Source organism: Pangasianodon hypophthalmus, chromosome 9 (genome assembly GCF_027358585.1).
Source record: "Pangasianodon hypophthalmus isolate fPanHyp1 chromosome 9, fPanHyp1.pri, whole genome shotgun sequence".
Taxonomy (NCBI): Eukaryota; Metazoa; Chordata; class Actinopteri; order Siluriformes; family Pangasiidae; genus Pangasianodon; species Pangasianodon hypophthalmus.
The window spans coordinates 17,018,060-17,079,479 of record NC_069718.1 but is presented as its reverse complement, the minus strand read 5'-3'; the positions used below and the strand labels follow the sequence as shown (position 1 = coordinate 17,079,479).

The 61,420-nt window shown below is 37.6% G+C and overlaps 6 protein-coding genes across 9 annotated transcripts; 3 read left to right on the top strand and 3 right to left on the bottom strand.

Moving 5' to 3' along the window:
* The first annotated feature begins 1,767 nt into the window (after positions 1–1,767).
* Positions 1,768–3,759, top strand: rps27l (ribosomal protein S27 like). The gene is made up of 4 exons (XM_026918917.3): positions 1,768–1,907; positions 2,673–2,781; positions 3,305–3,415; positions 3,578–3,759. Exons 1-4 carry the CDS (start codon positions 1,902–1,904, stop codon positions 3,601–3,603), a joined length of 252 nt encoding a protein of 83 aa, XP_026774718.1. The 5' UTR covers positions 1,768–1,901; the 3' UTR covers positions 3,604–3,759.
* Positions 3,760–4,679: 920 nt separating this feature from the next.
* Positions 4,680–8,770, bottom strand: dnaja (DnaJ heat shock protein family (Hsp40) member A). 2 transcript variants are annotated; one of them, XM_026918914.3, is made up of 8 exons: positions 8,582–8,722; positions 8,132–8,273; positions 7,344–7,524; positions 6,961–7,065; positions 6,396–6,623; positions 6,000–6,230; positions 5,801–5,901; positions 4,680–5,506 (listed from the first exon to the last, which is right to left on the bottom strand). In XM_026918914.3, the coding sequence occupies exons 2-8, from the start codon at positions 8,261–8,263 to the stop codon at positions 5,291–5,293; spliced, it is 1,194 nt and encodes a 397-aa protein (XP_026774715.1). In that variant the 5' UTR covers positions 8,264–8,273; positions 8,582–8,722; the 3' UTR covers positions 4,680–5,290. The 2 variants fall into 2 exon arrangements, with proteins under 2 accessions (XP_026774715.1, XP_053092664.1); XM_053236689.1 differs by lacking the exon at positions 8,132–8,273 and having other exon boundaries at positions 8,582–8,770.
* A 2,929-nt stretch (positions 8,771–11,699) lies between these two features.
* acsbg1 (acyl-CoA synthetase bubblegum family member 1) lies at positions 11,700–20,607 on the top strand. Of its 2 annotated transcripts, none has more exons than XM_034307238.2 (14): positions 11,700–11,863; positions 14,959–15,023; positions 15,202–15,473; positions 15,612–15,700; positions 15,781–15,901; positions 15,979–16,059; positions 16,138–16,287; positions 17,798–17,974; positions 18,154–18,323; positions 18,425–18,658; positions 18,805–18,971; positions 19,106–19,245; positions 19,370–19,616; positions 19,696–20,607. In XM_034307238.2, the coding sequence occupies exons 1-14, from the start codon at positions 11,790–11,792 to the stop codon at positions 19,770–19,772; spliced, it is 2,064 nt and encodes a 687-aa protein (XP_034163129.2). In that variant the 5' UTR covers positions 11,700–11,789; the 3' UTR covers positions 19,773–20,607. The 2 variants fall into 2 exon arrangements, with proteins under 2 accessions (XP_034163129.2, XP_026774714.3); XM_026918913.3 differs by having other exon boundaries at positions 11,701–11,863; positions 18,754–18,971.
* On the bottom strand, positions 20,398–30,245 carry idh3a (isocitrate dehydrogenase (NAD(+)) 3 catalytic subunit alpha). 2 transcript variants are annotated; one of them, XM_026918915.3, is made up of 12 exons: positions 30,115–30,189; positions 29,504–29,563; positions 26,801–26,860; positions 25,549–25,632; positions 24,924–25,038; positions 24,649–24,836; positions 23,201–23,334; positions 22,894–22,996; positions 21,598–21,662; positions 21,350–21,434; positions 21,062–21,214; positions 20,398–20,918 (listed from the first exon to the last, which is right to left on the bottom strand). In XM_026918915.3, the coding sequence occupies exons 1-12, from the start codon at positions 30,139–30,141 to the stop codon at positions 20,835–20,837; spliced, it is 1,158 nt and encodes a 385-aa protein (XP_026774716.1). In that variant the 5' UTR covers positions 30,142–30,189; the 3' UTR covers positions 20,398–20,834. The 2 variants fall into 2 exon arrangements, with proteins under 2 accessions (XP_026774716.1, XP_026774717.1); XM_026918916.3 differs by lacking the exon at positions 29,504–29,563 and having other exon boundaries at positions 30,115–30,245.
* Positions 30,246–33,552: 3,307 nt separating this feature from the next.
* Positions 33,553–37,228, bottom strand: lrrc61 (leucine rich repeat containing 61). Its single transcript, XM_026919649.3, has 9 exons — positions 36,872–37,228; positions 35,758–35,853; positions 35,514–35,660; positions 35,347–35,407; positions 35,171–35,256; positions 35,009–35,074; positions 34,835–34,903; positions 34,378–34,503; positions 33,553–34,191 (listed from the first exon to the last, which is right to left on the bottom strand). The coding sequence occupies exons 1-9, from the start codon at positions 36,897–36,899 to the stop codon at positions 34,085–34,087; spliced, it is 786 nt and encodes a 261-aa protein (XP_026775450.1). The 5' UTR covers positions 36,900–37,228; the 3' UTR covers positions 33,553–34,084.
* Positions 37,229–40,915: 3,687 nt separating this feature from the next.
* On the top strand, positions 40,916–59,146 carry cib2 (calcium and integrin binding family member 2). Its single transcript, XM_026919721.3, has 6 exons — positions 40,916–41,295; positions 44,221–44,255; positions 52,552–52,663; positions 56,088–56,235; positions 56,436–56,631; positions 58,135–59,146. Exons 1-6 carry the CDS (start codon positions 41,245–41,247, stop codon positions 58,154–58,156), a joined length of 564 nt encoding a protein of 187 aa, XP_026775522.1. The 5' UTR covers positions 40,916–41,244; the 3' UTR covers positions 58,157–59,146.
* Positions 59,147–61,420: the final 2,274 nt, after the last annotated feature.

Here is a 61,420-nt window from a genome sequence, read left to right as displayed (position 1 = left end):
GGATGGATGGATGGGTGGAAATATGCAGATATTTACGTTGGAATATTAGACGTGTATAGCCTGCACTCTTGGCCAGTCTACGTCTTTCATGAAGTAGGAGGGAATATGGGGACGAGTGTATCTAATTATCAAAAAGCAACTTTTTCACCTTCATCTTCGAAGCGTCAGAAATATTTGTAAAGCTTTTTTTTTATAGTTATGTTCAGTTTTATGGTTTTATCTTTGCTATGATGGCGCATTATTTTTGTTTGTTTTGTTTTTTTTTCACGTGGAACTGTGTGCATGAGGAAGTGATTGTCTCCGAGGTTGCCAGTTATAATAATATCACTACTGCACTGGAATTGTACTGCACTCATTACCAGACGTATTTGCTTGCATTTTTAAACAGTATATATATATAAAAACACAAATCAAGGCAGTTGAAACATTTACACAAGACATATTTAGCTTCTATATTCAAACAATTCTGTAAAACATTATCATTCATGTAGAAACTAAAGAAGTGAACTACAAATGAAGTACCATGCCAATCTTCCAGCTCCCGGATTGCATGGTTGTTTCATGCATCTTGAGGATAACATATATGGACAGGGATAATCCGCATAGCATTACAGGTCTAAAGACACATTTAAAGCAGATTTAAATATGACCAAATGACACAAACCACTTCAAGAGGCCAGATAAGTATATGTAAATGCACATAGAAATGTAAATGCATGTAGTTCAAATGGTATCAGGATGTAATCCATATACAAGGCAGGAAACACGAACTTAGATTTGTGAAATGTCACTGGAAATGGAATTGTTAATCCTTTCCTAAGTATTTCAGAAGTGTTTTACATTATGGTTAGATATAAATGCATACTCCCTATTTGGGAATGTTTAGATCTTTAGGTGACACTAATGAATGTTAACTTTAAATGTTTTTAATTGTATGTTGAATACATTTTACTGTTTTTATATACCTCTCTATGCTAAAATATATGTTTTTGAAGTCTCGATCATGATTAGTCAGGTGTTGATTAATTTTCTGTAACAGCAGCTCTGTCAGTAGTGCCAGCTGTAATTCAATCACAGCTTTACATAACTGTGCTTATTGGGTGTCCCAAAAGTCTCCATATATTGGGGAAATTATCATGTTTTAGCAAAATTTACAATTTAAATTTATTTACAACAAATCCTCTACATGATTGCTATTGTGTTGTAAACACACACAGAGTTGTCTCTCCCACTCATGATGAACCCGTGTTAACACTTCTTGTGTTATGTTCGTAACTGCATGTCCATTGCAGGTTTGCGGCAACTTCTTGATCCAGCCATGACAATGATTAAAGGCTATCTGAAAAAAAAAAAGTATAATATAAACTAAGTATGAAAAATTTTAGAAGACATTTTGCTAAAAAGTGTTCATTTCCCCTGTGTTTGGAAACTTCTGGGACACGCTGTAGTATGTACTCATTCGCAAGTACATCTACATAATCTAAAGCTAATAATAAACAGATTCAAATGTGTTATATTGTAAACAAAAGCATATAATTATTAATAGGGTGAATCTGTTTGTTAGATGTTTATTAAACTTTCATGGAAGGAGTCTCCAGTGTCAGACCAGAAAGTTTTCCACTATGCGAGAGTCTTCAGGATAAAATCCCCACTTTGGATTAATTTTCCTATAATACAACATCCTGTCATGTATAACATGAAATCTCAGATTGTATGGTAATTGTGCATTACGTAGATGTGGTTAGTCATTGTGGCATGCCTAGACATGCCCGCTCATTGAGTACAATAGAAAGTCTGGCTCGCGGGGATTTATTAAAAGCGCATGGCAACCGCAGGACTGCTTCACTTCAGGAATCAGACACTGAGCTGTGTACGTCGGAGAAAAGCGACTGCTAGAGAAAATGCCTGTAAGTATCCACGTTTTTTTGTTACACGTAAATCTATGGTACTGACAGCAGCACCACTCAAAACGTACTGGTGTGTTTCATTCTATGAGACTAGGACCAGTGGAATGACTTGGTGTTTGGGAAACTTTAGCTGAGGCTTCACATGGCGTCTTTAAGAAGAGCTTTGAGGGCCTGCTGCTCTTCTGTCCACATGTCCCATGCTGTTATGTGCGCATTTTCATAGACCTTTTAATATCAAACCTTTTAATATCAAACCTTTACTCGAACTTTATAGGGTTATTTTGTTAAAATGTGAAACAGTTAACTACTTCCTGCCAGTCCTACCAGTACTTCAGGTAACGTGTGTAAAATGTAAACCTGGGTAAAGTAAATGATATTTGTGCTAAATAAATAAACAAATAAAAATAAATAAAAAATTTAAAAATCTGATTTAATTTTAGTAGTTTATCGAGATCGTTGTCGCCTTAATACTAATTGAAAGTATATTTCTAATATATTTCTGTCATTTTGTTTTGGTTATACTTTCATTAAACTCTTCCAATGCCATCCGTTTTTCAGATGTGACGTAATAAGCAGGTGAACAGCTTTATAACGCTTGACTTATGACGTTTCATATTAGCTTACTTTTTTTTTTCTTAACTAACTATTATTTTACCTTAAAATTATTTATTTAAACCTGTGTTGTTGAATATTTGTGGCTAATTTAGATTGATTTTGTGTGTGTGTGTGTGTGTGTGTGTGTGTGTGTGTGTGTGTAAAAAACAGTTGGCTAAAGACTTACTAAACCCGACTCTCGACTTTGAGAGGAGGCAACATAAGAAGAAGAGACTGGTCCAGAGTCCAAACTCTTACTTCATGGATGTGAAATGCCCAGGTATACCACACCTTAGAAACACCCCTACTTGGCATGGCATGATATATGGCATGTCTGAAATGACTTTTTTTATTCATTAAACATACTGGCTACACAAGAAGTTGATTTGGCAACCCAGTGAAGGAACATTTAACAGGCATAACAAAACATCTGTCAGATGAATAAATGTAAAAATGTAAATGTACATTGTGTAGTGACTATGCAAAACGAAGCAGCTGAACAAACACCAAAGTCAAAGTAGGACTGGATGAGTGATAACACTACAGATCATAAATGCTGTCATACTGAGCAGTAAATGTAGAGTTTGGTAGTTGGCAATAAAGATCTTAATCCTCACATTTTGTTGAGATTTCCTCTACTCACAGCTTCTGAAACATTTCATCAAGTCAAGATTGAGTTTATAAACACTCAGAAATCAGAAAGTACTAAACTGACCAAACAGTGTTAGGTTTTCTTAGGTTTGGCATCTCCATTAAGAATATAAGGGTTAAGTATGTGTGCTAAATTTATCATTTGTCTACAGGTTGCTATAAAATCACAACAGTGTTCAGCCATGCCCAGACAGTGGTGTTGTGTGTTGGGTGCTCCACAGTGCTCTGCCAGCCCACAGGAGGAAAGGCCAGGCTAACTGAGGGTGAGTATTTCAGATACACACTGAAGCCAAAGTCATTAAAACTATCTTTTTAAATAAACGAAGCATTTTTAGACTACTTAGATAAATTTGATGCCGTATTGCCATGCATGATACCAAAACCCACTAATTGTGCTTAAACATAAAATTTTTGTATTTCGACAGGTTGTTCGTTCCGAAGAAAGCACTGAAGAGAATAATTAAATTGGATCTTTTGAATAAAAAGAATATGTTCCAATTTCCTTATTTTTTCATTGATTGCAATGAGTGAAATGCCCCTACAGTGATTATTATGTGGAAGATTATATCTACTGTATCGCTTTTCTGAATAAAGCCTGAGCAGAGCATCTCTTTTAGAGTCGATTCTTTATTTAATCCCAACTGGCTGTTAAAGCTCAATTAAAGCAGGTTGCAGCCATTACTTTCTTCTGTTGTAACCTTTGCTTCTAAGATGTTTAAACATGTCTTGAGCTAAGCACAACTGGCCTCATTTTGTACATTTAAAATAGGACATAGGATTTATATATATATATATATATACACATACACACACACACACACACACACACACACACCACAGAGCTGTTTAATTCTTTATGATAATTAGTCAGAAGGTGCTGGCTGCAAGAAGAATCACAGGTCTATGTTACTGCACTCATTCTAATACAATATAATTTTTATAGTAAAAGCTAATTTACATATTTTCCATGGTAGACGCTACACATAATTTGAGGCTAATAAACATAAAATTTACTTGTTTAACAAACATTCACTGATATAAAGTATTTTGTGAGTTTTACTGAAGGAGTCTCCAGTGTCAGCACTTTGTAACAGGTAAAGCTAGTCCTGTGAGTTTTCCGATGTTGTGCTTTAACATGACAAGCTGCATTTTTTGTCTTCTTAACTTCAAGACAGAGAAAAGAGAGAGACTGTTGAGGGAAAGACTGTTATAGCTGCTAGCAAAGTGCTTTAGCTGATTAAGGTCTGCCTGAAATGTCCTGTTTCTTTGTGTACTATGCTTAACTTTTCATCAACAATTCTTACTCTTGAACAGTCCAGTTGGAGAAAGAATCCATGTCACCAATCTAATTAGAACATGGTCAGAGAGGTTATATGCATGACAAACCAAACCAGAAACAATCTGCATAAATACAAAGTGGTGTACATACAATATACAAGCACTTGCATATATGATGCAACATATGTGTTTGGGGTTTTGTGCCATTTGTTTCACCCTTGTAGGAAAGACAAAATAAAGCACAGAGAATTACATGACATGTTTTATTTGAGAAAACACATTTTTCATTGATGCACAGGTGAATTGTGAGGGGTGTTACCTTCATAGAAAGCATACAGATACCCTTCTTCGGTATTGAGCTTTTTCATGTGGGTGAGACAAAAGAAAAGCAAATTACAGTTAGAAATAAATAAGAGGGCTCATATAAAAGTGAACAGAATGCACACACCCACAAACACATTCAAAAGGTACATGCTACTGTAAGTAGTACAATTAAACAAACAAGCAAACAAAAAAAAGACTTCTTGGGCAAATCAAGCAACATACTGATTATACAGTAATTTTCCACCATGTCGGATTGCATGAATACACATCAATAGTGATCCTCGGAGGTGTTTTACCATTAAAGTCAGCACCTGTCCTTTCCACTTAAACAGGTTTCAACAGAAGGGAAATCTCTAGGTGAATAAAGCACTTTGAGAGCACTTTTGTTTTTTAGTTTTGATCCAATTAAATTACATCTTGATCACAAACTACCCAATGAAAGGTCAAATTGGGAGTGCACTCACAAATTTGACAATTCTGATATCAGATTTACACAGAAAAAGGTGCTGCATTAATAGATGCACTGAATAGGAGTTTCACTGAGTCTGACACTGTACTCCATGGCTTCTGGGACCCTCATCTTCTTCATATGCTTCTCCACTGTACCTCCTCCGCTGGAAATCATGGTCCACCTCACAGAGGTCAACCTCTTCCATATCATCAGTCAGCATGACCTCATCTCGCTTGGGAAGCAGTCTCTCTAGCTGGGAAAACATGTTCTCTGGAAGCCAGTGTTTCTCTGGGAACTCAACCTGGAGTGGAATACACAGTGTTTTCAGGTTTAAAAAAAAAATAAAATCCTGGTCTAAGCAATTTCAAGATAGAGAAAAGAGAGAGACTGGTTACGGAATGACTGCTATAGCTGCTAGCAAAGTGCTTTAGCTGATTAAGGCCTGCCTGAAATGTCCTGTTCTTTGTGTACTACGCCTAACTTTTCATCAACAATTCTTGCTTATTATTCTTGAAAAGTCCAGTTGGAGAAGCAAACGATAATGTAGAGTGACCCCCATGAGAAAACCTGTACTTACACACTGTTACAAACTCACCTCAAACTGAATGAGGAGCTGTCCTTTCTCATATGGATCTCTGTACACAGGCATGCCCTCATTCTGAATACACTTTAAGTCATTGTGTTTTATTACTTGACCTTGAAATAAGAGAAATTACTATTATTATTATTATTATTATTATTATTATAATACCATGTGTAAGTGATCTGATTTGGCAAACCAAAGTGGTACGCACCTGGAGGTGAGTTGATGATGAGCGTTCTGTTGTCTAGTGTGCATATTGTCTTCTTGAACCCGCAGAGGGCCTCAACTAGTTTAATCTGCATCTTCATAATCAGGTTGTCGTCGTGCCTCTGATATACAGGGTGGTCCTTTTGGTCCAGGACAATGATGACATCACCAGGTTCCAGGCCTGGTTCCTGATCACCCTCTCCATGGAATGTGATCTTTTGGCCATCTTTCATACCTGAGGTTTAAAAAAAAAAAAAGAAAGTTTAGTGTTTAGTTTAGTTTTACTGTCTTGGCATGTAACCAAGGGAAACAGAAGTGTAAAACAATGTAGAATTTTAGGAATCCTAAGTCTGTCTCTATAAAGTAGAGAGTCTCTATCATTAATCACTGGCACATATACCTTTGTCAATGTGGACCTCAAGAATCTTCTTTTTGCGCTCCACTTTGTGCCCATTGCAGTTCTTGCATCGGTCCTTGGCACTGAACCTCTCGCCTTGCCCCTGGCATTCTGAGCACATGCTCTGAATCTGCTGAATCATTCCTGGTCCAATCTGTTGTACCTGGATTTGAACTCCTCTACCTTTGCAATTAGAGCATTTCTCAAGGGCCCCTTTCTTTCCTCCATAACCTAGGGAACACATTGTCATAAACTTAACACCACATTCACTCATCATGTTTTAGCAAAAATGCCCAAGACATTTTGTTCTGCCTTTAGTCACCTAAAAACCTGTAACACACCAACTAGCTCCAAAAGCACATACTACTGTACTAAATAGCAATTCAAAAATAGTTCACCACCAGAGACACACTACATGTGGAGTAGTGTTTTTATGCATTACTTAATGCATCAGTTTTTGATGTAACTACTGTGTTTGGCTGTAGCTGCTCACTACCACTTGCTGAATAACAAAATCGGTTTGAGCTTCAAAGCAACATCATCTAATGCAGAGTTTGTCAGGACTTACCATCACATTTCTCACAGATCACATTCTTCTGGAGACCAAGTTTCCTGGTTGAACCACTGTACATTTCTTCAAGTGTGACACTAAGTTGGTGGACCACGTTTTTCCCTAATGTAAATAAGAGAGGGGACATTAGCTATGGAACACTGAAACAGTTTAAACACTGCCATTAATGAAGTTATTTTGCAAACATTTGTGTTATGCTGATTAGTGACTACATAAGGATGTGATGTTGGCAGATAGTAATTGTAATGCCATAACTGTATAATAATTACCGTATATTTTGAAACATACTCAACAATAGATGGACTCATTCATTTACATTTAGCACAAATCTTTCTTAACCCTTAACTTTGTGAGCATGAGGCATTATGGGAATAATTTACCTCTCCTTTCTCTCTGTGTTCTTCCTCCACCACCAAAGAACATGTTGAAGATGTCCATAGGAGATGAGAAATCTCCTCCACCCATGCCTCCTTCTTTGATGGCCTGTTCACCTCCTTGGTCATACAAGTCTCGCTTTTTAGGATCTGACAGGACTTCATAGGCTTGTGAAATGAGTTTGAACTGTAAGGCAAAATCAATACAGGTATCTCAATTAGAAAAATTAGGACAGAAGTCCTCTGCATTCAGACTGCATTCACAGCTAAGAAATCCAGTTTAGGCTGACCGGGTACCAAAACACAACCCGTGCTGGTAAACCAGGTAAGTGCTGGTAGAAGGGAAACAGTTTCTTAATTACTGCTCTGAATGCTACATTTTGGAAACTTATTTGTTTCCAAGTAAAGGAAGCTGGAAAATAACTTGACAGCTGGCTAATAATGTCTACCAGTTTGGCCTGAGCTTTGTCAGCTGGTAGCTTGTCACACTACTATTATTGCCAGACCAATAATCTCAGCAACACGACCTGCATTTTAAACATACAAGTTGAACACAAAGTGTTTAATAAAAACCACTTCATTACTTGAGTAATTACGGTAAGTGTTGCATTACATAAGCACGACAGGTTGTATTAATGCTCTACTGGCGCTGTATGTTATGTTAGCTTAGCTTAGCTTAGCTTAAATAGCGGTAGAGCTCGCGACAGTTCCAGAAACTTCCACACGTCTGTCAGCTGTCCCCGTGTGCAGCACGCTGATGAAAATAGACACAGACATCTGACACAGCAACTTACTTTTTCGCCTTCATTTGGATTTTTGTCCGGGTGGTATTTCAGGGCCAGTTTTCGATATGCTTTCTTGATTTCATCCGCAGAGGATTTCGGATTTACTCCGAGAATATCGTAGTAGCCGGTCTCTCGCACCATTTTTGGCCAGCTACAGAACAGGACCAGAGATTAGCCGGTGTCTGCTATAGACACTGAGCTAGATTATCAGCAAAATAGCGCTCTTAAAGCTAGGTACATGCCACTATTCTGATTAGCAAACACACAGCCATAGGAAGGCAAGAGAAAAAATATATGTACTTAAATAATTTGTTTATGGTTGAGCTAACTATCAGTATTCAAGCTCAAAATGTTTTCGACACAGTCTTCCCTGTACCAGTGATAATGCTGGATAAGAAGTATGAACGTCCTCCAACATGTTGTCATAATGTTATAAGAATAAACCGGCAAACTACTTACACTATTTGTTTCCTTGAGAAATTGCCTTGCTCCCTGTGTTCTTACAGCGTGCCGGGTAGATGGTGCTGCTGTGACTGAATGAAGATGGCCGCTGCGCCCTATATATAAGCGCAGGAGCTGCAGAACTTTCTGGAGCTTTGAAGAACAAGAAAATTCTACAGCCCTCCTCTCCATCGCGAGACCACGAGCTGCTGTTAGAGGGAGCTGGCGAGCCTGTAGAGCAACACTGCTCCTGTGTGGTTGCTCTACAGTAACCTTACCAGTTGTGAAATAATGTTACAGGCATATGTTTAGAAAGAAAAACCTAAATACCCAAGTAAGAATAAAACATGAGTAGTACATTGATATCTAGGGCTAACCTCACAAATGCACACTTATTCATGTTTAAATCAGTTCCTGATTTTGATTGGTCAGGTGTTGATTCATTTTCTAGAACAGCACATCTCAGACAGTTCAGGCTGCAAGGCAAATCACAGGTTTATCCTAATGCACTGGTTTAATACCTTATCATTTCTCTAGTAACAGTTAATTCACAGGCACTTCTGAAGCAGATGCACCACATAAATCTAAATGATTTAAAAAAAAAATATTTAACAAATAAATGCTTATAATTGCTGATATGGTGACACTTTCTGTAAGGAGAACATGCCATGGGAGAGTCTTCAGGACAGCAGACTGTGCTTTCTGGATTCTCATTAACATCATGAGAGAAAAAAAGAGAGACTGGTGAGGGAAGAATGTGACACCAGGAACTAACTTGTTTCACCTGTTCCACAACAGTAAGTGTAACTATAGACAGATTAAAAATATGATGTCATTCTTTAATAAATAAGAAATTGTTAGCATTTGCGGCTTGCTGTAGTATAACTGGAATAAAACACTTCGGGGCATACTGTTATAGGAGAATAATCAACTTTGTTGTGGTAACAGTAACTCCTCTTTGTGTTGCAGCCCAACTTTGTGTTGCAGCCTAGCTGAAACTATTCATTTAATTCATTTGAAAAGAGTATTACTTCAACTTCAAAAAGGTGAAATGTGTGAAATGTGAGAGAGAAAATGTGAGTGTGGTGAGGAGATGACTCTTTATAGCTGCTATAACGTAAATGATAACAGGCATTGTTTTGCAAACATTTCACATTAAATATATTTATTTACGGGTAAAAGGTATAATTCGGTAATTAATAAAAAATGTAATCATTGGCAAATTACTGTGGTATAAGAGTTATAAAGCCCTTGGGTTGGTGTTGGGCCACATCACACCACCCTGTTATTGATTATTTTCCTTTAACAACAAGCTCTGTCATATTTCATAACTAATATATTGCAGTAACACTTTTAACATTTCGTAGGCTTTATTAATCCTTTTAAAAATGGGCTGATATTTTTAATAAATGGCACAATTTGGTTGTAGTTTCACTAGATTTAGGGCCAAAACAAATGTGTTGAAATATATCTAGCCTAGCTTAACAATAGCTGGAACAATAGTGATGGGTAAGGTTGGCTACATAAAAAAAAAATATATATTGCATAATATAATCTCAAGGTATTACCAGCTATAATGGACCTCACAGTGATGTTCAGACTTCAGTATGGTAACACAACTGCTTTGCTCTTTCAGTTACACAGTTACACAGTTCAGTTTGGTAGCTTATGGCATCACTTTGTATAATTACTATAGCATATCTGTTGCCATGCACAATTTGTCAGCCCACGTGCCTGCCCTATCCAAGTTATACATGAGTGAGTATATCAGGTGCAGCACAAAGAAACCCCCACCCCAAAAGTCCACCCCAAAAAATAAATCTCCAAAGCAGTCCTGTGGTCATAAAATGAAACATACAAAGGCTAGAGGACAATTAACACAAATTGTGCAGTATCACGGCTGTGCTGAGAATATTGCTTATCCCTTTCTATTGATGGATGGGGTAATGGAAGTTGACAAATTGTTCATAGCAACAAATAAGCTGGAAACACTGGGTGTGAAGCAGGAATACACCCTGGGTGGGATGCCAGTCCATTGCTAGGCATTATGCACACACATGTTCATACTGATTCACACATAGTGGCAATTTAGAGGAGCTAATCCACCTACATGCATGTCTTTGGGAGAATTTGGAGGAAACTCACATGGACATAGAGAGAAACTGCAAAAATCCACAGGATTGAACCTGGCAGCTTGCGAGATGCTCCCTGCTGTGCCACCCGACCACCCTGGCCCAAGAAGAGAACATGGGGTTATTTATTTACTAAAGACTAAGGGTATATAATGTACAACAATATATTGTGAAAAGGAAAATCAAACATTACTATACTAAATGTTGTTTTGATAATGTTTCCTTGTAGACCGCCTGACTTGCACGATGATTACGGAGGTGAATATCACAGAAGTGCATTGAATTATCATTATATTTTATCTTACCACAGGTTCACCATCAGAGACGACTAGAAATCTGAAGGGTACTTATTAAACATATCAATCGCCTGTTAAAACATTAGGACTCTTTACATGTTACATCAGCTCATATGGAAAATACAGAATACTATTACTAAACGTTAATATCCATTACAACCCATTAGTAAAACACTAGGAACCAGCCAAAAGCCTACAATTTTTTCCAATTGTTCTTCTTTTTTAAAAAAGTCCTTCACCGAACAAAGAAATAGCAAAACAAACCTGCAACGTTAACTATCTGTGAAACTGAAATACAGGATCATATACAGAAAATATCAACATAATGAATAAAAGTGAATATAGTGGCAATTAAAAAGTGATTTTCAGTTCATTTGACATTTGTATGAAACTGCACATTTCTAGTATATGTTTTTAGAAAATTCTACAGATCAGACTGTAAAAATAGGCCCCTTATTAACATGCACACAGCAACCTCCCACCAAATGAAGCTTTCTTTGTAAACAACCTGCAAAAACAAAGCATCAATTTTACAAGAATATAATAATGAACTATATAGTTATGTAACTGCTGAAATATTGCCTATACACATCATCTGTTGCGTTACATGAGTCAGCATTTGTGTCAGTGAGGTTTTTTTTTCTCCCTGAAAACTGGAGAATTGTGACTCTGTTCACTAGTGCCACTGACACTCTCTCACGAAGGGGGGTTGAGTAGGAGAGGAGGAGGGTCATCGTTTCCTCATTAATACATGAACAGGAAGGCAGCTGAGCAGCACATACCAGAAGGACAGTCAGTATGATAAGCAGTGGAATATCTCAAGAACCATCCTGCAACAAAAATCAACACAGAGTCAAGGAGAAACAACACAGGTATGTATATGTACTCTTGATTATTTCTACACAATGTTATAGTATATAATTTTTTTTTAGTAACACTGACTGATGCACTGCCACACAAACAATTTGAAAAATGACGAGAGTAATTAAAGCAATTAAAAAGTTAAAATTCCATCATTACATTATTACATGATTTATAAACATTTGCCTGACTGCATTAAAGGAAAAGAAAGTTTTTGGCTGCAAAAGTTAAGGCATTTTTGACCTACAATATTAGAAATAAAGCAATGTGCATACAACTTAGTTATACAGAATTGTGAGGAAATCTCTAAATGCTAAAGTATGTCACTTTTTTTTTTACATTTTTGCTAGGGATTGAGAAAATGGAAAAATAAATAGTGCACTTGTTTGGAAAAAGCTTTAACTAGTTGAGTATTTCTGTTTGCTTGTTCTTGGCAAATACTAATTGCAAGTTGTCACCTTGTAACAGGGATCCCACATGGGTAGCCTATAAAAGGCCCCCATTACATCACACGTGTCCTGTAGCCATTCTCTTCGACCCATGTGACCTCGGCTACATACATTCATGGAACACTTTATTAGGAACACCTGTACACCTCCTCATTCATGCAATTATCTAATCAGTCAATTATGTGGCAACAGCGCAGTGCATAAAATCACGCAGATATGGGATGGCAGCTTCGGGTAATATTCACATCAACCATCAGAATGGGGAAAAATGTGATCTCAGTGATTTTGACTGTGGCATGATTGTTGGTGCCAGATGCGCTGTTTCGATTATTTCTATAACTGCTGATCTCCAGGAATTTTCACACACACCAGTCTCTAGAGTTTACTCAGAAAACATCCAGTGAGCGACAGTTCTGCAGACAGAAATGCTTTGTTGATGAGAGAGGTCATGAGAGCTGACAAAAAGGCTACAGTAACTCAAATAACTACTCTATACAATTATGGTGAGCAGAAAAGCATCTCAGAATGCACAATACGTCGAACCTTGAAGTGGATGGGCTACAACAGCAGAAGACCACGCTGTGTTCCATTTCTGTCAGCTAAGAACAGAAAGCTGATGCTGCAGTTGGTACAGCCTTACCAAAATTGGACAGTTGAAGACTGGAAAAATGTAGCCTGGTCTGATGAATCTTGATTTCTGCTGAGGCACAGGCTCAGAATTTGGCACCAACAGCATGAATCCATGGACCAACCTGCCTTGTATCAACAGTCCTGGTGTTTTCTTGGCACACTTAAATACCCATTAATACTAAGCAATCATAGCTTGAATGCTACTACCAATGTCAGTATTGTTGCTGACCGTGTACATCCCTTCATGGCCACAATTTACCCATCTTCTAATGGCTGCTTCCAGCATGATAATGCACCATGTCACAAAGCAAAAGTCATCTCAAACTGGTTTCATGAACATGAAAACATGAAAGCAATGAGTTCAGTGTTCTTCGGTGGCCTTCCCAGTCAACTGATCTGAATCCAATAGAACAGTCTTCTGCTGTTGTTACTCATCCAACTCAAGGTTTGATGTGTTGTGCATTCTGAGATGCTTTTCTGCTCATCACAATTGTAAAGAGTGCTTATTTGAGATAATATAGACTTTCTGTCAACTCAAACCAGTCTGGTTATTCTCCTCTGATCTCTCTCATCAACAAGTTGTTTCAGCCTGCAGACCCTCAGCTGACAGGATGTTTTATGTTTTTCGCCCCATTCTGTGGAAACTCTAGAGACTGCTGTGTGTGAAATTCCCAGATCAGCAGTTTCTGAAGTACACAAACCAGTCCATCTGGTATCAACAACCATGCCATAATCATAGTCACAGAGATCACACTTTTTCTTCATTCCGATATTTGATGTTAACATTAACTGATTGTCCTATATCTATACATATATACATATATATCCTGTGGCTATCACACTCCACCAAATGTGCCAAATTCTTTACCAAATTTTTACCAAGGTAGCCACAACAGTAGTCTGCACTATATTCACTGCTGCTGCTGTGCATTACATTCCATCTTCAGTCTGTTCTGAGGAAGAGCTACCAGCACTCTGCACCAGAGCAAGGTAATGAATAGACAGTAGTATGTCCAGAGCCTTTAGGGTGAAATGTTTATTAAGGACTTTGTAACATCACATAACAGAACTTACAGGAACACTTAAGCAATAAAGGGGAAATATTTAATGACAGCCTTAAGGTTCCTTAAGTAGACCCTTAGGTTTTTTCTTGCAACCAATGTTTCATTAAGGATATCCTTAACCTTATAACTTAGAGTTTTCTTAATTTAAGGGCTTTGTCACAACCGGGCACATGGCCTGGCAGAACAAATAACTCGCCATCCTGGCTTGAAATACAAGAGTTTAGGAAAGTTAACCAAGTTCAACAATTGACAATAATTTATGGCTGAATTACTGTGAAATAAAGTGGGAGTGCACTGCCATCTGATGGTGCAGAATTAACAATAATACTATTAGGCTTATTAGCAAGAAACAAAGGATTAGAGTACTATCATCTTTTAGTCCATTGTCTTGTAGTCCATTTCTTGAACTACCTGACAAGACAGGAATGGGAAAGAAAATGAGCATAATAGGAGCGTTTATTAGGCTACCCATCTGGGGTCCCAGTCATGCAGTGAAACATGCTGTTGGTACTCAGCAAAGAAACAAGCAAGCTCCATTAGTTCCTAAAGGAAACCACCCATGAAGGTCCAGAATGAAAGGAAGTAGAATGCTTTTAATCAAAATGAGTAGTGAAAATGAAAATCAATAAAAAGTGCCAGGCTCAGTGGTCCTCCATGAAAGAGAAAGCAAAATGCCAAACCTTTTCCGGAGGGAGACTGGAAGTAGTTTAATGTTGGCTGGCTGATTTAGAAGCAGTTTAATTTTTCTTTATGTGAAAAAGATGTTTTTTGTGTATTTTACAACAAATTAATGTAAAATATGTTATGTGCACTCTGCATTCTAACAAAGCTGCAGGGACTTTGGCACTCAGTAAATAAAGCCTACATTGTGTGAGTTTACAATGCTGAGTTGATGCCATGTGACGCCCTTGTGCAACAGCACATTATTTCCTCTCACAGGTTAGTGTCCTCTCTGTTTTTCAGCTTAGGGCGTTCACCGTTGGGGCTCATGACAGACTCCAAAAAGAAGGGAGAAGAACAGGCTACAGGTAATGAAGCAAGCCAGTAAGCTACTTTGGGTTGGTGCAGCCATTATGGGTTATGTTACGCAGCATTTGATTATATATTTGTGGTCTGTTTGCAGTCACAAATTTACATCAGTGTCATGACAGTATATTGAAAAAAAAAAAAACTTAATAATTAATAGTTAATTGTGCCCTATTTTAGCACAGAAAATTTGTGTGGAAGAGTTTTTAGCAGGGAAAGCTCTGGCTCCAGCCCAGTGCCTTTGGACCACAGAGGCGAGTGGATCAGTGCAACTGCGAATAGATGACCTCTGTCCACAGGAGCCAATCACAGTCCATCAGATGTTTATGACCTCAGTTCAGAAATATGGCAATTTGTTTGCCCTGGCAACTAAAAGAAAAGGCAAATGGGAAAAGATTACATTCTCTGAATACTACCAGTGCTGTCGGATGGCTGCCAAGAGCTTTCTGAAGGTGATCTGTATGATAAACTTTTAATTATACATTGTTATTTTGTGAACTGTATGCATATTATCAACATCACTGACTGTTCTAGGTGAATTTGAATTCAGCTGATAATACAATTTGATGATTATTTCATGCATTCTTTAGTTGGGGCTGGAACGTTTCCACAGTGTGGCGATCTTGGGATTCAATTCAGCAGAGTGGTTCTTTTCTGCCGTAGGAGCTATCTTCGCAGGGTGAGAAACACACACGCTCCTAAAAAGTGACTTCATAGCCATGTACGTATTTATTTATTGATGGTGTGTAATTCCATCAGGGGTATAATGACAGGGATCTATGCCACAAATTCTCCTGAAGCGTGTCATTATGTGGCCAGTGACTCAAGAGCAAATATTATTGTAGTGGAAAATCAAAAGCAGCTGGATAAAATTTTGCAGGTAGTATGATTATACTATCCTTTTCACGTTGTAAGTTCATGTAAGTCTTTTACACTAATGCCTAATTTTGTTCACAGGTAAAGGATAAACTGCCACATCTGAAAGCCATTGTGCAATATTCTGGACCCTTGCTGGAGAAACTGCCCAATCTGTATTTGGTAAATTAAAGGATAAAACCTTCATATATGTATATGATGATTATACCTGAAAGAAATTATGAGTATGTTTTTGAGCAGTGGGAGGAGTTCATGAGTCTGGGCCTGGATATTCCAGACAAAACCCTTGATGACATCATCAGTAGTCAGAAAGTCAATCAATGCTGTGTTCTTATCTACACATCAGGAACCACAGGCATGCCAAAAGGAGTGATGCTCAGCCATGACAATGTAGGTGTACACAAATTACTAAGGCTTCACTCAATAGAGTAACCATGGATGGCTTGTGCTTCCTCCATATTTGTTTATTAAATATTATTTGATTATGAGTTATCTATTATTTGTCTAGCACAGATGTAAACTATGCATCTGTTTCATATTTACTACAGTGTAGGTATATTTGGTTTCCACATGCATAAATTACTACATAAACTTGCTTTGCTCAAGTTCGAGATTGAACTGCTAATTTATTGAAAAATGTGGAATGAACCGTTCACATCATAGCTAATGAAGCAGATTAACAAAATACATTTTCAGAGCTCATGGCTATGTTATGTTGTGCTTAATAAATGCTGCACGTGCCATTAAGTGAAGGACTAAACGTATGTGCCTACAGAATCTTCCCCCATATTTCAGGAACTAATACAGGCATCTTTTAGATTAACATAAATTTTAAGTCATGATTTTGAGAAACTTTGTGATTATTTTGTGATACTTAGACATAATTTCAAGAATTTAATCATTTTATTTTGTCTTCAAATGGCAGAAATGGGTTTGCGCAGGATAATACCTGCCCTTTGGCGGTATTTATTTGTGCACACAATCATTGTTCCTGAAATCACTTTCAGGCTGTGCTAAATCACACTGCAGGTGCAAATTATTCTATTTACATATACACTCACCACATTAAAAGGAACACCTGTACACCTGCTCATTTATGCAGTTATCCAATCAGCCAATCATGTGGCAGCAGCACAATGCATAAAATCATGCAGATACTGGTCAAGAGCTTCAGTTAATGTTCACATCAAACATCAGAATGGGGAAAAAGTGTGATCTCTGTGACTTTAACCATGGCATAGTTGTTGGTACCAGATGGGCTGGATTGAGTGTTTCAGAAACTGCTGATCTCCTGGGAATTTCACACACAACAGTCTCTAGAGTTTACACAGAATTGTGCGAAAAACAAAAAAAACTGCCTGCGAGGGTCTGTGGGCTGAAACACCTTGTTGATGAAAGAGATCAGAAGAGAATGACTAGACTGGTCTAACTCAAATAAGTACTCTTTACAACCATTGTGAGCTCAAAAGCATCTCAGAATGCACAACACATCCAACTTTGAGGTGTTGTCAAGAACAAGAATCTGAGACTATCATGGGCACAGACTCATCGAAGCTAGACAGTTAAAGACTGGAAAAAGACCGGGTGATTCCCCCCCAATCTTCAACTGTCCAGTTTGGGTGAGCTGGGAGCTGCATAACTGCATAAATGAGCAGGTGTACGGGAGTTCCTATTACATTGGATGGTGAATGTATACCACCCTGTACTTTGCACTTTTGGGTAAAAACTCCCTCAGGGTAAACACACAAAGTTGTCGTATTTTGCTCATTACTAAATTAGTGTGGATGGTTTTTGAGGGTGTTATCAAGTTTGCACTTGATGTTTTTCCTCATGCTATAGTAAATCTTACTTATGTGTATTCTTGTAGATAAACAAGGTTTTGTATTGTGGACTTTGGTAGATCACATGGACGTCTCACCATGCGAGCAGGGCTGGAGGCATGCAGCCTGCGGAGATAAAACAGGAATCCATAGTGAGCTACCTCCCCCTCAGCCATATTGCTGCTCAGATCTATGACCTGTGGACAGGGATTCAGTGGGGCGAGTTAGTCTGTTTCGCACAGCCTGATGCTTTGAAGGTATACAAAGACAGAATGTATTATATACATTTTTAATAATATAATACACTACTAAGCATACCCTGGTTACATGCAATGTGTTTCATACTTTCTTGTATTGTGCAAGGTAACGGGAAAAGTAACATTACCTCAGAAAACAAAAGAGTGGTTTCTGTTTATATGATGTGTTTCTATTCCAGGGCAGCCTGATCGAGACTTTGAAAGAGATCAACCCTTCATCTCATATGGGAGTCCCACGTGTTTGGGAAAAAATAATGGAGAAAATAAAGGAGGAGGTATCACACTGTGCATACATAAAAAAGAAACTGCTGACCTGGGCCATGTCTGTTGGTTTGGAGGCTAATCAAAGGTTCATAGTGACATGATTACTCAAACTTTTTACACATCCAGTTGGTTGTATTGCAGTTACAATAAATAGTTTTTGTTTCTGCAAATGTGCTTTCATAACAGGGATGAGGAGAAATCAATTCTCTTCACCCTAGCAGATGTGCTGGTCCTGGAAAAACTTCGTACTGAGCTGGGCCTCTCTTATTGTGAGAAGTTCTTCTCTGGTGCAGCTCCTCTTGGAAATGACACAGTCCAGTTCTTCCTTGGTCTCAACATTAAGTTATATGAGGCTTATGGCATGAGTGAAAGCAGTGGGCCTCATTTTATGTCTGGTCCAAAAGTTCACAAGCAGTCAAGGTGAGTTGTATTAGGTAAACATGAATTAAGTATATGTAATAGAATTTTACTAGACTTGACATTCAACACTGTTAATTTTCACTTTTAAATTGTAGTTGTGGCAGGGTGGTTCCTGGCTGCAGATATAAACTAGTTAATGTTGATAGTGATGGTATTGGGGAGGTGTGCTTTTGGGGTCGGAATGTCTTTATGGGGTATCTCAACATGGAGGATAAAACCAAGGAAACATTGGATGAAGATGGCTGGCTGCATTCTGGAGACTTGGGCAAAACAGATGAAGAAGATTTCCTTTACATTACTGGAAGGATAAAAGGTAATTGGGTCATGAATTAATAACTATATAAAGGCATATTTTCACTTTTGTACTTTGGATATTCTACTTTCATTTTATGTTTTGGTCATATTGTTCATGTTTAACAACATAAAGGTGCATGCATGTCTGTTTAGAGTTGATAATAACTGCTGGTGGAGAGAATGTTCCTCCAGTTCCTATAGAGGATGCTGTGAAAAAGGAGCTGCCTATAATCAGTAATGCCATGCTAATTGGGGACAAGAGGAAGTTTCTCTCAATGCTGCTCACACTTAAGGTAATGAGGAATTGTACTTTGAAATCTTAAGTACCCATACACCGATGTATCCTACTTCAGAAGAAACTGGAACATCTATTTGAAACTAATAATTGAAGATTTCAATTATTTGCCTCCCAAACAGTGTGTCACCAATGCTGAAACCATGGAGCCCACCGATGACCTTAGCACTGACACTGTGGAATACTTTCAACAACGTGGCATCCAGGCAACAAAGGTTTCCGATGTAATTGGAGGGAAAGATCAAGCAGTGAACCAGGCCATTCAGGAGGGCATTGACCGGGTCAATGCTAAGGCCAACTCCAACGCCCAGCGTATTCAGAAATGGACAATTGTAGGGAAAGACTTCTCAGTCTCTGGAGGAGAGCTAGGTGAGTACTGCCTTCAAGCTGGGATTAACTGGTTTGTTTAATTCAGCAGCACATACAACTAATAATTTGTCATTTTTAGGCCCAACAATGAAACTGCGACGACCGTTTGTCCTGAAGAAGTACCACAATGAAATAGAAAATTTCTACAGAGAATGAAGAAATAACTACAGCTAACCAGGCTAGACCAGTGGTGTCAGTAGCATTCAACCTCACTGATCACACCCAATTCAGTTAGTTCTTCAGCTAATTACCAGTTTGGTCTGTTAGAAAATGGTAAACAAAAATGTCTGCATATATCTACATCATGCCTGTGACCGGAGTCTGACACCCAGAATCTAGAAACATCAAATTCTTGAAACTGTATTTAAAATCATGCTAGTCAGACCATCTTCCTCTTAGTGAAACCTCATCTTTATGGAGTCAGAAGATATTTGTTAGATATACTTAAATTACAGGGAGGAATAATGCTCTAATCAATTAGAATACATTTGGACTGTCCTTGGGTAATTGATCTTTCCTACACAGGAAAGCATGTGCAGTGTAATACTGGCTATGAGAATTAGATACATTTGCATTGCAGTGGGAACACATCGTTTCTCCTTTGACAGTCAGGAACAGCTGTTTAAATCCTGGTGAATCATGATGAGCTTTGGGGCTCTGGCTTTCTCAAGCATGGAAATCATGCATCTGAGATCATTGTCTAATATACTTATAACATCATTTAATATACCCTACTTAAACTTACCATTCTATATATCTAGAAAATAAAAACCAGTGAAACTTATATTCAAAATATCAGCAACTTTAATGTATTTAATCTCTTAAATTGACCAACGTTTACGCCTGCCATTAACCCAGTGACAAAGTGGTTATGATAAAATGTGAGGGACCAGAGAATATCTCCAGTCAATAAATAAAGGATATCTTGGGCTATGCACTTCATTTGACAGAGAAAAAAAAACACATTTTACACATCTATACCGTTGACAAGTTTTAACAGTTCTCTTTTTTTTTGTTTGGAGGTGAAATAAACATGAAAAAAAAAACAACATTTTAAGTCAACATTCAGTCGTTTTGAATCAATAGATACATATATGTTTAAAGCATAATTGTGCGCAGATATAGATAGAATGATGGGAAGGCAAATTATTTTTTGTGTGCCTTTTGGAGGCAGGAACCCGATCACAGATAACCGGTGACATTATAGAGTGCCATATCTCAGTCCATGTCTTGTACTCGTCGGCAAATCTCAGCTGTGAACTCTGAACACTTGGAATTTCCACCAAGGTCTTTGGTCAAAACCTAGAATAAGAAAGCACAAATACATGGAATCAGATATTAGAGAATAAAAGTTTTTGTTTTGCAATTAATCTTCACATAAACTGATGCCATCCATTTTATCATTATGACACATTTTATCATTATGACACAAATATATTTTGTACCTTCTTGTCTCGGATGGTGTCATAGCAGGCGGTCTCGATTTTCTTGGCATGGCCATGCAGTCCCATGTGCCGCAGCATCATCACAGCACTCAGAAGCAGAGCAGTAGGGTTGGCCAGGTCCTTACCAGCAATATCAGGTGCAGTTCCATGTACCTGAGAGAGAAACACAAAGTCATATTAGTGAAAATATGCATGGTGTCCAAACTTGACAAGAAAAACAGGTAGACATATGTGCTTCAGCAATGATTTAATGTGTAGCTATTCAGAACAACAGAATCCCTCACGTACCGATTCAAATATGGCAACACCATTAGCGCCAATGTTGCCACTAGGAGTCACTCCTAGACCTCCAATTAATCCGGCACAAAGATCACTGAAAAATCATCACATAGAAATCATCACATACCAGATTTACACTATGCTGTCCAGTAAACATAGCTGTCTAGAGTAATGAGAGAGTCCTTTCTTTTTGCCATGATGCTTTTCTCTCGCATAAATTCTAATTACACCTAGCAGATCATAATATTTGAACCCACCTCAATATATCACCATACAGGTTGGGCATAACAAGCACATCAAACTGAGTGGGATCCTGCACCATCTAAAAAAAAAAAAAGAAGAAAACACAAGATATGTCTTGACTCCAAATTAGCAATCTTGTTGACATGAGTACAAATTGGGCAAAATGAACTGCAGTTTCCCCCCTAAACTTCCTTTAGGCCTATACTTAGTAACACAATGTTGTTGGGACATTTTAAAAAGAGCAAAGCAACATGAAATCCAGAAACAATATAAATGCTATTATCCCACAACAGAAACATCATTATATCAGCAGCATTTCATCACAAAACCCCTGGCGCATAGATGGTACAGCTCCATGCTAATTGATAAAATGTGTAGTGGCATTGACATTTAACTGCAGTCTGCAGAGCTGTTTGGATTTACAAGCAACCAGATGAGATGAGTAACTATATATAACTGTTACAAAATTAAAAGAAGCTCGTTGTGCAGTCCAGTCTGTGTCAGATGTTGGACATAATAAAAAACCCTCCAATAATCAATAGTGAAAGATATTTACTGTTGATCAACAGTTTTTTTTTTTGCTGATATTTGTACATCGGTGCATCACTGCAGTATACTTATATGATTAGTCTTCACATTTTATTACTTACATGATAGGAAATTATCAAACAACTTGTCTGCCCAAATACGAACACAAAATACTCAATATTTGAAGAACAGAAAATGATGGCCTACATAATGAAAGAAAATATTAAACTGTGCTTTGATTACTGAACAACCTGCTTGTTAAGGAAATGCAAAATACTTAAAATTACATGGATCAACAGTAGGTAGCTGGTGGGTGTGATTTTGGAGAGATTGGAGGGTCAATGTTTATTTTTCAAATATGTGTCAAACAGTAGAAAGACAGGTAGAAGTCTGGCATGTTCACCACATAATCAGTAGCTCCATCTTTTCACCAACCCAAGGTCCCACAGTCCTGCCTTCCTGTTTTCTATTGCCTCAAAAGTCAGACGCTGGCAAATTCACAGGTCAGAATTAATCTAGATAAAGTCGGCGTGAAACAAAAAGAAAACTATCAGAAAAAATTGCTCTTTTCATGTCTCATGCCCTCTCCCCTTTCAGTGAATTGGCTTTTTGGGTGGGTGAATTTTTATTCACATTTGGTCTGACCACTGCTTTAGCTGAAAAAGCTAAGCTGCATCACCGTAGCAAGAGGTGAAAAATCACAAATGCTGCACCGAAACCATAGATGTTGGCACCGCTGTAATTAAGTCCTACTCTATGCATCAAGTTAAATAAATACGTACATTCAGACACACTGTATCCAGGTACATTTCAGTGAATTTGACATCCTTGTAGTTCTCAGCCACCTCTCTGCACTTCCTCAGAAACAGGCCATCAGACATACGCCTGTGGACCAGGGCAAAATGAGCAAACTTAAAACAATGAAGTTGAAAGATTTACACATAGGTGTCAGTTGTGATTAAATATTAGGTGCCACAAACATTTCTTACATCCACACAGTTGTAAAAATGAAAATTGTTTTCTTCCTGAACGTAAATTTGAAAATGAGTTTGAAACACATGGCTGACAGACAACAGAAAACAGACTCACATGATGTTGGCCTTGTGAACAGCTGTTACACTGGTTCTCTGGTTATTCCTGGCGTACTCGAAGGCGTATTCAGCGATGCGATGGCTGGCCTCTTCTGTGATCAGCTTAATACTCTGCACGACTCCATCTACAATCTACCACAAAGCAACAGGAAAGCATTAAGCAAACAGCTATTGAGATGACTGGCCATGCAATACGCTTATCACAGATCTACTTTTCTAGAAATTTCTGGAAGAGTGGGCCATTTCCAAAAGTAGGACATGAACTGAAAAGCAGAGAGGAGAGCTGTCTGACTGTGTGAGTTAAGATTCAATGTTTAACACAGCGGTTTTTATATGGGTCGGTCTATGTGCAGCTCTACATACATGGACACACACTCTACTTAACATGAACACAGAGGAGAGATGGATGGATGGAAAGTGATAAAGAGCTTTTAGGTGAGAGGGGGTCAGAATAAAGCTTACAGGTGTATTACACCCATCTAGAGGGGAAAAAATTGTGTGTTCACTGAAATCCAGCTAGGACTGTGTAGAAAACTGATCCAGAGATCATTAGACAAACAGCACAGGTGTAGAGAGTAGTGCCACAAGCCTTGAGTTCTCACTGAGGTGAAGAGGTTAACAAAGCAGCTGGGTGGGGGTTGACGAAGTGTCAACTGTACTTCAGAGTCCAGGAAAAGGGGATTTAAGAGGAGTGTCATGCTACTTAGAGTAAAAATGATGCATTTATAGTTGGTTATATTATGGACTACCAGCATTTGTGACAATGTTTGATGTAAATCTAAAATAATAATAATAATAATGATAATAACTCTAATTATATAGCACCTTTCATAAAAACAGAAAGAAGCAAAAAGTAGTCAGAAATAAAATAGGCAAAAAAGAGGCAACAAAATAGTGACAGAAATTATATATATAAAACAATATACACAATAAATGTGCAAAATACAATTAAAATAAAAGTTCAATAATTACAATAATATGAAAGTAATTAAAAATAAACAAGACAGTAAAAGTAAAAATAAAAGTTGTAAAAATAAATTTAATAATAGTAATAAAAGCTGAAAGAAGTATTTATTGGTAATGTGTTATAGAACTTTGGTTTTTAATGCTGATATGTAGAATTTGGAGAAGGCTAGCATTAGATGGTCTTAAGACATAATTTGGCTTATTAAGTGGTCAGAAATGTATGATTATGCTGTAACATTAGATCTAAAAACTAGTAATAAAATATTAGCAGTGGAAACAGCCAGAGGAGTAATGGACTGGTCTAATATAATCTTATTTTCTACTGTATTAATATTCTCGCTACTGCATTTTGTTCAGGTTGTAGTTTATTGTACTTTCACTGCACAAGAGATGTGATTATAAATGGATAGACAATGCCTAATACAAAGTCTGAAATCTGTGAGGTTAATCGTTTAAACATAGAAATATACAATTACATACCACATGCTCAATTCCACTGTACTCTCCCTCAGTGTTTTCTCTGATGGTAACCAGGTCGACATCTGTGTAAGGAGTCTTATAACCCTCAATGGACACACAGGGACGCACGTTGGCGTACAGGTCGAATGTCTTTCTAAGCAGCAGGTTCATGGAAGGATGGCCAGCAGCAATAGGGGTCTTCAGAGGTCCTAAACATTAGCAATCAGATTATGAATAACAGCACAAAAACATAATTACAAGCCAAGATTTGTGTTCGATAATGTGTGTGGATGTACCTTTCAATCCGATTTTGCTTCTGTCCATTGACTCTTTGGCTTCAGGAGGGATCATCCATTTTCCTCCAGGTCCTTTGATAGCTGTCACGTTCCTTTCCTCCCACTGAATGGGAACCTGCAGGTTTAAAAAAAAAAAAAAAAAAAAAGTGGCCACTTGATGAAGGGAGCATTTACTTTTACCACATCCCTTTACAATGAGAAAGTCACAATTCAGGGGTGAGAATATATAGTGGAAAAGAACTGGTGTAGAAAAGACTTGGCTTAATGTGGTATGTTTCAGTTAAATGTAATGACAGGCAAACTTTCCGGTAGTGGTGGAAAAGGAGGAAGAATTACAGGGTGCATCTCAATCAGCTCCCTAGTCCAGCAGCCAGGGCACTGTTCAGGGAGTTGGCCATTTTAAGAAATTTATATGACATATAATGTCAAAGATATCGCTCCTGCCTGTTGTTTATAAGTGACGTTTTACAACGCAAGTACATGGTCATGTCATCAGAAATTGAGTCATCAGTGTCCCAGTGTGTAGTGAGCCACGGTCCTTAACAGTGCCCAAACTCATGTACACAATATACTGATTCACAACCCAGGGAGCTGATTGAGACACAAATTTCTGTTTGTCTCTTACTTTAGCTGCTTCAAATATCTTTGTTACAGCTGTGGAGATCTCAGGACCAATTCCATCCCCTGGAATTAGTGTTACAGTTTGCAGCTGGAAATCAAAGAGAGACGGGGGAAAAAAAAAAAAAAAGGTTAGTTGCCTCCTTACAGTAAACAAAGCATTCCAATCATTTAAGCAACACAGCTTAAGACTAGGACTAGAAACCTGAAGCTTTCATTAAATCCAATTGTTAAATATCAATGGTTTTAAGAGGGAAAATGTGTTTGCGACAGAAAAATAGATCCCCATTTCAGTCAGAGCCTGCATGTCTCGCTTAGAAATAAACACTGTTCTAACCACTCTCAGAGCTGCCAACATTGCTCACAAGGCAGAGAGAAAAACAACAGAATTTCATGACAAAAACACTAGCATATGTCTGTGGACGGACGACTGCATGCTAAATGCACAAATAGTAAAACATATCGATATCAATGCAATATAAAAAATAGATCTTTACACTTTTATTATTAACACATTAATAATTGTAGATGGATCAACAGTATGTTGGTTGTAGGGATAACGTTTCTTTTCACCCTCAACTGTGCATCAGGCAACAGAATGAGAATAGCAAGGCAAAAGTCTGGCATGGACACACACCAGCTCCTAGCTCCTCTGCCTTTTTTTTAAAAAAAAAAAAAAAAAAAAAAAAACCCAAAGAGACCATAGTTCCACCTACAAGGTTTGGGAATTCACAGCTGGTTTACCTGGATAAAAATAAGTGCTACCAGAAACAAATGCTTTTCTTGCCCCACATTATTTTGCCTTTACTGAACTGGCCTTTTCTGCTGGGTGAATCTAATTCGCATTTGGTTTGACACTACTTTAGCTGAAAAAGCAGAAAAGCAATGGGTCAAAAATCGTAAAAGCTATAGCTAGATCGTAAATGTTGGCACCATGCAAATTTAATTACCCATCACTAGTTTGGTAAGCCTACTAAAACCGTTTCCATATGAGTCATTATTATAAATCATGCAACATTTTTGCGCAGTCTGTGTGAAGAGTCCCCAGAAGTTTCAAAGCACAAGATACAAAGCAGACAGCAGTTTCCATGACAACACTACTCAGAACAACCTGTGTAAATTTGGTGGGCAACTGCAATAATGTTTGTTACCTCAAAAAGCCTTCCAGAGACTTTCATTACATATCTTAGCAAAGTGAATTCAGCAGTGCTGTCAAGATTCAAGAAACAATCCAAACTTATTTTTATATATATACTTACTCCTCTGGAAAAAGTTCTGGGCTGTGTTTGGCTTGTCAGTGCACCTAAGACACGGGACACCTAAGGAAAAAGAACATTGGCACAGGAACAAGACTCAGTACATCAATCAAGCCAAGTGCTTCAGAGGCAAGTCAAGTACTTACATGACCATTGTCAGTTTATGATACTGAGATTAAGTGATCGCAAATGTATTAGGGAATGATTTAAAAGGCACAGACATGTCTTGTAATGCACAGTGGCAGAGTTAAACAGGATAAGGGTAGTGCATGTCTAGGCAAGCCTGTCCGCATATATCTGAAGCTCTGAGAGCAAGCAAGTGATTCCACAGTTTGACTGTTTACCATCAAAAGAAACACCGTTGTCTCAGTCAGAGGATTTCTTTTTTACTACAATGTGTCCTAGGGTTAGACCTTTAACCAGTAATGCTGGTTACTTCTGTTTGTGTGTACTATATACGTTAGTGTGTTGTGACTAACATCTTACGAAGAAGTTACTTATGGGAATGAGATAAGTACAAACACACCCTGGTACATATGGATAAAGCTGTGCTGAGGAAAGGGACAGACAGCAAAACATTACCAAGCTTTTCTTTAATCTCTGATTCAAGTATAGAAGCAGCAGTAGCATGAAATACAATGTTGTACCATCTGTCCCGGTCTTTCAAACAGGAAAATCGAGTTGATTCCATGTCAAAAATAAGAGGTGGATGGTTGAAAAGATCCTGGAGATGCATGTTAATTTAGAGAGGACTTGAATGTAAATCCTTAAGCCTATAGTACCATTATAACTATAATACCCATAGTGTTATTATAACGCTACACTGATAAGCACCAATATCTCTGAGCCAAGTCAGCAATCCAGTGAGCCAGTTGGGAGGGAAAGCCAGAGCACTGGAAGAATGACACTATAATATGCGTCTTGAGTGTGGGTCATGTAAGTCGCTACTGCTAACATGAGCTTGCACTGAATAAAAGAGGAAAGCAATATGCCAAGCTATTGAGAAAGAAATATATGCATGCACCTAAATATTTCTTTTCCTATTACTCACTACTTGAAAATATGACTTTATGAACTAGCAAACAATATCAAAGTCAGAACATTAGCTTCAGAATGCGGTGCACTGTCAAAGAATTAGGCACGGTAAGCACATGTTAAACAAGCAGTTTAATGAGGTGGGCTTACATGATACACTGCTACACAAAAATACTGTAAATTAAATAATTAAACCTGAATATAATTAAAAAAAAAAAAAAACACAACAACAAAAACAATCTCACTTTCTCTCTTTGTGAGCTTGCATAAAGAATTTTGATGTCAAAGTTTAGGGTTTAAGAATATTTCATTTTGGAGATATTCAACATGCGAAGGAAAACTGATGGTTTAAACCATTTAAAATAATTTTAAAAAATAATAATATTATGAATAAATAATAATATTAATGGTAATATTTTATGAATAAATAATGGGGTGATCACCCATGGGCATCATCTGGGTACATGGTCATGCACTATTTAGGCCTATACCAAATTTTTCACATATTTCATTATATATCTGTTTTACCTTCATAATTTTGTATAGGCGGATTAATACAACTGTGAATGAGAGATTCCCCTTCTTTGCCTATATATTTCAATTATTAAACAAGAACAGTGTTCAGTATATTTAAAATGTTTGAAAACAGACTAGCACTCACCAACCACTTTATTAGGAACACCTATACACCCACTCATTCATGCAATTATCCAATCAGACTCACTGAAACTGGATAATTAAAGATTGAAAAACATTATTTGATCTTCAGTTGTCCAGTTTGGATGAGCCTGAACCCAGTATAGCCTCAGGAGTGGAACGTCATGTGGTCTTCTGCTGTTGTGGTGCATCTGCCTCAAGGTTCAATGTGTCGCGCATTCCGAGATGCCTTTCTGCTCACCACGGTTATAAAGAGTGGTTATTTGAGTTACCAACAAGGTATATCCATCTGCGGAACTGTCGCTGACTGAATGTTGTGTTTTTTGTTGCTGTTGTTTTTGCACCATTCTGTGCAAACTATAGAGACTGCTGTGTGTGAAAATCTCCGATCAGCAGTTTCTGAAACACTCAAACTGGCACCAACAATCATGCCACAGTCACTGAGATCTCACCTCATCTCTTTCCCCATTCTGATGTTTGTTGTGAACTTTAACTGAAGCTCTTGACCTGTATCTGCATGATTTTATGCATTGCTCTTCTGCCACCTGATTGGCTGATTGCATGATTGCATAAATGAACAGGTGTTTCTAACAAAGTGGCCAGTGAGTGTAGGTGGTAATCTGTACACTTGCACTCCTGTGAACTTTTAAGCAATTTTCCTACAAAAACATTTTTTGCAGAAACTGAATAAAATACTAGTGTACCTCTTAATCTTTATTCATCAATCTATCTATTGGTTTCTTCATTTATTTGGCTGACTGGCTAACTGATAGGGTGTACTTCTTAAAAGCTGTTTGTTAACCTCAGGAAAACATCACTACATCATTACTTGTGTTGTGCAAAAACAGAAGGGTTAATAGCAATAAAAGAAAAGGCTTCAGTTGGATATGATCTTATCCAACTTTAATTTCAAAACCATGCATTCAGATGAAGCTAGCCCTGTCCAGCTCATGTCCACTTTCCTATGTGCCATGAATACAGACATGAAGTGAGCTAATAGATAATAGCTCTTACTTCCTGCGCTTTGCTCTGCTCACTGATCCACGCACCGCATCTCTCCAGCACTTTATACATCTGCAAGAAGCAAGCGGGATTTTCTCTGTATGATGCACTTCACAAAGCTACAATTCTCAGACAAGCTTCAGCTCAGAGCCCAAGCGCTAGCTACAGAGTAGAGTGCTGAGGTATCCGAGCTAAGCGCGGAGAACATCACGAGCCTACATGCGTTAGCATCTTTGCTAATTCTGCCGGTATATGACAGAGAAAAGATAGCTAACTTTCAGCTAGCCGCCAAAACAGGCAAGCGTGAAAAACTGTGAAAAAACAGTTCTCAGCTCATGAAGAAGAGATATTATAACTTGCTACTTCTTCACAGGTTAATGTTTGCTAAGACAGACTAAATTCATTGAGGCCAATTGTGAGTTAAAACCGTTAAACCCTGTAATCAGTGTCAGAGGAATGAAGGGCACAGGCACACAGGGCCTCTGCTCTGGCATCCCACAGATATGAAACTCTTCTATCACAACTCTCTTAATGTTTCCCATACAAGCAAAGCTGTAGCGATTAGCCACTGGTTTTCCCTCACTAGTTTACCCTTCCTCAGTGCTATATAATGTAATTCTCACCGTTGACCTCCACGCGTTCCCAGCCATCTTCCCCGAGCAGCTCCAGGTGTCTGAGTCTGAGAGTTCACTTCATCCTCAGCTGTGTGGAGTAAGAAATTCCCGGGTTGCCATGTCATGCACATCTACAGGCCTTAACTAACATATCAATTTGCATCCTAATGTAAGAGCTAAACGGAATAGTTAACATAATAATAGAAATTTATTTTGCATCCAAAACTGATTTAATGTCAGTCTTTTCATCGACGCTAATGCACAGTTTTCGAGCTCATCCTGAAGATTTCACATGGATATCCTTCCACATTGCACTGTTTTTCACTTGACATGAATTACGACCTGTCAGCTCTCAACTCAATTAGATTTTCCTTTTGCTTAACGGTCTAAAACTGAAGATCCTCCGAAATATGCACGTTAATACGCAAATTCTGGCTATAGATGTACAACAATGTAACAGGGGTTATAATCAATCTGGCAACCATTTAACCCATCTGCCAGCAGAGGGGATGTGGAGAAATAATAGTAGCAGACTTTCAGGACGCGCGCCCCCTGCTGGACCGGATGTCACTGTGCGATATAAGGCATAAATGTCAGGTTATTTGCTCACTATGTAGTGCTGCGTATCTTAAATTTGCCATAGTGAAATGGGAGTAATAACGTTTTGCTAGAATTAGGGTGCATTCAGGTATAGTGTGACATCAGGTACATTTAGACAGTTAAACATAGCAGCATTAATTTTCTGGCCTGATAAGTGAAAGTCAAAACTTACATTACTGAGCCTTTGCAGTGGAAGTGTTTATTAGAAATAGCACGACTTAATTCATGTGACATCACATAAGGGTCCTACAGTGGCCACAATCAAATAAGTGTTTTTTTTTTTTCATAAGTTTCTAAAGTTGTTATGAATAATTTATTTCACGTATTTATGACGCATATATATATATATATATATATATATATATATATATATATATATATATATATATGTACTGTGTAACAAAATAAGAATAAAGAATAAGAATAAAGTTAGTTCAAATAATGTATAGATGTTTATAATTTACCCATTTTCAGAAAGTCCCAAATTACAGAACATGATCAGGTTAACTGGTGCAGTCTTCAAATACTATATGTTTAGGGAGAAAAAGTGAAGGGATATATTAGATGTATAAATGGATGCATGCAACACCCACATGGTTAAACGATGCTTTGATGGATTTTATAAGTTTTAAATGGTGTTTATATGAAACATCTTAAAAAGCAGGGGAATAAGGCAGACTGGGAATTAAAGAACATTAGTTAATGCACTGTGTCCATATCATTTAAGAGATTGGGGTTGAGATTGATGTTCTTTTAAAAAAAAAATCCTGTGTTATGCTGCTACTGCAAGTAATAAATATTTATTATATTAAAATATTACTTACCGCTTAGTGGTCATTTCCTATAATTGGATGAACCAATCCCATTCAATCTCATGTTCAAAAGTAATTATCATACAGCTGTCATCAATGAAATTATTCTGCCTAACCCCAAATAAAGATCATCTGTTTCTGTAGGATTTTCTTCACATCTTCTTGGTTTCATCCGACTTCTGAAGCCATGTTCCACAAAGAGCTTACAAAGCATGAATGGTATCTCACTTGGTGAAAGGTATCGATCAGGTGAGGGGTATAAAAGAATTTCCAAAACATTAGATGTACCATGGAACACTATAGAGGCCATCATCAACAAGTGAAGAAAATGAAGCACCATGGTGATATTACCAAAATTTATAAAAAGGACAAGACAAAAGCTTAACAGGGAGGCTGCCAAGAGACCACTGGCAACATTAAAGGAGCTGCAGGAATACCTGACAAATACTGATTACTCTCTGCATGACAACAATCCCTCATATTCTTCACATGTTTGGGCTATGGGGCAGAGTGGCTAGATGGAAGCCCTTTCTCACAAAAAACATCCAAGCTCAACTAAATCACCCCAAACCATGTGGCAAAATGTGTTATGGATGGATGAGACCAGCTCCAAAAGGTATAATAATTCCATATTTCCAAATGATATGTCTGTTGCAAAAAAAAAAAAAAAAAAGAACATTATACTCATGAAAAGAACACTATAGCCATGGTGAAGCATGGAGGTGGCAGCATCATGCTTTAGGGCTGCTTCTTTTCAGCCAGAACTGAAAACTGTCCCAGTGTATCTGAATTCACCCTATTATAAGGACACAAAATGTATCTGTGACAGTGGGACTGTTAGCTGGTTTATCAATAAAAGCCATACTAAAACAGCCACAAGATGGCGATGTAAAATTGCATCTAATTAATTACATGAAATTCCTTCACAGTGCAAGGAGTTAAAAAGCAGATGAACCCTCCTATTCCCCCTAATCCTATTGTGGTCCAAACTGGGGGGGAAATGGCTGTTTTCCTCTATTATACCAGTGGTTTCTCTCCTCTGCACTGCTTAAAGCTTAATAAATTTGTCCAGACTATACATCTAAACACATAAAATTAATGGTTTCATTGACTTTCAGTAAGATTCAGTATAGAATTAGAGAAGAAGACAAAAGGAGAAATCATGCACTCTCTCTTTATCTCACTCTACTTATAAATAGGACCAGTTTAGCATGTTAGGTTTGCAAATCAAATGTTTATATACTCTGTGGCACATTTTACCATATAATGTGACTGAATCTGAGCAGGCTGCAAAACAAGTGAAGTTTTAAAGTATTGTTTTTTTTTGGTGGGGCACTGTCTAACATGAAATACAAGAATATTGGCTCAATTTGAACATAACAGTCTAACCTACCAGTCTTTTAAAAGAGATTTTCCTCTCGTATCTGGTGTACAAAATCAAGTGGTATAATTTCAGGTAAATGTGGTTTATACACCATACAGTAAATTTCATAAAGGACCATAAATCTTCTGACAATGACCAGGAACAGGGTTGATTAAAAGGTATAATACAACAACAATACATAATTCATTTATATTTTCATCTTCAGTAACCACTTTATCCTGGTCACGATCCAGAATCTATCCTGACAACAGTGGGTGCGAGGCGGGGAATACACCTTGGATGGAACGCAAGTCCATCACAGGGCACCATACACACACATTCATACACTCATTCACAATTTAGAGTAGCCAATCCAACCTACCAATACTACCTGCATGTTTTTGGGAGGAAACCTACATGAACACAGGGAGAACATGCACAGAAAGAACATCCACATCCATTGAAACAGGGACTCCGGAGCTGTAACGTGGCAAAGCTACTCACTGTGCCACAGTGCCACCCATGATAGGCAATAATAAACATTTTTAAATGCTTTATAAAAAGTTTTAGGGTACCCAGCCAATTTTGACAGTGAACACCAAACATGGAACATTACCTTTAACATAGCACAAGGGTTAAAAACAGGACAAAATGACACTGTTATAGTAAGAGTGTGTTTTATCTATTTATATGCATCACAAATCATGGGGTAGTTCAGAGTCAGAAAAAATGTAGGCAGAATGTGAAAATCAAACAATGTAAAATTACAAAAACAATGTGCAATTCTATGAAACACACAAAGTGTCAGTAAGGAGTGAATCATAGGAAAAACTAAGATGGTCAATAAATAGCATAAATGCATCACAACATACATTTCACTGTCTAAAAGACACAGCACTGTTAAAAGCAATAACATACTGTACACAGCTTTGAGTGACAATTCTAAAAAAGTCTCAGTTTGACCATCATGAGTCTCAAGTCTATAAACATGAGCTCAGCAGTGGAGTTACAGTGGCTCAGTAACAGTTAAAGCCTTGCCCTCCAAGCACTGAATATTCAGGAGTTCTGGCACTGGCACTGGTGATGTGTCAAGCATGTGGATCTTTTAAAAACAAATTGAAACAGGTGTGTGGTGGCAATTTTTTAATCAACTGAAAAGAATATGTATCAAAAATCTGTTTAATTGTGGCGATGTGTGTTTATTTCAAACAGAATACTGCTTTGGTGGGTTTTTGAGGCCAAGTGTCCTCTCAGTCTGTGAGATTGCATGAGCTGCTCTTCTGTTTAGCAGCCTGCATTCATGAAGAACATCTGTTAAACCACAAGGTGATAGAAAATAAAGCAAAAAGCATCAATCACAATCTTTAAGCTACTGCCTCGCATAACTAGTAACTGTTATGTGTCCATATAGCCTTTACTTAAGTACACTGTCTGTAGAACTTTAAACGTAGCACTGATGTCAATATCAAAAATAAAATATAAAATAAAACATATTACCATTAAATTGTTTGTAGGCTTCTTCAACAATGGCATTATTTGATCTCTTTATCTCCCAAAACCCATCTTCTACCCATGGCTTACAGTCTGGCACTTCTGGCAGCTGGCCATTTTTATACATGCCTGCTACAAAAGATAAAATATTGATATTAGAGCAACTGGATTTAACCTGTATTATTTATCACCACAGTTACTGGGATTACTACAGGTACTGGGTATTTTACCTAATTTCCTAATTTGTAGGTTTAAATAAGAACTTTTTCAAATAAAGAGACAATGTTTGCACATTTGGTATTACACATGCTAGCAAAGAGTGTAGTTGCACTAGCACAACAGAAATCTTTGGAAACTTTAAATTTATAAAACTAATATCATGAAAAAATTTAACTGATATTACTACAGTTTACTCACAAAGGTTTAAAATGTAAATACAAGTAATTTGGTCAGTTAGAAGTACCTTTTATTGTGTCATCAATGTCTTTGCATAGTTGGTACAGATCACTTCCGCGTCCAACCACCCGTTCCCCTACAGCAATGTAAAACAATTATTTGCATGCTCATTTGGCTGGCTGCTTACATTTTATTCAACTTGTTGGTATTATTATGGGTCCCAGTGCAAAAGTTTCCTCACCATCGAACACCTTGATGTTTGGGAACATTTCAAGGACTGTGTTTCTGTATGAGGTGTTCTTGCAAACTGGGAGAAATGAGTGGGTCAAGTTAAATTGTGAGCAAAAGAAAGCAGCTCCAGATTAAAGTTCAAAGCACATTACCAGTAGAATGAAAAGCTAACCTGGATTAGTGTAATTGTAGGTGTTGTCCTTCAGCCTAATACTCTCTAATTTTCGTAAAGACTTCAAAGCATGGAGGCTATCAATGCTGTAGGTTAGAAAAGTATGTACGAATAAATTTAAATAGAAAGAAAGGGAACATTGGGTAATAAGACAAAATGGCTGTGAAGTAAAATACCTGGATATAAGATTTCCTGCCATATTCAGACTCTGCAGACTTTCACAACTAGAGAGGGGTTCTCCAAAATGACAACACATGATAATACATATTAGATTCACTTCCTGTTAGATTATCACTGTTTCAACAACATACCCTACTTAAGACTACTCTTTATATTCAAATACCTATGTTGGAAATCCTGTTAGCTGACAGATTAAGCACAAGCAGAAGTCGGAGTGATGCAAGAGGTGCTAGATTTGTAATATTATTCCCAGAGAGGTCCAGCCTTTCCAGGTTTATACATTCTCCAATGCATCCAAGATCATATATTCCTAAAACACACACACACAGTCTGATACAGGGACCACAGACTACATACATACTTCGAAATAACAACTACAACGACAACAACAACAGAATGAAACCGACCTAGACTCCTTAGTTTGAGAAATAAAATGGACTCCAAATCAAATTCCCCAGTTCGGGACTTCAGGAGCCCAGGAGTGATCTTTGCACACTCTGTTTCTGCAAAACAAAGAAAGATTGTAAGAGTTAAAGAGTGTTTGGTAAAGTGGTACAGGAGAAATGCTTGCTTGTGACTTGTTGAAGTATCTGTAAACCTTCAATATTGCACAAAACTACTGTATATTCAGTGACAGAAAATATATCATCTGATACTTCAGTTTGGAAGGTCATGAGTTCAAATCCCAGCACTGCCACTGCTGGGCCTTTGAGCAAGGCCGTTAACCCTCCATTGCCCAGTTGTATAAATGAAGATAAATATAAGTTGCTCTGGATAAGGGTCCCTGGAGGACTAGTGGTTAGGCCACAGTGCTCTCACCGCTACGGACCGGGTTTGATTCCCGGCCAGGGAACCAGCCCCAGCCCAGATAAAATTGGGGAGAGCTGCGTTTGGAAGGGCATCCTGTGTAAAACTGTGCCAAATCAAATATGTGGACCAGTGATCCGCTGTGGCAACCCCTAACAGGAGCAGCCAAAAGAGGAACAACAAGTTGCTCTGGATAAGGGTGTCTACCAAATGCCAAAAATGTAAAACTACCAACATCAGTACTGAGGTGAATTCTCCTGCTTTTCACCCAGTGATCCCAGGACTCTGGGATAGGCTCCGGGTCCACCATGACTCTGACTAGATTAAAGCTGTTACTGAAAATGAATGTCTGTGTATAATATTGCAATAAAGCAATGGAAAGAAACTAGTTTATATAAAACAACTGTATTAAGGCACTGCGCAACAATAATTGCTGAAAAACAGCAGTTAGTTTAAGTGGCTAAGGGAAGAAATTGTTCGATAAGGTGTATTCACCAAGGTATGAGTCAAAATAGGCGTAAGTTTGTACTGAGCTATTCATTTTAGTTACTAAAACAAACAGTACCGCTCAGAGAGAGTACTGTACTTAGTACCGCAGTGAATGGACAGCTACTTCCACGCCACACAACTGAGCTAACGCGCTAAATAATAATGACCTAGCTGCCTAGCTTACACGTTTAACAGATGGATTTAAAGGGCTGGTAATCTACTTACCATACTCTTTGTCCCTTTTAGCTTCCATATTTGTAGTAAATTATGCATTCATTAGAGGAGAAAGCCGCTAGAGGTGTTTCGTCTTATCTGCTGGTGAACTGCTGGTGACGCTGTGCTAATGCTGTAGCATGCCTGGCTCTGAGACGCTGTACGGCTGCGCGTCAGGCGTGCTCGTGCTTTTTATCATTTTATTTCAAAAGATAATTCCCATCACCAACTCCTGATCTGTAAAGTCTAAACAAATCGCTTAGAGGTTAATAATTTGCATTTATTTATTTTTACATCACCCCGGAAGTATCCGTCCTGTTCTTCTGTGTACCTGCACTGCTTGGTTACTAAGGTGACGTCAAGGACCCTAGCTACGTCAAATCCCGTATACTGCCACACTAATGTGTGTTTTTTGACTCCATTCCATAAAACAATGGGAAGATTTATCTGTATTTGTTCAACAGAAATCAGGACATATTTTTGATATAACCTGCAAAGATCTTTTTATAAATACTCTGAATCGAAAAATATACCTGTTACCTTCATGGTGAATCTTATGATTTTATTTGATAAATTTCATATACACAAAAGCACAAGGACCGTGTTTTAAGGTCTTTACGGTTTTTTTTTAATGTTTATTGACTCTCTTAATTGTATAGATAAAAAAAATCTACATATACAATTTTAGCTGCTAAAGTGCTAAAAATGATTGAAAAGTAAAAATTTGAAACGCTGTCTTTTTTAATGTAACCCTTTGTACTTATATTTAATCTGCAGTTTTCTCTCTGCATGTCTTTTTATGTATTTAGGTATAATGTTTGTTTATGTAGCATTCAGATTTAAAAAAAAAAAAAAAAGCTTCAGGGTAGAACAGTGCATACTACTTAAAACATCAACATCATTCAAATTCTTAATTGGGTTTCTGTTTTAATTTCCTTAAAAAAACTGTATGGTTTGTTCCGAACTTAATATTTATTAAAAAAAAAAAAAACATACATACATATATATATATATATATATATATATACAGATATATATATATATATATATATATATATATATATATATATATATATATATATATATATATATATATATATATATATGCATGCAATTGGAAATTATTTAATCATTATTTAACAATAATTTAACTGTGGATAACTACCAGCTCCAAATAAATGGTTAATAAATATGTTTTGTTTGTTTGTTTTTGTTTTAAATTAGTATGAGAGCTTACATACAAATAAATACAGGTGGAATAAATCCCTCATAATATACAGTACTGTGCAAAAGTCTTAAGCACATGAAAAGAAATGCTGTAAAGCAAATATGCCTTCAAAAATAATAAAATTATACTTTTCTGCATTAAAAATACTGTAAAGAGTAGTAATCAGTAATAAACTAAACAAAGTCAATATTTGGTGTGACAATGCCACCAATTGTTTTGCACACTACAGCTCTGTATATCTGTTTTTTAAACATATTCTATTTATGCATATTCATATTCTACATTTCATTCCTCTAAAGGCTTCTAAAGCTTTTTACATATAGTCTACTAGATTTTATTTTATTATATTCTGTTTTTATTGTGTATCACTGTTGCACTGTGGGACGAGGCACTAAGGAAAAATATTTCACTACATTACATCACATGTAAGTAATATGTGTGTGACAAATAAAGAACCTTGTTTCTGTTGTTGTTGTTCTTTGTGACAACGCTTTGCTTTTTAAAAATGCATCTGTAGTCTCCTACACTTTGTGCTTCTTTACTGACATGCACATATTTTTTTTTGTACAATGTAACTTGAAAAAGTAATGTTTTTGCACTGACTTAATAATACAGATGTCATAAAACACCACACCTATAACAATATTTGTATTAAAAAAAATGAAAGGTGCCTAAGACACTTGCACAGTAGTGTATAATATTCATTTCAACATTGTTTATGGAGTTCTGGCAAATATTCATTTATTTATCCATTTGTCTGAATGTATTTATCCAAATGTATTTATATATTTCTCTCCCAGATTTAATTATTTAGGTATAATTTATATATTTAATTCTATGTTTAAATGTGTATTTATTTATTTATTTATTCATTTATGTATGCATGTATGTATATATATATATATATATATATATATATATATATATATATATATATATATATATATATATATATATATATATATATGTATATATATATATACTATATGGTCAAAAGTTTGTGGATACCTGACCATCAAACCTGTATGTGCTTTTTGTCAATGCCATTCCAGATTTAGCCCCCTTTGATGTGATAATATCCTCCACTCTTCTGGGAAGGCTTTGCACTAGATTTTGGAGCGTGGCTGTGGGGATTTGTGTCCATTCAGGAACAAGAGCATTAGTGAGGTCAGGCACTGATGTCAGGTGAGGACGTCTGGGGTGCAGTCGATGTTCCAGTTCTTCCCAGAGGTGTTCAGTGGGGTTGAGGTCAGTGCTCTGTGCAGGACACTCCAGTTCTTCCACTCCAACCTTCACACACTATGTCTTCATGGAGCTCGCTTTGTGCACAGGGGCATTGTCATGCTGGAACAGGTTTGGGCCTCTTAGTTCCAGGGAAGTGAAATTGTAATGCTACAACATAGACAATTGTGTACTTCCAGTTTTTTGTGGTAACAGGTTGAGGAAGAACTACATATGTGTGTGATGGTCAGGTGTCCACAAACTTTTGTCCATATAGTGTATGTATGTGTGTATGTGTGTATGTGTGTATGTTCAAGGTTCAAGGTTCTTTGTTTGTCACATACATATTACATACATGTGATATATTAATGTAGTGAAATGTTTTTTCTTAGTGCCTTGTCCCACATTGCAACAGTGATGCTTAATAAAACAGAATACAATAAAAGCAGAATACAATGAATAAACTAGAAAAATAAAATAGAATAGAATTTAGTAGATAAATATACATTATATGTAAAAATATGTTTAGCAGCTTTTGGAGGAGTGTAGTGTGCAAAAAAATTGAGTGCAAGAGTTTTTGTTTGTCCATAGTGCAACTGTTTGTGTTTGTGTGTCTGTGTCCGTGTGTGAGGTAGACTAATATGCAGAATTCTCAAGTGACCTCATTCAGTAGCAACGTTTTTTGTGAATCCATTTATTTCTGTAAAGCTGCTTTGTGATAATGTCCATCGTTAAAAGCGCTATACAAATAAAATTGAATTGAATTGAATAGAAACTCCTCCCGAGTCTCTCTGCGTTGTATGTATGTGTGTGTATGTATGCATGCATGTGTGTGTGTGTGTGTGTATGTATGCATGTGTGTATTTATGTATGCATGTGTGTGTGTGTGTGTGTGTGTGTGTGTATGTATGTATGTATGCATGTGTGTGTGTGTGTGTGTGTGTGTGTATGTATGTATGCATGTGTGTGTGTGTGTGTGTGCATGTGTGTGTGTGTGTATGTATGTATGCATGTGTGTGTGTGTGTGTGTGTGTGTGTATGTATGTATGCATGTGTGTGTATGTATGTATGCATGTGTGTGTGTGTGTGTGTATGTATGTATGTATGCATGTGTGTGTGTGTGTGTGTGGGTGTGTGTGTGTATGTATGTATGCATTTGTGTATGTAGGTATGTGTATGTGTGTGTGTGTGTGTGTGTGTGTGTGTGTGTATATGTATGTATGCATGTGTGTATGTATGTATGTATGTGTGTGTATGTATGTATGCATGTGTGTGTGTGTGTGTGTGTGTGTGTGTGTATGTATGTACGCATGTGTGTGTATGTATGTATGTATGTATGTGTGTGTGTGTGTGTGTGTATATGTATGCATGTGTGTATGTATGTATGAGTGTGTATGTGTGTATGCATGTGTGTATGCGTGTGTGTGTGTGTGTGTGTGTGTGTGTATGTATGTATGCATGTGTGTGTGTGTGTGTGTGTGTGTGTGTATGTATGTATGCATGTGTGTATATATATGTATGTATGTATTCCTCCTGCCCTGATGACACACGCCCCCTAGCGTCTCCTCAGTGTAACTTGTCCCCCTGTCCTGCGCGGTGGCTCTGCTCTGAGCACGGGCAGTGTGCGCGGCTGTGGACAGCAGTGGGTGCTGAAACAGGAGTGAGTGTGAGTAATCCTACAGGCTATTCTGCTATTCATGAACCTCTTCACTCGAGTAGGGGAGGATCGCGGATCACCTTGCACTCAAGTATTTATGGAGAGTGCTATTGGCATTACAAACATCCATAAGTAAGCCGGAGGTCTGCAATTCTATGCGCGGTCACGCTTTTCTCCGTCTGGCCACACTGTATACATGCCATAAATGCCTAGAAAAGCCAGGACTCCTCCAACTCCGAATGTGATGCATCTGTACGACAGGAAAATCACTCGACTAAGATGGGTAATAAGCAGACGATATTTACTGATGAACAGCTAGACGCCTACCAGGTAAGAGACTTGTCGGTATATTCAGCTCTTCCCATCAATAATCTTACACACAGACCTCATAGCCTACAGAACAGCTGACAACTGCAGAAATCAAGGGAACCATACAGCAAGTTTGCATGTGTTACAGAGCTTATATAGGCTATTCATGGAAACATAAACTAATCAGAGTGCTACAGAAGGTTAAAATCTCTCTTACTTGTTAGTGCTGTTAGGATGTTGCCTATAGGCTGCTGTACTGTATACTACTGCTGCAGGATGCTCAGGAGCTGTAAAATGGAGACACAAAACTTACACCACATGTATCTCTTTCCCAACCTGTGCCTTACCAATTTGCTCTTTTACTTTTGGCATATAGCATTATCCGGATCTTGGCAATGCAATCTCAAAAATAGCTAGTGAAAAGCTCTTTCAATCTATCCAAAACAAATACTAGATTAACCCTTACTCTGCATAGAAAAATATGTATTAATATTCATCATCATAACAAGCTGAATGATCTGGATTTGTTGGCTCTCACTCTTTAATTTAAAATTCCAAACAGTTCTGATCAGTATATGATTACACCCTTTTTCTCAACAATAAGGCTATCTTTTTAGATTGGAAGGCAAAAATTGTGAAGGATTTCATTGAGCAATTCCTGCAGCACAAGATGCTCCTCTAAGCTTTGGCCAATGCGTAGCTCGCACTACCATCATGTTCATTCGGCATTTCATCTAAAGCACCCAGCAAACTGAAAAAAAAGAGAGAAAAAAAAGGGCCAAGGTTAAAGCTTGATGTTTTGGAATGTGAGTTACCCAGGAAAATGCTGCGAACTGAAAACTAGGCTACCTGAACATGTGAATCTAGTGCTCACTATGATTGTTTGTGCTGAATTAAATTTTTTAACCAGCTAAAAGGTAGCCATTTTTACGTGCTTCAACCTTACTCACAGCATAACACAAGAACGAGTAGTCTCTTCTTATGGGTTTTTAGTTCTTCATGGGTTTCTGCTTTGGTTTTGTTTATTTATCCTGTTAATCCTAGAATCACTGAATTGCGCAATACTATGGAAATGTAGATATCCCAAACCACTTACTTTTAAATAGGTGGTGTACTATTGTGACTTACTATGTAGTACACTTAGGAAAACGTTCTTCAGTGGTGCCGTGGATAAACATGCTTACTTTCCAAAAAAAAAAAAAAACAACCCTAGATATAAAAGGCACTAGATATAAAAATGTATCCTTTTTCTTTTAATGGTGTATGGTAGTTTACCATTTAATATGGTAGCATAAAGTTTGGGACAGTGCCATAATTTTAGTGACCCATCTAGTTTGTCTTCTCCTTGTATGAACCTGGAAGAAATCCAGTTAATAATTAATATGTAGCTAATCTATGAGGATTGTCTTTCAGTTTGTACAGTCATACTGGTAACTTCTGCAAATTTATCACCACTGGTTACTGGAATAATAAAGGTCTAAAGTGGAAATCAAGACCACGGGGTGAGGAAATGATCCAGTTGGTTTCATACAGGAGACATACATGTGAAAATACTTTAATGACATCTATGATTACTGAATGACATCTGCAGTTCTTAAAAACATGCCTAAAAAAATAAATCACCTTTTGAAAGTTCTCCATTTATCTTAACCTACTTTTAAATAAAACACTGAGCCAGAAATGAGCACTCACATCCTTCATGCTCTGTAATTAACACCACCTAGTACTTGGACTAGTAGAGCATGACCATTTGGCTGAAAGAAAGATTCGTCTAATCAGCCAAGTCATACTCACATCACCATTAGTCACACCAGCATGACACAGGTTTCTACCACTTCTGTTTGGAGATATCCTAACTTTTTTGTTCCATACTTAGAAACCAGCTATTCAGATATTTTTTATGAATGGGCAATTTTTTTGAGTTACCATATATAACTATTTATACTACAGTGCTGTTGAATTCTCTACGGTGTTCATTTATTTTCTATAACAGCATGGATAAGTGCAGGTTTACATTAATGTACTCATTCTAATATGTTATTGTTCTCTAAGGGTAATAATTTACCTATAACAGCATGCCTCATCATAGTTTATTCCTTACCTGAAATACATTATTATATTACTCTATATGTGTGTATATAAAGGTATGATATTTATTAAGATAAAGATTTTCCCACCCTTCAAAGCCCAAGACAGGACTCAACCCTTTTTGATGAGAAGATATGCTGTTGGCCAAGAAACCATTTCTCTCATCTCCCAATATGTAATCATTACTAGATATGCAGACTGTGTTTTGGTAATAATTTACACACGGGACATCTATCCAGTGTGCTAATAATTCTTGCCTCTGTGGCCTTGCCTCACATTGCAGAGATCCAAGTCCCAATATTTCAGATTAATGAGCAATTAACAATATTTAAAGGCTAATGCCATAAATCTTTAAAGCACTCGCACAAGCATCTCCAATGATTTCTGGCATGGGTTTTTTAGCATTAGCCAAGTATGCAGGCAAATACAGGGTAAACATCATAAAGGAGAGATAAATTATTAGCTAATAAAACAGTCAGTACAAAGTATATAGGCAATATGCAGGCAATGCTATACTGAGCCACAGGGCTGGTAAGAGCAGTGCTGTGTGTTGTCTATGGCATACAAACAGATACAACCATACAGCCATGATAGAATTGCTGGGTTTCATGTGACATGGCCGTGATCGATGGCAGTTCTCAAGCACAGCATTATCAGCTGAGAGAAATGTTAAACCCTGCTGTGTTTAGGGATGACATGCTCAGAGGTAGTGAGCCCCAAGTGATCATTTGTGTGTTGTATGCTTAACTATTACAGATCAGATCAGATAAGGTTGTGTTCAGGACATTTCAGTGACAAGTCTTGTATCTGTTGAGAGTGTTTAATTTTATAAGATTTGTTTTGCTTCTGTTTTTGCAGGACTGCACCTTTTTTACACGCAAGGAAATCCTTCGGTAAGTTATGTGAAATTAAAGAGGATATTTATGGAACAAGTTTGGAATTGGGGATATTGTAATTACCAATGTTTCATTTTATATGACTATGCATGTATCCTGACTAGCAATTTTTTTTAGCATATTGCATTATCTTGTGTATTTATGAACAATAAAAATACAGACCTCTACTATGTGGTAAAACGAGTAGTTATGTTGCTACTGTCTCCTACTATATATCTGAGTATGTACTTTAAGTAGTAGTTGCAGCTGTGTTTTTTAGGCACAATTTGTGCAATCCATGAGGTCCAATCTCTGAAAAGTGACCAGCACAGGACAATCCAGATATGCAGATAACTGTTCATTCTCAAAACAATACCACTGATATGAGTGTGTGTAGTGCTAAAAGGAGGTTTTATCAGGCACAACTACTGTGATTTTTAAATCCTGTATAATCTGTTACCACTTTATTCACCTACCTTGATGACCAACCTTATAGGTGCACCGTCAGATTGGATAGCTCATTTTTTGTTTATACCGCATAATTTGTTTTATACCACAGCACTGATGAAATTTATATAAATGTGCTTGTCCTAATGTGTTATCATTTTAAAAACATGTGTAATTGTTGATACGGTAAAGTTTTCTTCAAGGAGTCTTTTTAAGGAGTTAGCATTTTTGGAAGGAGTCTCCAGCGTCAGTGCTTTGTAATAGTCAGAGATAAAATTGTTCCTTTACGTTTCCTGATAGTATTTACTTTGTAGTTTCTCAGTAATATGACATGCTGCATTTTTGTCTTATTAATTTCCAAACAGAGAAATAAAGAGAGGCTGGTGAGGGGACAACTGTTTCTAGCTGCTATAGCATAAGTGATAACAGGTTTAATGGATGCTCCACAATATTAAATGTAAATATTAATGGATAAAAAAGTGTGACATTGTTCTTTACTAAAAAAAAAAATATGGCATTGGCAAATTGCTGTGGTATAAAAAGAATAAAATATGTTGGGGCGTATAGCGGCATGTCCTGTTATGCTTTATTCCTTATTTAATTGTCTTCTAGCCCTTCATCAACCCTTCATCAGTTCCTTATGTTAGCATCACTGTTGACTATATATTTTTTTCACTCTTGGATGTTTGTTTACTCAGCACTGATCGTGAAGTGTTTAAAAACTGCAATGCTACACTAGTACCAGAGTCACACACACTATGTTAGTGTCAGTGCTAAGAATGATTTACTACCCAAATATTATCTTGTTAGTGGTAATCGCTTTCCAGTGATGGATGGGATAGAGGGAAGTGCATTTACATTTATTCATGTGGGACATGCTTTTATCCAAAGCCACTTGCAACTGAACTGAGCACTTGAGCGCTAAGAGCCTTGGTCAATGGCCCAGAAGTCGTTCTCTGGAGGTCATGGGATTTGAGCTCACAATCTTATCCCTGTCAGTAATTGTATATGTACAAAATGCACCTACAGTTTGGGCTCATTTAGACTGAAGTGCTTTATCTGAAGTAATACAGGCCTGTATACAGTATGTGCATACTCTCTGAAAAACAGATATTTATTTCAGATTTTGAGTCCACTAATAGTGTTTCTGCTTGACAGTAGAAGAATTACTGGTATAATACATTAGATCAATATGTCTTGCAGTGTAGAGCTGTGATCGATGGATTCTGATCCAAAAACTCACCAGTTGCTATACTTTCCTGAAGGCTGCTGTAAAGAAGCTGCCCTTATCATTGATGCCTACCTGAATTCAGACCATATGTGTCTTATTATCACAACGCCTACATTGTGGACATCCTCAGTTTCATACAATAAGGGTACACTGTAATGTAGGTGTTCACCTTGAATAGTCGAAAAGGCTTCCACAGTTCTATTTCTACAGGTAAATTGGAATTCGGGTTAATCAAAGAGTTAACGAAACCTTCAGATTTCATGTACAGAAATGGCAACACTGCTGTCTGCACCACACCCAAAAGTCTCCAGAAGCACTTTTTGTTTTAGACTGGGAATAACTATGTCCTAGTAACAGAGAGACAGAGAGATTACAACCTAGCCAACCACAATTTATAACCGCACTCTGCAAGAGTGTGATTATTTTTTTCTTTTTTCATGTGTCTCTATCAAAATCTTCCCCTCAGAAGACCTGGCAGCAAGCAGCAAAGCGTGTAATTGGTTGAACGGCTAATATGATATTGGCTCAGTTACAAGCCCTGCAAATACAAACTTTCACCAGTATCTCTGCACAGCTCTCTTTGTGCCTCTTTCAGGGTTTTGCTGACTGGGTGTAATGCAGGGTTTCTGGCCCATGTGCTGTTGAAACATAACCACTACATAACCACTTCAGGTGTAACTATCTGTTTTATACTGAGAACTGTCCTAGCTCTATCAGCAAGAATAACAGAAGCCATTTACACCGTTACTCTGTCAGCCCTGTTGGGGTGTGTGCATTTTGCTGTGGTGGTGTAGATTTATTGCAATTAACTACGGAGTTGTGAATTTTGAGTAGCACGTGTATTGTGTTGGTGATGTAAAGGTATCTGATCTCTAATCATGGACGTTGGGAGGTTAAGACATTTTTTGATTGAAACTATTCAAGCTATTAATGGATGAATTAACAGGTAATAATCTGTGAATTTAACAATATTAAACTAACACACAATTGTCATGTTGGTGAGTGTAGAATACCATACATAAAGGTAGCTTACAAATTAAAGAGAAAAAAACAACATAAAGTGTCTAAATAAATTGTTAGGGCACCACAAGCCACCAGAACAGCTTCAATGTGTATAGATTCTACAAACCTCTAGAACTGTCCTCGAGGAATGAACAAAATTCTTCCAAAAGATATTCCCCCCAGTTCACGTTTTGATTATGGTAGTGCAGCACGCTGTGTGACATTTATACGTATCTCCTGTGTCCAATATCTCCTGTGTTCATTTGGGTTGAGGTCTGGCTACTGTGAAGCCATAGCATATGATTTACATAATTTTCATCTTCATCAGACCATTCAGTGAGCCTTCATGCCCTGTGGATGTGGGTGGAGTCAGCGTGGAAGAGAGCACTCACATCAGGATAGAAATGTTTCGTGATAGGATAAAGGTGATCAGTCACAATAACTTTGTATTGATTTCCAGTGACTCTTCTCTCTAAAGAGACATGTAGACACAAACCATGGCAGCATGTTTTTCCTTTAATTTGTCACCCATCTCCTGGCCTATCGTCAGGAGATCACAAGTTTGAAGCACTGTCCCACAGCCTTCTGTGGCATGGAGCTAAGGAAGCAAAACAGGCTGAAATGGCTACAGATGAAGAACAAAACTGTTGCAATTTCACTTGGGAGCTTCAAAAAATGTAGATTTGCAAGGCAGTTTTTTAAAATACTGTCACTTTTACTCTTATATCTATGTTCAACTAACCAACACACCTGCAGTTCCAGGAAGTGACATGCGACAAGGTCTGAAATTTGTCAGTATTACAAATCAATAAAAAAGGGGGTTATTTCTTACCTTTTTAATCTTTATTTGCAATCAACCCCATTCCAGTTTTCTTGGCTACTATTATAATCTTTTCTATATGAGCAATATTTTATGGACACTATTTCTGAGAGAACAAAAACCTTCGGGTAATTTGGGTTTCTTGATTGTTTGATTGTATGTAGATATTGTTAACTTTGCCTTTTTACCTTCTTACCTCTGCTCTCTTATTGACTCGACAATATTTTTTGTCAGAGTTATTGACCAGGCCATATTTTACAGCATCCTTAAACAAGACGTTCATTAGTTATAGCCTCTGAGAGTTATAGCCTTTGGTGCTTCAGTCAGTTGTCAACAAACATTATGACACCATCTGAGACATGTTTTGAAATATTAAGTATGTTTTTAGGATTAAGTTTCTACATAATTCATTTCAGTATGTGGATTACATATTCCCATTCCCCTATGTATCAAATTAGCTGGTTCAGTAGAAGTGTGTGTTACTAGAAGCTTCTATAAATATGATATTGAGAAGAGCAGCACTGCTTTCGCTGAAACCCTTCACCCCTTGCATTGGTCTTCTCACCTAGGCAGGGATCACTTTGCAAGCCTCGCACCTGACCTGGAACCCAATCTTCTGATTATGGGCCGACAGCCAACCTCCCAACTCCCCATCCCCCACACAAGGCCTTTAGTCACCTATAAAAATTGCAACTGCCAACCTCATTCTTTTACGGCTGAACAGCAAAGATAGGACTATAAGAAGCAACAGCACAATGCTTGGTTCTGTTCCTGGCTATTCTAGATGCAACAAGAAGACATACAACAAATCGCTCCCGTTATTTTCTAATGTAATCGACATATGGCTCTCAGATTTCAGGATGTGCTGTTAATCCGGCTGTTGAAATATCAAGTTACTACTCAAAGAAATTAAAAGCAGGTACTGGGGGATGAGGCAGAGTGTAGGATTACAGTCAAATAAACCAATTACTGAGCTAGAACTGTGGTGCTTTGTTATTGTCTGAGTTACTGTCTGGACATAAACTAAAATGGTCATCTTTTGTCACTTCATGGCGGTTAAATGTTCCTGTCGTAATCATTATTACTCAGTAGGAGTTTGGATTTCAATTCTTATAATCATACAGTTACAGATACATTCTACATTAAAAGAAGTGCAGAAACTCAAAAATAGAAACCAATCATGTTTTGCAGGAAATGGAGACAAATTAATTCCTTTTAATGTTCTTCTCACATGGTTCTTCACTTTTATTCTTAAATGGCTCTTCACATGGTTCTACGCATTTATATTCACTTTTATATATGTCAGCCTTCTTTGTCACCACAATTGCTGTGTAAGTATTCATTTATTTTCATCACTTCTAGTTTAAGGACACCAAGCATGGCCTAGTTGGCCCAAGATGGCATTTCAAGTACTATGTGAGAGCAGATTTTGATGGGTCAGCATGAAGCTGCCATGTGAGCAAGGCTGCCATGATGCCTCACACACACAAGATTTTGCAAGTAGTGCACACACAGTAGCAGTTACAGGGCCTTTAATTGGAAGTGTGATGGACAGTTATATGGAGCCCGTCTGTAATGCAGACTTTAAAAAGCCCAGGCACAGACAAACAGATCAGCAGAGCTGAAGCCCCTGAACCACTGCAGATGCTGATAATGGATTTGCTTATTATTGGATGTTGTTTCTGCTTGTTTAGAGTTCCCTTCATCATGGGTAGATCATGAAAATCATCCTGATCGATAGTAGCAATACCACCCTGATGGAGAACCTGTAAGAGAAGATCTTAGATGATGTGATGTCACCAAGCATATTGTGCTAAAATTCCTGTATGAGTCAGTGACTTCATAACAACACATCACTGGTGACACAACACCAATGTGGTTTATTACACATAGCCACACCTTACTGACGTTGGCCCTGTATGTTTCAGCTCAAAATATCACATATTTTATGTTTTATTCTTTTAGATATTAATTTTTGCTAATTTTCAAGAAGGGTGCCAGTACCTGGAGGGCACTGTAACATTGTAATTCTTGGAGTTTGTTTCTGTTGTGTTGGATTGGTTCCTTGTGGGCGAGACACATCCACATTTCATTTTTTTTGGCTGGGAATTCTTTGGAATTGGAATTCATTTTATTTATAGATAAGTTGTAAAATATAGGAACATTTTCCTCTTTCCATTCAAAAAACATGGCAGATACAAACTTGCACATTTAAACAATGCCATGAACTATAGACTGTAAATAGCCAAGGTGGCTTTCAAATAGTACACAAACAGTAGTGACATTTGCATTAAATGAGACAAATACTAGGGTAAAAGTAAAGTGAAATTTGGTGGCATAAGTTTGTGTTATGACGTTTTCTGTGCTATATTGCATTAGAACATCATGACAAGTGAATCTGTACCTCAGGGAACTTCATATATGATTAACTAAGTCAAATATATCAAATATATGTCAAAAATATATAACTGTCATTATTTTGCCTTAGATAATGCAATAGATGTTCATACAAATCTTATAAATAATACAAACTTAGCACTTTAGTGAAAAATTATTGTTATAACCTACTTGTGTCACGTTGATGTTATTACCACAAAGAACCATTAAGTAAAGTGTAAAGCCCTTTCAAAGAAATTTATTATCAAGTCTATTTGATAAAATTAACTGAAATAGTCCTTACTCAATATAGTCCATAACAGCAAGTGCACACACAATACACACACACACATACACACCTGCAGCACTGCATAAAATATATTCATCAGTTATATTAACACAAACATAAGCATACATCATTACATACATTTATCAGTGAGGGCTACTCCTGCCAAGGGGATAAAGCTCTTGCCAAAATGAGAATTTCTCCAAGTGAAGAATGGATGTGCTATTAGAATTAGTAGTAAGGATGCTGTGTGATATACAAGCTAAGTGCTTGCTTGTGAAAGAAAAACCTAGCATTTATTTGGTAGGGATGAGGGTAATGAGATGTTTAATATATTAGCTTCTAATGGCTACTAAAGCCTCAGCTTATTCTCCAGCACTAAGCCATTACAGGCTTTTATCTCCTGTCTTCAGAGTGCTGCATCACCTGCTGCTTTCAGTACTTCTCGCATGGAGCCGTTCACAAGGAGTATTGTCGTGCACCACTCTGGGGGACTGTGTGCAGCTCTGTCATGCTTTCATGTTTAACATACAGCTACTTTTATGCTCAGTATGTCTCCTAGGCACCATAATACTAGGTGATGGATATGTCATACACCACACCAAAACCTGATTGTCTTTGTGTATCATTGTGCAGTAGTTGTTGTTGTGGAGCTAATCCTAAGGAACCAAGTGAAAAAAGTAAACATAGTGTGCAATATCAATATCCCTTAGTAAGTTAATTTTCCCGTAGCTTTTACTATTCATTATAGTAGTTCTATCTCCCTAGCTCTTACGTAAGAAAAGACAAGCCTCATTTGATTCATTTGGGTGAATCATTCCTCTACAGTGACACTGAGATTAGGTTTCATAACAGGGCCAGTGGAGCACAGGAAACAAAATGGACAATCACCTCCCAACCTAATGGAGTCCTGTACTTTATGACCTTCATAAAACACACACTTCTTCCTGTCCGGCCGACACGCTAACACAGTGGTGACACTATTATGCAGGGTTAGGAAATGGTTATCACCAATCATTACAGGTTGCCATCTTCAGTGACCTGATTTGGGTCCAAATGTTGTCTTTAAGGCCACAGTTTCTCTCTCTCTCTCTCTCTCTCTCTCTCTCTCATAATGCTAATGTGACGGGAATTTTGTGTTAGATACGAAAGTAAAAGTTTCAATTTATAATTAAAGATAAACTGTCTCAATACTGTATATATGACACATTATCCATTTCAGTAACAGGATTTCAGAGGGTCAGACGTCATGGCACTGAATTGATGTTATTTTCTAGTTAGCCAAACTATTGTGATGAACTTTAGTCATATGTAACCCTACTGGTTTGTTTCAGACATTTAGTTATGAAATTGTATGTTTTTCTAGATCAGCCTAGATTTACTATAAGTTTCTTAATCAAAACAAACCAGTGTTTTTTTATTCAGCTCTTGTTTCTTGTGTGTGATGTTAGGGTGTATGTGTGTGTGCTTGCTTGCACTCGTATCTTTCCAGTATTGATTTTTATGAACATCTTTGTGCCAATGTATTCTCATTAAAGTTGGAGCCTCTCTCTTTTGCTAGTTGCCATGCTCAGACTGAGTCATCAGTCCACAGCTCTCTGGAAGTGCTCCAAGACTCTATGTGTGAGCAAATGGACAAAATAGCCTTGTGAAATCTGCCTCTTTTGCCAATCACATTATTACATTCCCCCTCGGCCAGTAAAATATTACATTAAGTTTGGGTCATTGATAATTGAATTTCTCAAATGTATGAGAAGTGCATTTTTCACAGCTCTCCATGAGACATCTGCTTCTAAATCTAAATCATAGCTGATACTGTATATACAGCATCAGAAGATCAATCATTTGTATAGACATCTTGTATATTGCTATGGATTGTGCCATTCTTGAGCACATTACTGCTGTAAGAAATCAATTATCTGCTTATAATGATTAGAAAGATGCTGCAATTTATCAGACTCAGTTGATTAACATCCAGGACATGTTCCTGTAAAATATTACTGGCCGAGAAACATGGCCCTGTGCATATGTGTTAACCTGATGTGCAGATATTTTATGATAAATTATTACAGTTTCAGGCTTAATGTTTGGCAGAAAGTGTAATTTATATGGAAGCAATGAACTTAGTAGTAACTTGTTGTTCTCTTTCCAGGTTACATGGAAGATACCATGAACTGGCTCCGCATTTAGTTCCCATGGATTACACAAATGATCCTGATGTTAAAGTCCCTTTAAGCCTCATAGTCAATATGCCAGAGTTGAAGGTAATACTACTTTTAACACCACAACATCCAATGATGTATTAGAATTAAGTATTAGTACTCCAAACATTTGTTCAATGATCCAGACTACACCTTAAATTTGATATCAAATCAAACGGACACTTGATTTTATAGTATGAAACTGGATCCTAATGGAAAAACTTGTGTTGTTGTTTTGATGATATTGCACAGCACGTAAGAGGAAGGGCAGTTTGCACCACTGAGCTTATAACAGTTAAGTTAACACGCCATGAAATGATGCCGTGTCAGCATATTACGTTAGCACTTTTGGTTGTAAACAAGCATATGCTTAATCTTGAACTTGAGAATTCAGTGCAAAGCTTGTTTAGTTGCAAAGGTTGTGAGTAGATTCTCCTAGCAATCTAAGCAATAACAAGTCATAAAATAAGTATTTAATGGTTCAGCTTATGTGTGTCACGAGAGACCAACTCGTTAAAAAGCATTATTCCACAGTGCTGTTGAATTTTTGAATCTGATTGGTCAGAAGGTGTCAATTAATTTTCTATAGCAGCAGGTCTGGCAATAGTTCCAGCTGTAATTCAAACTGCAGGTTTATATTAATGTGCCTGTTCTAATATGTTATAGTTTCTGTAGTAACTCACTGGGGACTCGTATGGACGATACTCTACATAATGTAAGCATAATACTAAAAATTAATTTAAAAATGTGTTGTTGGTGAAGGTTTCTGTAAGGAGATGTTTATTTAACATTTATGAAAGGAGTGCCCAGTGTCAGAGCTTTGTTTGCAGGCATTCCTCAATATGTAACTATAAACAGTTGCAAGTATGAAGTGTCATTCTTATAATAAAAGAAATATTGTAATTGTTGACAAATATGTTATAAGAGGAGTAAAACACTTCGGGACGTACTGTCATAAGAAAATAAGGACCACACTATTAAAATTTTTTTTAATAGTAGTACACCTTGTTGTGTTTTATTCCTTACTTATTACTTATGTCTCTTAAAAAATAAATTTATTTTTATAAGTTAATCTACATTAATACTATAAGTTGCACAATGCCTAGCTGTTTGTCCCAACTTTATGACACAAAGCTTTTGACAGAATTTAGCTTTGTGTCATACAAAATGTAAAGAGTACAGTCTATATTCACAATTAGTTATTTACTAGACAATTTATACCAAAGAGACTTTGGTTTAATTAGGCAACGATGGAGTCAACACTAGTGTACTTTAGGATTAACTGTCTTACAAAAAATATTATTAGCATTTCCTGCATCAGACCTGATCTCTGACTCTCTAGTGAGCTCTTCCTGATCAGGCAGGATGACCATAATGTGTCCTTGCTGGTGATGTAATTGTTCCTTCCTGTAAATATGTCGTGTGGTTAGTGGGGCTGTAAACCCCCTCACAGAGGTGGCCCATACTGAAGAAGACCGTTCAAACTGGAATTGATGAGCCTCTGACAGCACACAGCCTCCAAAAGTCTTCTTAGACTTCATAAACGTAAATCTCTGTCCACACTCAGTCCAAGGCTGGCTGCTAATTAGCCTTTCATGTTCAAGTGATCTGATTCACCACACATCACTAAGCCTGAGTGCTTTTTACGTCACTGTTGTTCCCCTACAGAATGCCCTTTCTCTGATCCAGGATCAACAACCCCTAATCAGATCTTGTATATTCTAAGGGAAACAAAAGGCTCATATCAAGGCAATTGACTGCTTTCACTGCTTTCTCTGAATGGCCTCAGACTGTCCAGGTTGCATGTTCCTTCTAGGGAACATTTTCTCCTCATATTAATGTATGTAAAAGACAAAATTAGTTGTGTTTTTCATAGAAATGTGCCAATATTACATTTTCAAATTGCAGTCAGTGCGTAACTCTTTATCATAATGCACAATGTCATGTGTTAAAAGGATTGTCATTTATCAAAACACCTACTAACTAGCAATGTACATAAAGTGATTGCCAGATTGTGTTGCATTAGCCTGCTAATGAAACCATGGGAACAGCTTCTGGAAATCACGTAAGACAGCAGCTGACTTGTACGTCAGCTTTGTCTACTGTATCTTTTAAAATTTCATGACACTCTCATATGAGTAACAGAATTATTGAATTGCAAAAGGAGTGTCCCAATGGCACACAAGAGTAGGGTCCATAGCATCCAACTAAAATTGTTTTGTCATCAATGTACATTGTAATACTGATTATACCAGAGCACCATTGAATTCTGCTTAGAAGGTGTTGATTGTTTTTCTGTAACAGCACAGCTCTGACAGTAGTGCTGACTGAAAGGCAAATCACAGGTTTATATTAATGTCTTCATTCTAATACATTATTGTTTCTATAATAACAACCTACACAGGACTCGCATAGTGGATGTTCCATATAAATGGAATAAAAAATGTGTGTAATTGTTAATATGATAAGCTTTCCGTAAGGACACATCTACTTATTTTTTTAGCATTTTTGGGAGTAGTCTCCAGTGTCAGCACTTCAGAGGTCAGTGTCAGAGGTAAAGCTGTAACTATGTTCTCCAACAAGGGAAAGTATTCAGGATGGAGGTTATTGTGGTTTCTTGGTAACAGGAAAAGGCGTGTGTGTTTTTTTTATCTTATTAACCTCAAGAGAAAGAAAAAAGAAAGCCTGGTGAGGGAAAGAATGTTTATAGCTGTTATAAAGTAAGTGACTTGTTTCATGGATGTAACTATTAAATTAAATGTAACTGTAAAAATATAAGTATAAAAGTATGTTCTGTAGTAATATTTTAAAAATGTTACTGTTGACAAATTGCTGTGGGAATTACAGAAATAAAACTCATCAGGACATTCTGTTATAGGAAAATAATCTACTTCCCATTGCCCACATCACACCGCCCTGTCACTGATTATGTTCCTATCACAGCATGGCCAAGTTGTGTTTTATTCCTTACTTATCGGCACATGTCTGATTGGGAATGTGGGCCACACACCTATTGATCTTATATCACAGGACATGACAAATGAATGGCTGGCATTTTGAGTGCAGGAACAGTACAGAGTTAGCCATGCACAGACTCAAACACAGTGTGCTATAACATTGCGCCAGAGCTCAGACTATAGCCTTGGCCTCTCTTTGTTGTGCTCATAGCACTGTTGAGTCAGCTGCTTGTTGGGGCATAAAAAATTCCTGGTAGCCATTGGAAAGTTCACTGGGTGAGAAATATATAGGCCCTAGCATGGAGAGTCAGCCTTTTTCCTTTATGCATGTGTCTCACTCAGCAGAACAGGCACTTATGCCTCCACTTGCGAGTGGTACATACAATAACACTAACATTTCAAACTCAAGGTTTAGCATCCATTATCCTGCAGTGACTAATGTCTTACTTCAATGCTCTTACACCTTGCCTGTCCTTTATCCTTTCTGTGCTTGATTTAATGCACTCTTGTAATCCATCTGCGTTGCACAGGAAAATCCATTCCGTGACAGGATTGTGGAGTCCTTCTCCGAGGACGGCTTGGGGAACCTCAGCTTCAACGACTTTGTCGACATGTTCTCAGTTCTGAGTGAAATGGCCCCCCGAGAGCTAAAGGCCATTTATGCTTTTAAAATATATGGTAACAGAGCCTCTTTTCATTAGCACACATAAATTTCATAATGTCTCCTTACAACAGTTTAAGTGCTCCAGGGTTGTGGCTTTAGTGGGCCTAATAATCTGTAATGTATTTCACATTCTTCATAATGATACTGTAACTTTATAATATTCCAACAAAATACAATCATTAACTTCATATTCCCTATGGTGCATCATTTGCAGATTTCAATGTGGATAATTATATCTGTAAGGAGGACCTTGAAAAGACTCTGAACAAGCTGACGAAGGAGGAGCTGACTCCTGAGGAGGTGAACTTGGTGTGTGAGAAGGCGATTGAGGAGGCTGACTTGGATGGAGACAGCAAGCTTTCCTTCTCTGACTTTGAAAACATGATTTCCAGGGCTCCTGACTTTTTAAGGTACAGAATTATGTGCATGAGAGAAAACAGCCTAAGATTTGGCACAGGTCACGTGTAGTTTTTCAGTCATTTTGCTGTTTTGTGGAGTTTTGTGGGTGTCACTAAATGCAAATCAGTTGTGCCATGAACACGCTTTGTAATTTATGGGTGATCGACATATGCGTGTGAGTATGTATTGTTGAAACTTTTGTAAATCTGGCTGGAATTTTTGTTTAGTTAGCCTTTGAAAACATTAACACACAACTATACTAAAGATTGATAAATGAGTCCATTGTTGAGTGAAAAAGGTAGTATCCACCTATGTTAGGTAAGGTAGTATCTGACTATGTTAGACATCAGTTTTATAAATTATAATGAGAAGATTATTAAGAGATCAAGGTATCATTAGCAATGGGAGGAGTATATTAAGGTTGGGCCAGTGTCAGCTTGTGTATTTTTTTCTTATGACTTATGTATATGAATTTGAAAGAAATTCTACCACACCAAATTTGTATGACTTTGCATATTTCTTGTTTCTTGTTTAACTCAAATGTCAATAAACCACATGTGTATAACATCCATTAATGGTAACACAGGACAGAATCAATCTTTCTTGCCTTTTGTTCCTGTGTTTTATCCTCTTTTTAAAGCCTGTGTTGAATTTTTGCATGAAGCTCATTGTGCTTACACACTCTGAACTGTAAGCCCCTTTACTGTAATTCAGCTCTGATGTGTTCCAACGCTTTTTATGAGGCAGCCGTTCCTCTGCTGGACATTTACAAGCTCCACAGCTGTGCCCCACTGCCAGAGAGGGAATGGGAGTGACAGAAGTCTAGTATAGCATTGTTTATTGTTCTGCAGCTTAGAATGCTGCAAAGTGCGTACTTCTGCTTCTGATACGCAGGAACATCAAACTGCTTCAGAATAGCTTGAATATGGCAGTCCAAGCATGTCAGATAAAGCATCCTATTGCCGCAAATTAGAACAGAGAGAGAACGGCATGCGCTTGCAGGAATTGTCCATTCTGTCCACCTTTTCTGTCTTGAAAGCTTTTACAACAACGCCATTTTAGTGCTTCACACAGTGCCATATTCTCATTTTTCTTTTTTAAAATCCAAGGTCATTTGAATATAATAAGCCATTCTCAGTGCAAATGTAATCAAAAGCCATCTGTTCCTCTTCCCAGTTATTTTCAATTTGTCTTTCTATCCCATCATACCTGTCTTGTAGTCAGACATATGGATAATTGGAATCTTCTGAGTCAGCACTAATGGTGGTGGACTATATAGCTATAACTCAGAACATAGCACAAATTCATTCCAGTTTGTTTTTGTGTGTGTGTGTGTGTGTGCTGTTATCACTGTTCTGAATCAGAATACTGTCTTACTTTTGGCACTAAATGTCATATCACAGCTTTCTGATTTATTTGGGATCAAGTAGATTTCATGAAGAAAGTCTGGATAGGAGTAATTTGATGTGTAATTCCTTAATCTCTCTCTCTCTCTCTCTCTCTCTCACATGCAGCACCTTCCATATACGAATCTGAGAGGGCTTCTACTTCATCAACAGAGATTCTTTGGAGTCCCTGACTACAACTTGAATCCTTCTTGAAAAACCATGGACACATATATAGTGCATAGCAGTGCCTGTCCTCTACAGCTCTGAAGAGTTTTCTCTTGGTCCTATTCGAACAGCACTCACTTATTGGGGAAGCTGGATTCTGGCTCTGGAAATATTTCTTTTCTTTTTTTTCTGAGGAAGCACACTTTAGACTGAGGAATGCTGAGAAAATGCATGACTATTTTTCCTACTGGAAAGATTCTGCAGTTGGCTCAGATTCTCAGAGCGGAAGTAAAAATGCCTGGAGGTTGAACATCTGTGTGGGCATTTCTCATATCCATGTGGCGTTTGGGGAAGACTCCACTGGAATATGGACATATGGTGTTATGCTTGTTTCTTTGTCATACAATGTCCATGGCACCACTAAATACATCAGACACTCTCCTCCTGTTGTCTCCTCTCATTTAAAATTAGGAAAGGTGTGGTGGAGTGAAGGACAAAATAAAGAAGAGAGAAAATACAGGATGTAGAGATTGACAGGAGAGAGAGAGAGAGAGAGAGAGAGAGAGAGAATGAGGGCTAAAAGCACAGCACTGGCATCACAGTCAAAAAAGACAGTCTTATCTTTTATACAGCTATGCAATCTTTCTCCATGAAATGCATGAGTTGCATTCATTTTGCCCTCTGCTATAAATTGCTTTTGCTGTATCTGATTCTCTTAGTTGTCTTACTGCTTATAGGACTGGAGCATGACGACAATCATATCAAACTGTTCTCCAGTTGTACCAAGGGCTCTGTCATCTTTTCTTACATTCAGCCATTCAGAAACTATACATTTTTATTGTGCTCTTACATTCTCGTTTTGCTGTTTGAACCTGATGTGTGTTAGCGCCACCTCTTAATCTCTTAATGTCAACCCTTTTTTCAATGTAATAGAGGGCATTTGACTTAACTTTGAATAAAACGTTTTCTGCTGTTTGTTGACTGAGTGCATCTGTTTCATACTGCGGATTTCTTTTAAATCTTGTACAAGAACATAATAATGATATACCTCCTATTGGTATGCTGAATTTCTATAGCTTTAGTATTTTGTATTTACATATTATGTTAATAATTTCCCCATGCATCACTATATAGGTTTAACCACAAAATATTACCCTGCATAACAGGGTAATATTTTGACTAGCAACTAAATCCACTGTCACAAATGACTGTGAAAACATCTTATTGCTATTGACTAATGCATGCGTTTCTCTCTTTGGAACTTACCAGGCCTAAAGCCCCAGCTCCTACAGCTGACACCAGTGAGCGCTCCCAGTAGAGAACAGTTATTATTCCCCTGCACCTCCTGTTGTATAACCTGTAATGACTTTTTAAGTTGAATGAGATCGTTAGGAGCAGTGCTGCCTCAGCACCCAGAAGCATTATTATACTCACACACTGGAGTGCGGTAAATCTGAGCTCAGAGATGCACACGTAACTGTCCTTGGCTATATAAGCCAGACTGATGATTTATAGCCACTTCCTCCTCCCTGCTTGAAAGAACAGAGCTGAATGTGATTCAAAAGAAAACTGTGGGTTTTTACTTGGATTGGTAATAATGGATGTTTATTTGTGGAAAAAAGAAAATAGAAATGTGACCAAGAGGGTAAATAGTGGTGTGTTTTAACATGCAGTGAGTGCATGTGTGCTCCAGGTGGAGCCATTGCTGGGATTTTCATCGGGTTTGATGGATCATGTCATAAGATTCTGCTATGGTTCTGCATGGTACTATGTGCTACCAAAATGGAGTAATACATTCATTCATCCATCCATTCATTCATTCATTCATCCATTCATTCATTTATTCACATATCCATCTTCCATAACTACTTTATCTTGGTCAGGGTCACAGTGGATACTGGGAACACTGAGCGTGAGGCAAGAATACACCCTGGGTTGGACTCCAGTTCATTGCAACCAACATGGATTCATTAAAAGAACAGAACTTCTTGCTGTTCATATGATGAGTTTTGCAGTGTGTAATAACCACAACACAAGATATTAATAGAAACTTAACATGTAAAGCAATATATGGCCAAAAAGTATGGCCATATAGTGCGGTATAAATATAGTGTATGGCCACCCAGGAAGGGTTTTATTAAAACCTTTAAGGGTTTTTCTTAAAGGTGCTGGATGGAACCAGAACAACTAAGTGCATTTTAGTCTTAACAAACAAGATGTTGATTGGGAATATTGAGGGGAAAATACAATAAAGTTAACACTGATAAAACAGTACCAGAAACAGCGTGGAGTCAGAGTGTAGCAATGTGCACATATTAGAGGAAAGCAGCCCGTGTTAATATGCAGTTAATTCCTGCTGCAGTTACCTCCAGCTCCCTTTATGAGGCCTGTGTTAAAATCACGGGGGGAGGTAAGTGCTGATGATGCGGCTTCATTAATTGCGCTCCTCAGCCGGAGCAGCTGCTGATTTAGATCCCCCAATAGGATGACTTCTGTTCGAGTCTGATACAGTCACCAAGCCTGCTGGACTGTAAAGTAGCCATTAGCGCATTGATTCACCAGTCCGTAGTGCAAAGCAAGGCGTTAGTGACTCTCTCATACACACACTGTTCTCCATGTGCTGGTTTTGTCAAGCCTCTAATCCAATTTATGCATTGTGAAATGCCATGATAGCACCTCAGAAGAGCTGCATAATGTTGAGGTTTTAAAAGCAGCTCAATAGCACTCAGACCAGTGATCCTTTGATAAGTAAAGTTCCCTTTGTGGGTCAGTAGTGTTTAGTTTAAAAAAATCTTGTTTTTGTCCTGTCCTTCATTCTCTTGGTTGTAACAGAAATCAGTGAAAGATTCAATTAAAAAAAAAACAGCTTAATACCTAAATATTCTGCCTGGCAATTACATGACTGGTGCAAAATAAGGAAATACGCACAGTGCTCCTTTGTTTGTTCTGCCACTGCCACATCAACCTTCCTGCTCACTGGCCCATATATTTCCATTAAAGTTTTGTTCATACCCCTGCTTGTTTGTTTCATACATTGCTAGCAATTCTTTATTTCTGAATTTGATCTCTGTAATCTGTAATCTTGCACTCTCTATTTTCTCTGTGTGAAAAAGAGAAAGAGACAGTGCACACATACACACAGAGTGGAGATGTAGCCTATACGAAGGAATCTGTGCAACACTGAGTGTTACTCAATACAGCTGTTACAGTGGAACTATTTGAGGTGCAATGCTCATGTGACATGTTC

What these genes read in the sequence shown, in the direction of transcription:
- rps27l (XM_026918917.3), top strand. An exon ending in CATGGATGTGAAATGCCCAG is followed by an intron (nt 2,782 to 3,304) that starts GTATACCACACC and finishes ATTTGTCTACAG; the next exon opens with GTTGCTATAAAATCACAACA. An exon ending in AAAGGCCAGGCTAACTGAGG is followed by an intron (nt 3,416 to 3,577) that starts GTGAGTATTTCA and finishes GTATTTCGACAG; the next exon opens with GTTGTTCGTTCCGAAGAAAG.
- dnaja (XM_053236689.1), bottom strand. Translation starts at nt 8,755, where the DNA reads ATGGAGAGGAGGGCTGTAGAATTTTCTTGTTCTTCAAAGCTCCAGAAA. An exon ending in GATCTGTGAGAAATGTGATG is followed by an intron (nt 6,624 to 6,960) that starts GTAAGTCCTGAC and finishes TGTGTTCCCTAG; the next exon opens with GTTATGGAGGAAAGAAAGGG. An exon ending in TGAGGTCCACATTGACAAAG is followed by an intron (nt 6,231 to 6,395) that starts GTATATGTGCCA and finishes TTTAAACCTCAG; the next exon opens with GTATGAAAGATGGCCAAAAG.
- acsbg1 (XM_026918913.3), top strand. Translation starts at nt 11,790, where the DNA reads ATGATAAGCAGTGGAATATCTCAAGAACCATCCTGCAACAAAAATCAA. An exon ending in GGGAGAAGAACAGGCTACAG is followed by an intron (nt 15,024 to 15,201) that starts GTAATGAAGCAA and finishes GCCCTATTTTAG; the next exon opens with CACAGAAAATTTGTGTGGAA. An exon ending in CAATGCTGCTCACACTTAAG is followed by an intron (nt 19,246 to 19,369) that starts GTAATGAGGAAT and finishes CCTCCCAAACAG; the next exon opens with TGTGTCACCAATGCTGAAAC.
- idh3a (XM_026918915.3), bottom strand. Translation starts at nt 30,141, where the DNA reads ATGGCTGGGAACGCGTGGAGGTCAACG. An exon ending in AAGCAAAATCGGATTGAAAG is followed by an intron (nt 24,837 to 24,923) that starts GTACATCCACAC and finishes GCTAATGTTTAG; the next exon opens with GACCTCTGAAGACCCCTATT. An exon ending in ACAGTGGAATTGAGCATGTG is followed by an intron (nt 23,335 to 24,648) that starts GTATGTAATTGT and finishes GCTTTGTGGTAG; the next exon opens with ATTGTAGATGGAGTCGTGCA.
- lrrc61 (XM_026919649.3), bottom strand. Translation starts at nt 36,899, where the DNA reads ATGGAAGCTAAAAGGGACAAAGAGTATG. An exon ending in TAACAGGATTTCCAACATAG is followed by an intron (nt 35,408 to 35,513) that starts GTATTTGAATAT and finishes GTCATTTTGGAG; the next exon opens with AACCCCTCTCTAGTTGTGAA. An exon ending in GCAGGAAATCTTATATCCAG is followed by an intron (nt 35,257 to 35,346) that starts GTATTTTACTTC and finishes TCTAACCTACAG; the next exon opens with CATTGATAGCCTCCATGCTT.
- cib2 (XM_026919721.3), top strand. Translation starts at nt 41,245, where the DNA reads ATGGGTAATAAGCAGACGATATTTACTGATGAACAGCTAGACGCCTAC. An exon ending in AACAGCTAGACGCCTACCAG is followed by an intron (nt 41,296 to 44,220) that starts GTAAGAGACTTG and finishes CTGTTTTTGCAG; the next exon opens with GACTGCACCTTTTTTACACG. An exon ending in AGGGCTCCTGACTTTTTAAG is followed by an intron (nt 56,632 to 58,134) that starts GTACAGAATTAT and finishes TCTCACATGCAG; the next exon opens with CACCTTCCATATACGAATCT.